This window comes from Scyliorhinus canicula, chromosome 7 (genome assembly GCF_902713615.1).
Source record: "Scyliorhinus canicula chromosome 7, sScyCan1.1, whole genome shotgun sequence".
In the NCBI taxonomy this organism is placed as follows: domain Eukaryota; kingdom Metazoa; phylum Chordata; class Chondrichthyes; order Carcharhiniformes; family Scyliorhinidae; genus Scyliorhinus; species Scyliorhinus canicula.
Genome location: NC_052152.1, coordinates 207,079,987 through 207,151,797, shown reverse-complemented (window position 1 = coordinate 207,151,797; position 71,811 = coordinate 207,079,987). Strand labels below are relative to the sequence as shown.

Sequence of the window (71,811 nt, the reverse complement as noted above, 5' to 3'; positions counted from 1 at the left end):
AAGGGATATAAGGGGGTGGAACTGCTAGTATGAAAAAATACCTGTCAAAGCATTTTCTTCCCATTTATTTGTTCACAGATGTGAGCATCGCAGGCTGGGCCAGCATTTATTGCCCATCCCTAATTGCCCTACAGGAGGTGCTGGTGAGTCACTTTCCTGAACCACTGCAGTCCCTGTGCTGCAGGTTCACCCATACTATCAAAGCTAATAGCTTCTCCAAAGAAAAGACTTTCACAATTTCACAACTTGTAGCCGATGAAGTGCTTCTGACGTGTAGTCACTTTGGTAAACACTAACGTTGAATCGGCAACAACCATTACGAAGACGCTGCAAGCTCCCACAAACAGCAATGTGATAATAATTAATAATCTTTATTATTGTCACAAGTAGACTTAGACATAGAACATACAGTGCAGAAGGAGGCCATTCAGCCCATCGAGTCTGCACCGACCCACTTAAGCCCTTACTTCCACCCTATCCCCGTAACCCAATAACTCCACCTAACCTTTTTTTTGGTCACTAGGGGCAATTTAGCATGGCCAATCCACCTAACCTGCACGTCTTTTGGACTGTGGGAGGAAACCGGAGCACCCGGAGGAAACCCACGCAGACACGGGGAGAACGTACAGACTCCGCACAGACAGTGACCCAAGCCGGGAATCGAGCCCGGGACCCTGGAGCTGTGAAGCAACAGTGCTACCCACTGTGCTACCTTGCCGCCAATGACAAGTCTTATTGCCGTTGGTTGAGGGATACATATTGATTGAGGAAGAGGGAGCATTTCCTGGCTATTCGTTTAAATAGTGCCAGGGGATGTTTTACATTAATCCGAGAATACTGATGGGTCTCTCGGTTTGACTTCTTACAAAGGAAGATAAACTTTCTGTCGGTGTAACATCCCTCAGTACGGCACTGGGTCTGCCAGCTGGATAATGTCTTTCAGTGTCTGGCGTGGGGGGTCAAACCCTCGACCTTCAGACAGAGAGGAGAGAGTGGCACCCACTGAACCACAGGCTTGTTGCCTGTTTAATGCTGTAATGCTGGGCTGTGTTGCCTGAAGAAGCTGATGGATCAATAACTATCAAACTACAGCAGGACTTTAAGCAGCTTACGCTATCTGCCTGCTTAAGCAACAATTATACGGATTTTGCAAATCTCCAGCATCTGGCGATCGATTTCAACCTGCGCAATGTAGCAGGCCGTGCCCCAGTTATGGCCCACACTTGCATCGCTGCCTGTTTTTGCCACACTCTCAGCAGTTCCTCTCATCTTTATCCCCTCTGTGGCCAAACGTCACTGTCCGCACATTTCCACCCTCATTTTCTGCTCTTCCGGGATGTGGTAACATCCCGCTACCGCCACCAATGGGATTTGGAAGGCCAGGGAGGATCCGAAGAGGTGGGATATACTGCAATCGACTTGGCAGCGAGGGTCCAAGTGGTAAAGATGAATATTCTGCCGTGGATCCTGTTTATTTTCCAGACACTCCCTGGGCTGGATTCTCTGCAGCCCGACGCCAAAATCGTGTTCGGCGATTGGGCGGAGAATGGATTCCCACGCCACAATCAGGGCTTGAGCGGTTTGACGCTAGTCCACCATGCCCCGCCCCCGACGGGCCCGGTTCCCGACTGCACGGGGAATGTGTGATCCCAACCGTACGGGAACCCGGTGTGTCGGCTGCGGACTGTGTCCAGTGCTGCCACACTCGACCGGAATCCGTGTCGCTGGAGGGGGGTGTTTCTGTTTGGGCTGGGGGGACTGGTGGGGGGTGGCCAGGGGGTGTGCTGTGGGTCGCGGTTGGCGCGTTGGGATCGCGCACGGCCGGCACCATGTTGTACGGCGGGACCAGTGCAGGTCGTCAGCCATGCGCATGCGCAGCCTGGGACCCGGCTATGCTCCGGCCGTTTGCTGTGCGATCCGCGGGAGTTTCAGTTGGTGCCGGTGCTAGCCCCTCACCGGTACCGGAATGAGTGAGTGTTTTACACCGATTTGCTGGTCATGAAACACCACGGGTCCCACGCCGGCTTTGACACTTAGCCGCAGAAATGGAGAATCCTGTCCCCCGATCTTTATACCGAAGGCCGTTTTTCGGAAACTGGACATTACTAGTTCGGACTTTATTTGGGTGGGGAAGGTGCCAAGGGTTAGGAGGACCCTGCTACAGAGGCAGAGGCAGCACGGTGGGTTAGCTTTGCCGGATCTGCTTCATTATTATTGGGCGGCGAATGTGGAAAAGATGCGGCAATGGTGGGAAGGAGAGGGGGTAGAATGGGTTCGGATGGAGGCGGAATCATGTAGAGGGTCCAGCTTGAGGGCTATGGTGATGGTAGCGTTGGCAATGGCGGTGAGTAAGTATTCAGGGAGCCCGGTGGTGCAGTCCGCGGTGAAAACTTGGAACCAGTTGAGGAGGCATTTTAGGATGGAGGGGATGTTGGTGTTAATGCCGTTGTGTGAGAATCACGGGTTTGAGCCAAGGCGGATGGGCAGTATGTATAGGAGGTGGAGGGAAGTGGGGCTGGTCAAGGTGAGGGATTTGTACTTTGAAGAAGGCTTTGCCAGTCTGGGGGTGCTGTGAGAGAGGGTAGATTTGCCATGGGGAGTGAATTCATGTACCTGTAGGTTAGGGACATTGCACGGAACGTTTGGAAGGAGTTCCCTAGGTTATCGAGGTGCACCCTGCTGGAGTGACTGCTGCTTCCGGACGTGGAAGGTGAGGACAGGATTGGAGACATATACAGGTGGCTGGGAGAATAGGGAGGTGAGCAGGTGGTGAATATTAAGGAAAAATGGGAAGGGGATTTGGGAGAGGAGACCAATTGGGGAGTATGGCGTGAGGCGCTGCGCTGTGAGGACTTCCGCTTGTCCAAGAATGAGCCTGATACAGTTTAAGGTGGTGCACAGGGTGATGTGCTATAAATTATGCAAAGAGGAGAGTGGGATGTAATCGAGGCTTTATTACACTGAGATGCCTACAGCAGCTGACGAAGTGGCTGCTGTACGGGGAGCACACCTATTTATACTCCGCCTACTGGGCGGAGCCAGCAGACAGGGATCTACCCCTGTACCAGTAGTACAGGGGCCTTACCGTAAAGCACCTACATATACAATATATACATCAGTGGTGACTATCACAGTCACCCCCTGTTAAAAAAATGAGTCCAGCGGGGGTGGTGGAGAACTATGTACAGAAAGTTGTGTTTAAAATTATAGATAATATTACAAATTCAGGCGGTCCGGAGCCTTGATCTGTCGTCGAGAGCGTCGCAGTGCTCCAGGCGGCTGCTTGGTCTACGGTGACTCCGGGAACGTGTCGAAATCCTCTTCATCCCCGGGTGGGAGCAAGGGGAGGACAGATTGTCCTGGAGTGGGGGCTGCAGTGGGGTGCGCCGGGGGAAGGGGGCTGGCGCCGGGGCGGGGGGGTGTGTGCGGAACCAGCTGGTGCCAGGTCCCTGAGGGAGACTGTGTCTTGGCGGCCACAGGGTACGCTACGTAGGCGTACTGCAGGTTGGCGTGAAGTAGCTGTACCCTCTCAACCAACGGGTCCACCTTGTGGAGTTGAACGTGTCAACAGAGGAGAAGGGGTCCTGGAGCTGCCAGCCATGTCGGGAGCGAAACCCCGGATGTGGACTTCCTGAGGAAGGCAAAGAGACGTTCATGGGGGGTTTCATTAGTCGCGGTGCACAGGAGCGACCGAATGGAGTGGAGTGCATCGGGGAGGACCTCCTGCCAGTGGGAGGCTGGGAGATTTCTGGAATGCAGGGCCAGCTGGACGGCCCTCCAGACCGTCCCATCCTCCCATTCCACCTGCCCGTTTCCCCGGGGGTTGTAGCTGGTCATCCGAACAGAGTGAAGATAGTGTTGAGGGCTTTGATGATGGTGGCAGACGTCATGTCGGGGCATGGGACAGCAAAGGGGAATCGGGAATATTCTTCGACCACATTGAGAAAGTACGTGTTCTGGTCGGTGGAGGGGAGGGGCCCTTTGAAGTCCAAGCTGAGGCGTTCAAAGGGGCGGAGGCCTTCACCAGGCGTGCACGGTCTGGCCGGTAGAAGTGCGGTTTACTCTCCGCGCAGACCTGGCAGTCTCTGGTGATCGCCCTGACTTCCTCGATGGAGTAGGGCAGATTGCGGGCCTTGATGAAATGGTAAAAACGGGTGACCCCTGGGTGACAGGTTGTCGTGCAGGATCCAGAGTCGGTCCATTTGTGCGCTGGCACATGTACCTCGGGATAGGGCACTGGGGGGGGGGCTCGTTGAGCTTCCCGGGGCGATACTAAATCTCGTAGTTGTAGGTGTAGAGTTCGATCCTCCACCTCAAGATTTTATCATCTTTGATCCTGACCCTCTGTGTGTTATTAAACATGAAGGCACCCGACCATTGGTCAGTGAGGAAAGTGAATCTCCTGCCGGCCAGGTAATGCCTCCAATGCCGCACAGCTTCAACGATGGCTTGAGCCTCCTTTTCGACGGAGGAGTGCCGAATTTCGGAGGCATGGAGGGTGCGGGAAAAGAATGCCACGGGTCTGCCTGCCTGGTTGAGGGTGGCGGTTAGAGCGACGTCTGATGCATTGCTTTCGACTTGGAAAGGCAGCGTCTCATCGACCGCGTGCATCGCAGCCTTGGTGATGTCGGCCTTGATACGGTTGAAGGGCTGGTGAGCCTCGGCCGTCAGTGGGAAAACGGTGGAGTGGATGAGTGGGCGGGCCTTGTCCGCGTAGTTTGGGACCCACTGGGCGTAATACGAAAAGAACCCCAGGCATCGTTTGAGGGCCTTGGGGCAGCGGGGGAGGGGGAGTTCCATGTGGGGGTGCATACGATCGGGGTCAGGCCCCAGAACTCCGTTCTGGACAACATAGCCGAGGATGGCTAAGCGGTTCGTGCTGCACTTCTCCTTGTTATACGTGAGGTTGAGGAGAGTGGTGGTGTGGAGAAATTTGGAAAGGTTGGCGTCATGGTCCTGCTGATCGTGGCCGCAGATGGTGACATTGTCGAGGTACGGGAAAATGGACTGCAGTCCGTACTGGTCAACCATTCAGTCCATCTCCCGTTGGAAGACCGAGACCCCATTGGTGACGCCGAAGGGAACCCTAAGAAAGTGATAAAGGCGGCTGTCTGCTTCAAACGCAGTGTCTGGGCGGTCCGCCTTACAGATGGGGAGCTTGGTGGTAGGCAGATTTCAGGTCCACTGTCGAGAAGACCTGGTACTGTGCAATCTGATTGACCATATCAGATATGCGAGGGAGGGGATACACGTCGAGCTGTGTGTACCGATTGATGGTCTGACTGATGGCCAACCATCCTGTTTTTCTCCCCAGTTTTGACCACTACCACTTGGGCTCTCCAGGGGCTGTTGCTGGCTTTGATGATGCCTTTCTGAAGCAGCCACTGGACTTCACACCTGATGAAGGTCCTGTCCTGGGTGCTGTACCGTCTGCTCCTGGTGGCAACGGGTTTGCAATCCGGGGTTAGGTTTGCAAAACGGGAAGGCGGGTTGACCTTAAGGGTCGCGAGGCCGCACACGGTAAGGGGTGGTAGGGGCCCGCCGAATTTCAGGGTTAGGCTCTGGAGGTTGCACTGGAAGTCCAGGCCGAGTAGCAAGGCAGCACAGAGGTTAGGGAGGACCTAGAGACGGAAGCCGCTGAACTCCACGCCCTGGACAGGGAGGGTGGCGATGCAGTACCCCCGGATCGCCACGGAGTGGGATCCGGAGGCTAGGGAGATTCTCTGGTTAGCGGGGTGTACCGCGAGGGAGCAGCTCCTTACCCTATCAGGGTGAATGAAGCTCTCATTGCTCCCTGAGTCCAGCAGGGAGGGTTAGCGGGATGTACTGCGAGGGAGCAGCGCCTTACCTTATCGGGGTGAATGAAGCTCTCATTGCTCCCTGAGTCCAGCAGGGAGGGTTAGCGGGATGTACTGCGAGGGAGCAGCGCCTTACCGTATCGGGGTGGATGAAGCTCTCAGTGCTCCCGGAGTCCAGCAGGCAGGAGATCTCGTGCCCGTTGACCTTCACTTTAGTTGAAGCGGTTGCGAGGTTGTGTGGTCGAGACTGGCCAACCGTAACCGAGGCGAGACGCGTCTGGTCGTCAGTGGTTGCAGGTGATGATCGGCCTGATGATGTGCCCGACGGGCAGGGGTCCTGAGTCGGGTAAGATGGCAGCGCCCACGGGCCGCACGTGTCGTGAGGAAGGCAAGATGGCGGTGCCCATTGGTCCTGGGAGGGACAAGATGGCGACGCCCATGGGCCGCACGTGTTGTGAGCCGAGCAAGATGGCAGCGTCCACTGGCCGCACGGGTTGGAGGAGGGGAAGATGGTGGCGCCTACTGGCCGCACATGGGGGGTGCCGGGACAGTAGCGGCGATTGAGCGGGCCTGGCACACTGCAGCGAAATGTCCCTTCCTGCCACAGGCCTTGCAGAGGGTGCTCCGTGCCGGGCAGCGCTGTCGGGGGTGTTTTGTAGCATTTGGGTCCCCCGGCTGCTGCGCGGCACAGGCCTGGGGTTGGCTGAGGGCGGTTGCTGATGGGGTCCATGATGGGGGGGCCGTCTGCGGGGCCCATGATGCATGGAGGGGGGTGGAACGCGCGGTTGGGGGCATAGGCCTGAATATTTTATGATGCGACCGTAAGTGAGAGCGCTAGTTTTTTGGTCGCCGCGAGGTCGAGCGTGGCCCCTTCTAAGAGGCGCTGGCGGATGTAGTCAGACCCAATGCCCGAAACAAATGCGTCTCTTGTTAGCAAATTCGAGTATTCCGTGGCCGAAACGGCCTGGCAGTCACAGTCTCTAACCAGGGCGAGCAGGGCACGCCAGAAATCTTCCACCGACTCACCGGGAAGTTGGCGCCGCATGGAGAGGAGATGCCTGGCGTAGATTTTGTTAGTCCGCTGAGTGTAGTTTTCCTTCAGTAGCTCCATGGCCTCTGCGTAGGTTGGCACGTCCTGGATGAGGGGAAAGACGTTGGAGCTCAGCCGCGTGTAAAGGATCTGGAGCTTCTGTGCTTCTGGAATTGTGTCTGGCGCAGACCCGATGTACACTTCAAAACAGGCTAGTCAATGTTCAAAGTCCTTTATGGCATTGTCTGCTTGAGGATGCAGCTGCAGGCGATCCGGCTTGATGCGGAGGTCCATCTCTGAAAACTCAGTGTAATAAATTGATGCACTATCAATTACGAGAAGACGAGAGTAGAAGGTAATCGAGGCTTTATTACACAGAGATGTGTGGCCTCCGAGAGCAGCTGACTAAATTGCTGCTGTATGGGGAGCACACATATTTATACTCTGCCTACTGGGCAGAGCCAGCAGGCAGGTATCTACCCCCCATACCTGTAGTACAGGGGCCTTACCGTAAAGCACCTATATATACAATATATATATCAGCGGTGACTATCACACAGGGTGCATCTAACTCAGGTGAGAATGAGTTGGTTCTTCCAGGTGGTGGCATGTGAATGTGAGAGTTATGGGCCGGGGCCAACGAATCACACGCATATGTTCTGGGGGCTGCGAAAAGATGGAGAGATTCTGGGTGGGACTGTTCACGGTCTTAGCCAGGATAGTGGAGGATTGCCTGCCGTTGAATCTTACTAGAGTGGCGGTCGGCATCACCACCGGGGGTAGCAGCATGGTTTGGTGACCTGTACGACTTCCTGCGGCTGGAAAAATTAAAGTACGAGCTACGCGGTTCAGTAGATGGGCTTGAGGCAACGTGGGGGGTGTTCGTGGCCGTGCTTGGGGAGTTGTTCGTCGCCGGGGGGTGAAAAAGGGAAAAGTTTGTACAATCTGTACAGTCGATTGTCGGGAAGCATGTTTCCCGGGTCGTTTATGTGTTGTAACATTTTTATACATCTTTGTAATAAAATACATTTTTTAAAAATCAGTAGGATTTGGAAACGAGGGTGACAATTTGAAAATTGAGGTGCTACTAGATTTGGAAATGAATGTAAATGAGCAAGCGTGGGGGTGATGGTTGAGCTTCGCTCGGTGTAGGATACAGGTAGCTGAGTTTTCGGGTGCTTAAGCTTATATTGGATGGGAGGTGGGAAGCTCTCTCGGGGACCACTGGAATTCGCCCTTTCCCCACACCTCTTCTCTGACCATGATTGATCCAGAACTAACCCTGACCTGCACCCCTGGAAAATTAAAAGGATTTCAGTTATCCCGGGAATTCTGACACTTTTGTTCAAGGCTCTGGATCTGTCTTTAAAAAAGCCAGTCTTGTTATTGTTCACCAGACTCCTAGTTATCGAGGCAGCACAGACAGGCAGACCATTTGACCCGATTAACTTATGCTGGCATCTTCGTTCCACATGAATCTCCTCCCATTCCATCCTCTCAGTGAATCTTTCTATTCCCTTTTCTCTCCTGTACTCATCTAGTTTCCCTCTGGAAGCATCTACTCTACTTATCTCAACCACTTCCTGTGGTAGTGAATTCCACGTTCTACCCATTCACGAGGCAAATATGTTCCCCTTTTTTCCCTAGGGATTTATGAAAAACTACCTTGTATTTAAGCTCCCTAGATTTGGATTCTGTGATGAATGTGGGAATTTCAGCTATACTGTATTATGTGTATTTAGTGCAGTAAAGGTTCAAAACCTGGGATAATGTGTGTATGACTGCTGCAGCAGTGTTTGTAATGAATCCTGGGTTGACAGACAGCTAGGCTTTTTGGAGACAGAGGTGTAATTAAAGCATCGTAAACACTTCGCCAAATAGACTTTTCTTTATGTTAAGAGAGCTCCCTGTGGAGTGGTGAATGAGAGATTAACTGTTCAGTTTAGCAAGATGATACATCCCTGTAGGCATCACAGCGCCAGGGTCCCAGGTTCGATTCCCCCGCTGGGTCACTGTCTGTGAGGAGTCTGCATGTTCTCCCCGTGTATGCGTGGGTTTCCTCCGGGTGCTCCGGTTTCCTCCCACAGTCCAAAGACGCGCAGGTTAGGTGGATTGGCCATGATAAATTTCCCTTAGTGACCAAAAAAAGGTTAGAAGGGGTTATTGGGTTACGGGGATAGGGTGGAAGTGAGGGCTTAAATGGGTCGGTGCAGAAACGATGGGCCGAATGGCCTCCTTCTACACTGTATATTCTATGTCCATCTGATGCCAGTGCTTATGTAGTTACATTGTGTACCTTGTGTTGCCCTGTTACGTATTTTCTTTTATTTCCTTTTCTTTTCATGTACTTAATGATTTGTTGAGCTGCTCGCAGAAAAATACTTTTCACTGTACCTCGGTACACGTGACAATAAACAAATCCAATCCAATGGGAGGAGCCAGGGGTTGAAGCAGTCAGGCGTTGGGATTTTCAGAGTTTTAGTTTTTGACTGGAAGCTGAGCTTTGACAAAGAGTCATCGGACTTGAAACGTTAGCTCTTTTCTCTCCCTACAGACGCTGCCAGACTTGCTGAGATTTTCCAGCATTTTCCCTTTCGTTTCAGATTCCAGCATCCGCAGTAATTTGCTTTCATTACCATGGATCTATCCTTGGTCCCATCCTATTTATCATTCACATGCTGCCCCTTCTGAAAATACAACACCAGAGTCGTCAACTTGAAACATTAACTCTGTTTCTCTCTCCACAGACGCTGCCAGACTTATCGAGTGTTTCCAGAATTTTCTGTATTTATTTCAGTTTCTTCGTAGCTGCTTTTGTATCAGTTTTCACTGGAAACTGATGACGCCCAGTTCTACCTGATCATCACCTCGCTCAACAACCTCTATCCTGAAACAACTTACTTGGCAACCAATTCTGCAGGAGAAGAAATTGACCTTGGGATGAACCTCCCACCATATATCCAGTGCTAACAGCGCTGTGGGTGCGCCTACACCACAGGGACTGCAACGGTTCAAGGCAGCGGCTCACCACCACCTCTCAAGGACCATTAGAGATGGGAAATAAAATAGATGGTGAGGCCCACACCCGTGAACGAATACATTTTAAAAATCGCACCATAATTTTAACGGCTGTTTCCACCTTTGTAGCATTGACTATTGCATCAGCATCAGCTGATTTGCTGTTGGAGCCAACATTAATGCCTTTTTTAACCTCTAGACTTGGCAGTTCTGATGCACCATCTGGCCTCCCAATTTCTACCCTCTGTAAACACGATGTCATCCGAAACTCTGCTGCCCATGACCTAACTTGTGCCACGCTGCACTCATAAGGGGATCAGGGGTTATGGGGAGAAGGCAGGAGAACGGGGATGAGAAAATATCAGCCATGATTGAATGGCGGAGCAGACTCGATGGGCCGAGTGGCCTAATTCTGCTCCTATGTCTTATGGTCTTAATCTTCACTAACGCACACGGTGAGTGGGGAGGCACAGTAGCACACTGGTTAGCACACTTGCTTCACAGCTCCAGGTTCCCAAGTTCGATTCCTGGGTTGGGTCACTGTCTGTGTGGAGTTTGCGCTTCCTCCCCGTGCCTGCGTGGGTTTCCTCCGGCTGCTCCGGTTTCCCCAAAGATGTGCAGGTTAGGTGGATTGGCCAGGCTAAATTGTCCCTTAGTGTCCAAAAAGGTTAGGTTGGGTTACTGGGCTACGGGGATAGGGTGGAGGTGTGGGCTTTGGGGGGGGGGGGGGGGGGTGTGCTCTTTTCAAGGGCCGGTGAAGACTCGATGGGTCAAATGGCCTCCTTCTGCATTGTAAATTCTATGACAATCTACATTGGGTCCCGATTCAGCAACACCGCTCTTTCACATGTTATCTTCCATATCTGCGACTCCTTCTGTGATCTTGCCTTTCCCCTACCTCTGTAGCCTCCTGACACCATACATGCACTAGACGGACTAGATGCTTCAGAAGATGGCTCCACAATCTTTGCAAGGGCAATTAGGGATCGGCAACAAAGGCTGGCCTTGCCAGTGATGCTCACACCCCACAAAATAATTTTTTAAAGATCTCTGTGCGCCTGAAAAACTGGACTCTTGAGCGTCCCTGATTTCAATTGTTTAACCACTGGCTTCTGTGCCTTCAGCTGCGGAGGCATTAAGATCTGGAATTCACTTACTGAACCTCTCTTTTCTTAAGACATTCCTTAAAACTGACCTCTTTAGCAAGCTCTTGACCATCTGACCTTCCATCTCCTTACGTGGCCCCTGTCATATTTACAACAATAAAGCACCTTGGGACATTTTCTTACATTAAAGGTGCTATAGAAATAGAAGTTGTTGTTGTTTTGTTGTTGTGTTGTACAGTTCTGGGACAACCTCTCTGCTCTCCGCTGACAAAGGAAAGTTTTATGAGTCATACTGAGTTGTATCAAAGAAATGTAGGTTTATTTACAAGGCTATTATACACAGCTCCCAGTAGATTCCAACCTGGTCTAATATTGGTATCAAACTGGCCGGCCTTATAAAGAAAGTGGATAGAAACATACATAGAAAATAGAAGCAGGAGGAGGCCATTCAGCCCTTTAAGCCTGCTCCACTATTCATTATGATCATGGCTGATCATCGAGTTCAATACCCTGATCCTGCCTTCCCCCCATATCCCTCGATCCCTTTAACCCCAAGAGTTATATCTAATTCCATCTTGAAATCACACATTTTAACCTCAACTATTTGTTGTGGTAGTGAATTCTACAGATTCACCACTCTCTCTAGGTGAAGAAATCTCTCCTCACCTCAGTCCTAAAAGGTTTGCCCCTTATCCTCAAACTAAGGCCCTTAGTTCTGGACTCCCTCAACCATCGGTTCTGAACCTATCCTGTCTAATCCTGTTAGAATTTTATAAGTTTGTATGAGATCCCCCCTCACTCTTCTGAAATCCAATGAATATAATCTTAACCGACTTAGTCTCTCGTCACATGACAGTCCCGCCATCCCAGGAATCAGCCTGGTAAACCTTCGCTGCCCTCCCTCCATAGCAAGAACATCCTTCCTCAGATAAGGACATCAATACAGCACACAATACTCCAGGTGTGGCCCCAATAATGCCCTATACAAGTGTAGTAAAACCTCCCGATTCCTAGAGGGTTTAGCCCTCCCCCTTAATGCGGGAGCTCGTACTCCGCGAGGGACAAGGGGAAGAGCATCATCCCCATCCCGTAAGTTATGTGCTGAGGCTTATGACAGAAAGCATCCCGTAAAACTTCTTGACTGCTTTATCTTCCTGACTTCTTAACTTCAGGGGTCTGTGGACCCGTGTAATAAGGTCCCTTTGTTCCTCTGTATCTTCTCAGTGTTCCCTTGCTTTGATTACTTCCCCAAATGCATTGCCTCACACTTCTCTGGACTGAATTCCATTGATTCCTGTAGTGTATAGTTTTCTATCTCACCATCAACCATACGGCCAACTTTGTGTCATCTGTAAATTTGATAATCACAGGCCTAGATTCCAGTCCGAACCATTGATATTTCCACAAAAGGTAAAGGTCCTGGTACTGATCCCTGTGAAGCCCACTGGAAACAGATTTCCTGACACAAAACACACCTGCTACCCTTCCTTTCCTGCCTCTGAACTGACTCTGCCCAATTGACTGCTTCCCCTTGGATCCTATAGGCTTTATTTCTCTGCCAGCCTGCCATTTGGGAAGTTGTCCCAAACATTGCTAAAATTCATGTCGACTACATGAAATACAGCACCCTCATTAGTGTTCCTTGTTCCCCCTCCCCTTTAACAAAGCCATCCTGCCTACTCCTGGTTACCCATGGCTTTCTAAATTGCAATCTATACTGTCCCTCAGAATTGTTTCCAATAATTTGCTCAGCACTAAGGGTTAGACTGACTGTCGGGTAATTACTCAGTCTCTCATGTTCTCCCTTCTTAACAATTGTACAACATTATAAGTCATCCGATAGCACCATGCCTGTAGCCAGAGGGGATTGAGAACAGAGCCTCTGCTATTTCTCTCCTGCCTCGCTTAGCAGTCTTGGACACATTTAACCTGGTCTAGCCACTTATCTACTTTCAAAAATGTCAAACCTGCTATTTCCCTCTAAACTGCTGTGAATTGTGACACATTAGTTGACCTGACATATAAGAAAGCCAAAAAGTTTTTTGTGCCATAACGCATGTTCAGGTCTATACTGGGTGTAAAAGATGGCACAATAAATCCCACCCCATCTCCCTGATTTCTTAGCTAATGGATCAGGACTACACTCACATAAGGATCCAGCCTTGCTTTTCTAGCCCAGTGATACATGTTGAAGGTTTTATTCACCTTATTGGATCAAACAGGAAAGATCACAGAATCACAGAATTGTTACAGCGCGAAAGGTACATGGGCCATGTTGCCAAGGAGATGGGCAGGAGTCGAACAGATGCCCACACAGAGCGGACCATGCAAGCAGACTGAAAAAATAACTGGATTCGGTTATGACCACAGCAGATGTTATTTACTGAACAAACCAAATTGCAGAGTGAAACTTGGCTCACCTTTCTTTTACCATTACCTTTTGTTTTGTATTCTGAAAACAAGAAAAAAACATACTACTCTCAGCAGAAAGAAATCCAGCAACACTTTAAATTAAGATTAAAAGGTTCATTAACAAGAAGAAAATAAAACTTAAGTACCCAGGATTACACTTCCACAGTTAAAATTAGTTTTGCAAAACATTCCCCTCAAAATATTCCCTACTTGGTCAGACACACAAGTAAACAACTTCCAGGAAAGGCTCCCTTATAGATGTTCAACGATAAAAATCCAGTATTACCAAAGGCAAAGCTGCTGTCATTTTAATAAAGTATGCAACACAACCTCTCAAACTCACTTGCACTCTGCTGTGGAAATCCAAGAAACCTTCAGAAACAAAGGTGTTTTTGCAGCCCGAGGCTTTTCTGGCAAGACTGAATCGAACTGTTCCTTTTCCCAGTCCGGAGCTGTCTCTAAGGGATCTTCCTCACACAGCCAACAGACAAGCTTTCCGCGGTAATTCTAAAATATACTTTTGCACTCCCTGCACTTCATCTCAGTTTCCATTGTTCTGACACCTCTTTGAAACTCACATCCTTCCAAATATTAAATCTTTCATGTTTCTATTTTCTCTCTGCTTTTGGATCAGTAGAATGTAATGTACCTTCTTTTGTTCAGCCACGGAACTCCTGTGAGACGGAAAATGTTTCTCATCACCTTTGGTTTCCCTTTGATGAACTGTCAACTTATACAAAATGCAAATGCTCGGTCCAACCGACTGACTTGTATCTGAAACCCAGCATAATGTCTCATTACAAATGCACAAATCTAACAACTATACGCTTTCATGTCTTAAACCCCCTGGACAACCTGTCTCTAGTAACCTTTCTCTAGCTTAATACAATCATTTGAGCATCGACACACAGTCCTCTGTAAGGATACTACAGCTTTGCCCATATATATTAAAATGGATAACATCCATTCTCACATTCTTCCTGTAAAAAGAATGAAAATTCTGGTTTCAAGATAAATGTTATAATATTTGTTGACTCGTCAAATAGCTGTGCTGCAGCGAGGAAATTTTGTGTGATTGAAATATTGGTGCAACAATGAGAGAAGAAGGAATCCACCCTGAAGGAGATGCCCAACACCAAATTCACCATTTGAACAGGCACCAGCTACTGGCCTGGGCCGGGATTCGCCCCTACCCGGCGGGGCAAGGGGTCTCTGCGTGTCGGAGTGGCGTTAACCACTCCGGCGTCGGGCTGCCCCAAAGGTGAACGGCCTTTGGCGCCCCGCCAGCCAGGGCCGAAAAGACTTTGCCGGCCGGCGTAAGTCCGCGCATGCGCCGGAGCGTCAGTGACTGCTGACGTCATACCGGCGCATACGCAGGGGAGGGGGTCTCTTCCGCCCCCGCCATGGTGAAGGCCATGGTGGAGGAGGAAGAAAAAGAGTGCCCCCACGGCACAGGCCCGCCCGCCGATCGGTGGGCCCCGATCGCAGGCCAGGCAACCGGGGCGGCACCCCTCGGGGTCAGATAGCCCTGTGCCCCCCCCCCCCCCCCCCCCCCCCGGACCCCGGAGTCCACCCGCGCCGCCAATCCCGCCAGTACCATAAGTGGTTTAAACCTCATCGGCGGGAAAGGCCTGTCAGCAGCGGGACTTCGGCCCATCGCAGGCCGGAGAATCGCCGCAGGGGGCCCGCCGACCGGTGCGCCGCAATTCCTGCCCCGGGGGCGGGATTGACGCCAGCCCCGGGCGATTCTCCAATCCCCCGGGGGGGAGGGCGGAGAATTCGGGACATGGCGGGGGCGGGATTGATGCCGGCCCTGGGCGATTCCGCCCCTGATCTTGAGAAGGAAAATACCAGGATAGGTCGTTGAAAATCACTTGAATGGTTGTATTGTCACCTGAAATGCAATGCATATTAAAGGGCTTAAATGAGTCAAATTCAGAGATGACTAAAATACTTTGATGCCAAATCTACCAGTTTCCAGTGATTCATTATCAGAAGCAGCAAACACGCACGAGTACACGCTGTCACATCAATAACATGGATGGAATGCTATAAATTCCCAAACGCCCAACAGCCAAACTGAGGAGAGTAAACATTTGCAAACAGTTGCGGTGAAATCCAGAGAAGACAAGATTCATGACTGTACTAACCTGTATGGCCAATGGAATGAAATTAAAGCCAGTGGTAATTTTCAAAAGTAAACCAAGTTCCCTGCAGAAAGTTTTGTTCATGGTCCTGACAACAGGATGAGGATGGAGTAAAGTTGTGGATCAATAAAGTATGGAGTAGGCCTCCTACATACAAAGATTGCACCTCTTAGTATGGGGCATGGTCATGACTTGAAGAGGGAGGGATTGATAGCATGGTCCCTTGAAGGGGCGATTGTTTGTGGTCATGTGACCCACCCGGGACCTATTGCTTGGAAATACGCTAACTTCGATCAATGGCAAGGAAGTGGATGGGTCTGGGGAGCAAGCCAATCCTCAGTGGGAGCCCGGGAGTCAAGGAGTAAAGATCTGTATTGTAGTTGCCATGCCTGTATATAGTTTTATGAAATTGATGGTTTTAAACAATATGCTTGTGTTCAAACTATCCTAGCAGAATTATTTCCATTAATTTGACACATTGATTGGATTTGAATCACCAATTGTTGTATCTCAGAGCTATGCAAAGGTGACACACCAGCTTGCACGCATCGGTCACAGTTCCAGCAGCTACCAGTTTTGTTTACTTCTCTCTTCTTCGCTGCGCTGGTTGGGGGCTGTTAAAAGCACCCCCCCTCGGCGGTTCTCCAGACCCCGATGGGCCGAGTGGCTGCCGCTTTTGACCGAGTCCCATGGGCATGGGTTACTCAGGTCCCACATGGCGGGACCTGGAAGGTGTGTCTGCGGGGGCCGTCCTAGAGGGGGGTCCGGGGGGGATCTGATCCCGGGGTGGGGGGGGGGGGGGGGAGCCTTCACAGTGGCCTGGCCAGCGATCGGGGGCTACCGATCGGCGGGCGGGCTGGTTCCGTGGGGGCCTATGTTCCTACGCGCCGGGCCCCTGAAGGGCTCCACCATATTGCCTGGGGGCCGGCATGGAGACGGGAACCCACGCAAATGCGCGGAATGACACTGGCCATTCCACGCATGCGCGGAATCACACCGGCCGTTCCACGCATGCGCAGAATCACACCGGCCGCTCCACGCATGCGCGAACTCACGCCAGTCGTTCCATGCTGGCTGGAGCTGTGGGGACCACTCCGACGTTGACCTAGCCCCCTCGGAAGGGGAGCATTCCTCAATATCGGGGACCATTGATGGCGGAGTGGTTGGCGCAGCTTTTCACGCCTGTGGCAGAACATGGCCGCGGGATTGGAGAATCCCAAGGTATTCTTTGAGAATCAGCCCACAATTTCCATCTCCATAAATGGTCCTTAGCTCATTTCACATTATAAATGTAACCTTTTGCCCTCAATCTTTCCTTCATTATATTCTTCTCTTTATGTATGTTTAAAACATCTTTGAGTTTTCATAAATTGTTTACAGCACAGAAAGAGGCCATTCAGTCCATCTTGTCTGTGCCAGCGCTCTCCAGGAGTAATTTACCTGGTGCCACTCCCTGCCTGATCCTCTTAACCCTGAAACTGTTTTCCCCTTCTGATAATCATCCAGTTTGCTTTCGGAAGGCACAATTGTATCAGCCTCCACCGCATACCCAGGCAGTGTTCATTCCCGATCGTAGTCACTGCATACAAAGGTTTTTCCTCAAGTCATCATTGCGTCTTTTGACAATCGCTTTAAATCATCATCCTGTGGCCCCCGACCCTTCCACCAATGGGAGAAACTTTGCCCTCTCTACTCGGTCCAGGATATTTTATGATTTTGAACACCTCTCAATCTCTTCTTAACCTTCTCAACGCCATGAAGCACAGCCCCAGCCTTTCCAATCTGTCTACATTAGGGCAGCACGGTAGCATAGTGGTTAGCACAATTGCTTCACAGCTCCAGGATCCCAGGTGCAATTCCCGGCTTGGGTCACTGTCTGTGCGGAGTCTGCCCGTGTGTGCGTGGGTTTCCTCCGGGTGCTCCGGTTTCCTCCCACAGTCCAAAGATGTGCAGGTTAGGTGGATTGGCCATGATAAATTGCCCTTTGTGTCCAAAATTGCCCTTAGTGTTGGGTGGGGTTACTGGGTTATGGGGATAGGGTGGAGGTGTTGACCTTGGGTGGGGTGCTCTTTCCAAGAGCCGGTGCAGACTCGATGGGCTGAATGGCCTCCTTCTGCACTGTAAATTCTATGAAATAACTGAAGTTCCTCACCACTGGATTCATTCTCGTGAATTCTTTCTGCACTCTCTCCAAGTCCTTCACACACTTCCTAAAGTATGGTGCGCAGAACTGAACACAATACTGCAGTTAACTTCAAACCAATATGATTATCATAATTTCCTTGCTTTTGTATTCTATATCCCTTTTTATAAATTCTGTGTATTTTCACCGCTCTCTCAATCTGTTCTTCCACCTTCAGAAATGCATGCAAAAACCCCCAGCTCCCTCTGCTCCTGTACCCCTTTTAGAATTGGACTCTTTATTTTTGATTGTCTCTCCTTGCTTTATAATACGTCCCATCAATCTCTTTCCATATGCTCTCATTGCTTTCCTATTTTCTTTTCCGATGTTATCCTTGCACTTTCTATACTTCTCTAGCTCTGCACTATTGATCTCTCTGACATAAGGGGCGGTATTCTCTCAGCCCAAGCCGGGTCAGAGAATCGCCGGACCGGGCACCAATCGTGCGAGGCCGCCCCGACGCCAGTCCGCCAATTCTCTGGTGAGCGGAGAATCGGCGCCATTGCCATTCTGTGGACGGTGCGGCGCCGGTCAGGGGACGCTCTACACAGCCTCCCCGGCGATTGTCCGCCCGGGATGGGCCGAGTGGCCACAAAAAAAGATGCGAGTCCCGCCGGGGCCGTCCACGTATGGTCTTACCCGGCGGGACCTCAACGTGCGTCCTTTTGGGGTAGCCTGGTGGGGAAGGAGGGGGGGGGCACCTGGGGGAGGTGGGGGCCTCCGCTGTGGCCTGGCCCGCAATCGGGGCCTACCAATCGGCGGGCCAACCTCTCGGGCTGGGGGACTCTATCGCTCCGCGCCGGCCCCTGTAGCCCTCCGCCATGTTGCGTCGGGACTGGCACAGAGAAGGAAGCCACCGCGCGTGTGCACAGTCGTGCCAGTTGCAGCGCGCATGCGCAGATCCGTGGCGCCCATTTGACGCCGGTATCGGCAGCTGGAGCGGCGTGGGTCATTCCAGTGCCCTGCTGGCCTCCTGTAGGGCTCGGAATCGCTGTACCTGGGGGCCTGATCACGCCGTCGTAAAACGCAGCAACGTTTACGACGGCGTCAACACCGCCCCGCCCATGCTTCCCTGATTTGTCTTTTCCTTATCTGTATGATCTTAGTTCTTGCTCCAGCTTTTCCTCACAGCATTAAGGAGTCGCTGGAGCATGTGGAAGATTGTGCTCCATAAAACATTTTAAAAAATCACGAGGACCATTGAGCAGCTTTTAGCGATGTAAATATCTCATAACTTGTAGTATTTGAGGGAAGTCAGGCGTAATTAAAACTAAGTCCAAATTGTGAAAGGGCTGCCGATCCATCAGTGATCATACACATTACCCCATCATTCTGACGCATCTCAACGCATTTCACAAACAATTACTTTTAAGTGCCAGGACATGTCAGTCATCCTATACACACAAGATCCCACATCCAGTCATGGACTGCTTTGGAATGTACTATCTTTACACCAAACTTTTGGTTATTTAATATTACTTTATGTGCTCAGGATGGTGTCAAATATTGTCTGAAAACCTCCTATAAAGAGCCTTGGGTCTTTTTACTATATTAAAGGTGCTACCTAAATCAAGTTGTTGCTGTAATTTTTTTTAATATATAAATTTAGTGCACCCAATTCATTTTAGCCAATTAAGGGGCAATTTTAGTGTGGCCAATCCACCTAACCTGTACATCTTTGGATGAAACCCACGCAGACATGGGGAGAATGTGCAAATACACACGGAGAGTGACCAGGGGCCGGGATTCGAACCCGGGTCTTCAGCGACGCAGTCCCAGTGCTAACCACTGCGCCACATGCTGCCCTGTTGTTGCTGTAATAAGAACACATTTTCTTCTGTCAATCATCCTTCTTCAACTGCATGCCTGTCAGCTTGCATCCAGTTATATTGAAACACTGACTGAAACAGCTTCATATCTAACTTTTGCATGGGAATTGGATATGTACTTGCAAATGGAGGATTGTAAGAAGTCTTACATCAGGTTAAAGTCCAACAGGTTTGTTTCAAACACGAGGGGCGCGATTCTCTGCTCCCCACGCCGGGTGGGAGAATCGCGGGAGGGCCCCTGACAAATTTCACGCCCTCCTGGTATTTCCCCCCCCCCCCCACCCCCCGCTCGGAAGAATCGCCACTCGCCGTTTTTCATGGCGAATGGCGATTCTCCGACCCGGATGGGCCGAGCGGCCTGCCGTTCGCGGCCGTTTCACGATGGCGGCAAACACACCTGGTCGCTGCCGTCGTGAAACGGGAGTGAGAAGCCCGTTTGGGGCTTGTAGGTGGCCTAGAAAGGAAAGAGCACCACGACTGTGCTCGGGAGGGGACAGGCCCGTGATCGGTGCCCACCGATCGTCAGGCCGGCGTCCAAATCGGACGCACTATTTCCCCTCCGCCGCCCCGCAGGATCAAGCCGCCACGTCTTGCGGGGTGGCTGAGGGGAAAGACGACCACCGCGCATGCGCATGTTCATGCCGGCAGTGTCATGACGTCAGCCGCGCATGCGCGGGTTGGAGCCGGCCAACCTGCGCATGCGCGGCTGACGTCATTAGGTGCGCCGGCCACGTCATTCTTGGCGCGACGCCCCCGCGGCCGAGTGTTACGGAGCGCCGCTCCTAGCCCCGCCGGGAGGGGAGAATAGGGGGCGAGGAGCGGCCTCCGAGGCTGTCGTGACACTTGGCCGAGTTCACGACGGCCCTCCCGATTTTTCCCGGGAGCGGAGAATTCCGCCCGAGCTTTCAGAGCACTGCTCCTTCCTCAGGTGAATGGAGAGGTATGTTCCAGAAACATTAATACAGACAAAGTCAGAGATGCTGGACAATGCTTGGAATGCGAGCATTTGCAGGTAATCAAATCATTACAGATCCAGAGATAGGGGGTAATCCCAGGTTAAAGAGGTGTGAATTGTCTCAAGCCAGGACAGTTGGTAGGATTTTGCAAGCCCAGGCCAGATGGTGGGGGGTGGATGTAATGCGACATGAATCCAAGATCCCGGTTGAGGCCGCACTCATGTGTGCGGAACTTAGCTATAAGTTTTTGCTCGGCAATTCTGCGTTGTCGCGTGTCCTGAAGAACGCTTACCCGGAGATCAGAGGCTGAATGCCTTTGACTGCTGAAGTGTTCCCGCACGATGCCCGTTCATTTGTTGTCGCAGTGTCTGCATGGTCTCGCCAATGTACCACACTTCGGGACATCCTTTCCTGCAGCGTATGAGGTAGACAACGTTGGCCGAGTGGCACGAGTATGTGCCGCGTACCTGGTGGGTGGTGTTACCACGTGTAATGGTGGTAAAGGATGTCCCGGTGGCATGTGCTGATATATTTGTGCCTCCGTGTATCAATACCCTTGTGGGGGTCAGTTAGCTCAGTTGTCTGGATGGCTGGTTTGTGAAGCAACCCTATCAGCGCGGGTTCAATTCCTGCACCAGCTGAAGTTATTCATGAAAGTCCCACCTTCTCAAACATGCCCCTCGCAAGGTGTGGTGATCCCCAGGTTAAATCACCACCAGTAAGCTCTATCCCAAAGGGGAGAACAACCTATGGGGCGGTATTCCCCGCTCCCGATAAAAATCGGGACGGCCGTCGTGAAATCGGCCGAGGTTCACGACAGCCTCGGAGCCCACTCCCCGCACCTAATTCACCCCCACCCAAGGGGCTAGGAGCGGGCCTCCGTCATTCCTGGCCGCGACCTCGTCGTGCCAGAAATGACGCGGAACGGCACTTTTCTGATGTCATCCGTGCATGCGTGGGTTGCCGGTTCCAACCCGCGCATGCGCGGATGACATCAGCGCGCAGACAGCACAAGCCCGCGCATGCGGGGTGCCGTCTTTTTCCTCCGCCGCCCGGCAAGACGTGGTGGCTTGATCTTGCCGGGTGGCGGAGGGGAAAGAGTGCGTCCGTTTTGGACGCTGGCCCGATGATCGGTGGGCACCGATCACGGGCCTGTCCCCTCCGGAGCACAGTCGCGGTGCTCCCATCCAAATTGGGCCCCTAGATGCCCCAAACGGGCACCTGGCACCCGTTTCACGAATGCAGCGACCAGGTGTGGTTGCTGCTGTGGTAAAACGGACGTGAAGGGCCGGCCGCTCGGCCCATCGGGCTCGGAGAATTTCTGTTCGCCGTGAAAAACGGCGAGCGGCAATTTTTCCGAGCGAGGGGGTAGGGGGAGAATCGCTGGGGGCGCCAGAGGGGCGTAAAAAATGTCGGGAGGCCCTCCCACGATTCTCCCATGCCATGTGGGGAGCGGAGAATTCCGCCCACGGTCCTTGGGAATTCTGGTGACTTTCATTTCCTTTCCTTGTAAAGTTCTTAATTTAAAAATATTTCCACATAAGCATCAGCATTGATGCCTTTCATCAAAAATCTTTGTCCATTGTCTTCCGCTCTCCACGCTGATCCACCTTACAGCTGATTATATTTTGATCCAAGTATAAAGATAATTTATATTAAAAAGGAGCGAGGTACATCTTACAGCAACATCGAAATACACAGAATATACACAGATTCCCCAAGCTTAACCCGAACTCAGCTGATGAAGGAGCTATGCTCCAAAGGCTAGTGATTCGAAACAAACCTGTTGGACTTTAACCTGGTGTTATAAGACTTCTTTTGGAACATTTATGAACAGTCAAGGCAGAGCCCAGGGAGAGTAGAGGCAGCTGTTAAATTTGTTATTGGCCCTGGGGTCTTCTGGGTGGTATTGAAGAGCCACCGCCTTCGTCATGATGACCATAGGAGAGGGGATAGGATACCCCTTCCGAGACTGGTGGTGATGACCACAACCTCTTCACTCGGACCATTGGAAAGGGGCAACAAAGGGCAACTCACCTGGAATATGTATCTGAGGCCCAAGGGCCAACACGATGAAGAAAAATAAGCCACGATGAAAATCAACCCCTGCATTTCAGCCAGTGCTGCCTTCCCTTAGTCCTGCACACAGAATGTGTCTGAGGTAGAAACTGGACACAATGGGGAGAAGACTGATGAGTTAAAGGGGTTCTGTAATCCATAAAGAGGCGATGATGAATGGAGTGATCAGCAGAGAAAGAGATTGGTAAAACGAGTGTAAACACAAGAAGAAGACAAATGGATATCAACTCTCCAAGGTGTCAGCTTTGATTATTGCTGAGGAACTGTGGAAACAATTTAAAGCCTGAAGCTGGATGTCTGGAATAAGGGACCAAATATCATTAATAAGCAATACCTCAAGCAACAGCGAGCGGATACATGCTTCAGGAAGATTGAATCTGAACAATTTAACAAGAATGGCTTGGCCAAGATGTAAGTCTTTCAGTCAGCGTTCAAATAGAAGCTGACAGAAAAATAGCTGAAGAAGGCGAATTGGCAGAGGAGAAGGTGCTCTTATTTTTTAAAAATTAACTCTGGCTTATTGAGGTTGGCAGCTCTGAAAGGCATCACTGTGACTGAAACAATTATTAAGAAAGATCTTGTGGTCGGTGTTTAATACAGTTTATAAATGTTAATAATTTCATAGACTTGTATTCAAATATACTGAACCATACCTAGCAAAAGCAGGAAGGCAGATTATTATCTGAATGGATAGAAATTAGGAGAGGGGAATGTGCAATGAGACCTGGGTGTCCTTGTACACCAGTCGCTGAAGGTAAGCATGCGGGTACAGCAGGCGGTAAAGAAGGCTAATGGTATGTTGGCCTTCCTTGCGAGAGGATTCTAGTACAGGAGAAGGGATGTCTTGAAGCAATTATACAGGGCCTTGGTGAGGCCTGGAGTATTGTGTACAGTGTTGGTCTCCTTATTTGAGGAAGGATGTTCTTGTTATAGAGCGAGTGCAGCGAAGGTTTACTAGGTTGAATGCTGGGATGACGGACTGACGCATGAGGAGAGATTGAGTCGGTTGGGATTATATTTACTGGAGTTCAGAAGAATGAGGCAGCATCTCTTAGAAACCTATAAAATTCTAGCAGGACTAGAGCGGGTAGATGCAGGAAGGATATTCCCGATGGTGGGGGTGTCCAGAACCAGAGGTCAAAGTCTGAGGTAGACCTTTTGGAACTGAGATGAGGAGAAATTTCTTCACTGAGAGAGTGGCGATCCTGTGGAACTCGCTACTACAACCTACAGTTGAGGCCAAAACATTGTATGTTTTCAAGAATCAGTTAGATATAGCACTTGGGGCTAAAGGGAATTGTGGACAGGCGCTCTGGATTGGGATTGGGCTCTTGATTGATGAGAGTCATGTCTCTGTCACCTTTAGCAGAGCCAGTTATGATAAAAAGATGTAAGAAAGACAGAAAGGACATTCATTGGTGCTCAATGTATTTATTATCGAGCTGATATTTCTCACCCCTGAAGATCCAGGATTTGGGATGAAGGCTGTGAGTCAGGAAAACTGAAAACTTATGTTCCATTCTGGTGTAAACAGTATCACAGAAATCTATCACCTTTGAAGCAACGTCACAAAGATCAGCCAGCATTAAATGTTCTCTAATGTTGCACATCACCCAGAACTTCCCAATGCTATGTCTCACAGAAGCATTACCAAACTAGAATTGTTATTGAATGTTAGATTGTTAGACTCTCTCTTGTTGGAGATGGCCATTGCTTGGCACTTATGTGGCTCGAACGTTATTCGCTACTTGCCTGGATATTGTCCAGGTCTTGCTGCATGTGGGCATGTACTGCTTCATTATCTGAGGAGTTATGAATGGTGTTGCACATTGTGCAGTCATGGAGTCATAGATATTTATAGTACGGAAACAGGCCTTTCGGCCCAGCTTGTCCATGCCACCCAGTTTCTATCACTTAGCTAGTCCCACGTGCCTGCATTTAGCCCATATCCCTCTATGATAGAGTCATAGCGTGTCCCCAATTCCGACTTCCCCCACTTCTGACTTTATGATGGAATGGAGGTCATTAATGAAGCAGCTGAAGGCGGGTGGACCGGTAACATGGCCTTAAAGATAGGAAAGTTAATTAGATTTCAGCTTTTTAAGATGATGTAATTACTGGGTGAAGCTACGGCATCAGGCATTTTGGAGGAAAAGCAGGTCAGTGCAGTTTTGGATGAAGCTGTGACCACAAGTCAGGCAGTTTTGCTCTCTGAAATTCAGCTAAAAAGAAATTAACATGCCTTACAGCAGTGCAGACTTGTCTGAGCACAAGGGGGAGCTAAAACAAGCTGAGAAACAGCTATTGAAGACACACAACCGGTGTTTCTGCATGGATCTGACAGGAGTCAGGTCTTGTCTTCAAAAAACAGTGTCAAAAGATCTCTCTTTCTCAAAGAATATCTCTGTAAAGCAAGTATTCCTCTGTGTCATTGGTAGATAAAGTGGATTCAGAGCTGGGATGGTTTACTTTCTTGTTGTTTAAGTGGGAATAAAGATAGCAGTTAAGGGTTATTGTGTCACAGTATTGATCAGCGTTGTTTAAGGGGTAATTGTAAGTTATTTTCTTGTGTGATGTTAAAGATTTTAATACTGTGTTAGTAATAAAGTTTGTTTCAATAAGCCATTTCCCTATTTCTTTGTGAAATTCCCCGGGAGTGAGGTATCCTTTCCTCACAGTCTGACAAAATGAAAATAAAATATTGCGGTTTCTGTCCCGTATCCGAGTCACTGTTGGAGTCTGGTCTCGGATCATAATACACCTTCCATACCTCGGCCGGGATTCTCCCCTACCAGGCGGGGTGGGGGGTCCCGGTGTACCGGAGTGGCAAGAACCACTCCGGCGTCGGGCCTCCCCAAAGGTGCGGAATTCTCCGCACCTTTAGCGGCTAGTCCCGTGCCAGAGTGGTTGGCGCCCCGCCGACTGATGCGAACGGCCTTTGGCGCCCCGCCTTCGCCGGCCAGCCTGAGTCCGCGCATGCACCGGAGCGTCAGCGGCCGCTGGCGTCACCCCGGCGCATGCGCGGTGGAGGGGGTCTCTTCCGCCTCCGCCATGGTGGAGGCCGTGGCGGCGGCGAAAGAAAAAGAGTGCCCCCACGGCACTGGCCCACCCGCCGATCGGTGGGCCCCGATCGCGGGCCAGGACACCGTGGGGGCACTCCCCGGTGTCAGATCGCCCCGCGCCCGCCCCAGGACCCCGGAGCCCGCTCGCGCCGCCTGCTCCCGCCGGCACCAGAGGTGGTTTAAACCACGCCGGCGGGAGAGGCCTGACAGCGGCGGGACTTCGGCCCATCGCAGGCCAGAGAATCGCCACGGGGGGCCCGCTGACCGGCGTGGCGTGATTCCCACCCCTGCCAATTCCCGGGTGGCGGAGAATTCCGGCCATGTCGGGGGATTTACGCTGGCCCCTGGCGATTGTCCGACCCTGCGGGGGGGTCGGAGAATTCCTCCCCTCATCCTTTTAAACCTAACAACCCATTCAGAACTATTCTTGTCTGTACCCATTCTTACTAAATTGTTTTAGCTAAACATTTGTTTGCAGTTTTGCTTGGCTCATTACCATATTAAATGCACAATTTAGATTCACACAGTCACTCGGTCCCTTGCCTTCATTCCCCTCCCAACAGGTTAAAATATGAACAGAACATAACCGACAGAAAATATTCTCATTTTTTGGATATCCCTGATATGTTTTCATGACAGGATACAATGTGTTGAGTAGTTTCCTCAAATGTTTTCTATTTTGAAACGCTACGCTACCAGAAGTCTTCCTAATTACCTGTTGTGCCTGCATGTTATATTTCAGTGATGTATGAACTAGAACACCCAAATCCCTCCCATTACCAACACTTATTAGTGTCTCAGCTTTTAAAAAGTTTGCTGCTTTTCATTCTTCCTGCTGAAGTGGATGATTTCACTGTTCCCCACATTATAATCAATTTGCCACCTTGACCAGTCCCTTGACCAGTTTACATCCCTTTGTAACCACTTTATGTCCTCACAGTTTATTTACTCGCCGCACTTCTTATCATCAGCAAACTTAAATCTAATCCACTTGGTCCCTTCATCTATGTCATTGATAGAGATTGTAAATAGCTGAGTTCTGTGCACTGGCCCTTGCAGCTCTTCATGAGTTACATCTTAAAATTAGCCTGTTTATCTCTATACACCGATGTTACGGATGCCTGCTCAGCTCTCACCAGTAGCTAAGAGACTGGACCAGAACCATCATGCAGAAAGATTGGTTCATTCCAGGAATTATAGCATAAGAAATAGAGCTTTGTTATTTCATAAACGGGATTTAGTAAAACAAAAGAAAACCAATATTTAAACTTTTAAATTTCAACCCTAACAATAACAGATTACATGTAGTTTCTTAACGATAATACACAAGTTCCCAATAAACAGCATTTCAAAGCAACATACAGCCATCATTCCACTTACACAGCCAGGCAAAGATGATTCTTGTATTTACAAAGCAATTTTGATTCTGTCAGTGAGGTTCTTTCCGAAAGCCTGTCTCTGAACCAGCTTTCCATGACCTCTCTCTGTGGCTTTTCAAATCCTTCTTCTCTACGTGTTCAAACAGGATTATTTACCTCTCTCTCTCACTGAGTTACGGCCAACCCGTAAAACAAAAGTTGTCTCCTGGGGTGTCCAGACTTGAACTCATCATTATTATCTGGGCTGTTTGTTTCCCCACTCCCGTTTATACAAAAGAACAGAGCTGTTCTATTGATATGCAACTAACCTCCCATTCGTGGACAAAAGAGGCCATCAGACTCTATGAAAGGCTATGGCTGGACAAACAAGAGTGTCCAAAAGGACAATGGATCTTGAGTGGATAACCCTGGCTGAACAGGGGCATCCTGAGTATTCCCACTAATGAGTTGAAGTCTGAATGGGACAATGTAACTCAGGCCATGTGTGGACACTGTGCTAACATATTTTCCCCTCAGTTTGTTCACCCTAAATTGCCTACTACATCTTTGATCCCATTTCTGGACCCAATTTCCTAATATCTCGCTCTTGTAATACCAAAATGTACTTTGGATATTCTACAGTGGAGACAGACACAAAATATTTGTTTAATGTCTCTGCTATTTCCATATTGTCCATTAAAATCTCTTGTCTCAGTCTCTCGGGGAGCCATATTTACGTTCGCTACTCTCCCTTTCTACACATTAGTAGAAGATGTGCCCGCTGTTATTTTGTATTTTTTTTGCTTGTTCGTTCTCAGTGGGGATTGAGGAAGTTCTGCTGTGCTGTGAAAGGTGTCTTCTGAGGGCTGAACCATTCACATTTTTGTTTGGGTAGAGGCGAACAAGACAGACCATAATACTCTGATATGCCCTGACCGACACTTTCCCCTCAGTCTGATTGAGGACAGGTGATTGGCTGATCTGGTTCAGTACTATCACAGATACAACATCAGTCATGACACTTCCGTACCCTTTGCCTGCTATCCACGGGGCAACATCAAGTTGCCTCCGAGTCCTATGAACAGCGATTCAACTTTGAAGGCAACCCTGCCGGCTGTCTGTTTCAGGGCGCAGGCCCCTATTGACATGGAAATGACTATCGTGTAAAATTCACAGATTTCTCATCACCATTTGAGGCTGGAGAGGTTGGCACCCACAGACAATGAGGAAGAAGAGCTCAAGGTCAGTGCTAAATTATTTTGATGGGCACTTGAGTTAACAATCAAATAAATTTGGGCTTCTGGAATGATGGGAGCCCCAGTATCTACAATTGGGACCCTGGCCCACCCACCCATGGGACCCCATACCCTTTGACAACTTTGCTTAATTTTGCACACACATGTGGCACTGATAACTCCTCTGGTAAATGTCAAAATCATGGGGCTGGGAGCACTCAAATGTCAAAATTCAACCCAATGTGTGACAGCTTTTGAGGAATTATTCCAGAAATATAATAAGCTGTGACATCTAAGCAAGTGGATTATAATTGCATCATTATAATAATAAAGCAAACGGCATAACTTTGAGAGGAAAGGCACTAAAACATAATTGTAGAATTAAATGTATATTTTGTACGAGGCAAATTGGCAGAGATTTCATTCTGTCAGGTTTCACCCCTGAGGTGACAATAAACTGCAGCAAACTCCCCATCACATTCTGATTTATTTAAAGCCTTTATCGATTGAGCTGGAGGTGACTGAACCACTGTAAGGGCCACATCCACAACCGCCTGTCAGAAACTCCGCAGCCACGGGTAGAATTACTCATCTTTTACTATTTTAAGAAACTTTGGGGCTGCATTTTAAATGAAGCAAGTAGGTGGGGTGAGGGTGAGGATGCTTGTTAAGGGAGAACATTTGTGTGACCAGGTGCGCAGCAGATTGCCAACACCTGAGAGAGAAGAAAGAATAGAGAGAAATAAGGAGAAAAGAAGGGAGGGATAGAGGACCAGAGAGAGAGAGAGAGGGGGAGAGAGGGGCAGGGAAAATGGTGCGAGACCTGAAATTAGCAGTATGCTGATCATATCAACTGTACAATCCAGGTTGAAATGGAAAAGGGAGGAGTCAAATAGGCTGAGGTGGAGAGTATGAACGTGGTCAACTGTCCCTCATTCGAGGTGACATCTATTCACGGTCATGAGGTCTGCCATGTGCCTTAATATGACTAATTCTGAATTCTCTCTCAGTGTACCCGAACAGGCGCCGGAATGTGGCGACTAGGGGATTTTCACAGTAACTTCATTGCAGTGTTAATGTAAGCCTACTTGTGACAATAAAAAGATTATTATTATTAAACCGGCCAATTCTCAATGCACAGGGCTTGAGGAAGAATGCCCCATGAGGTAGCGGGATCTGAAGTGCAGGATCTGCTTCCTTTTCCTTCTCTGTGCCTCCACTCTGCCTCTTCATTAACTTGTTGTGACTCAAAGTGTGGCGCAACTTGATGGACAAGTTGTTGTCATTTTGAATGATTGGTAGCAAGTTCCTTTCAGTCATTAATATCAATGTTGCTACAGTTCAAGAGACCTTCAGTGTGTTTTGATGTCTTCTTTGTCCTCCATCGAACACCAATCATTTGAGAGCTGAGAGCACAGGATGTGGTGGGAGAGACAGTTTTTGACTATGTGGACAGTGTCCAGTCAAGCAAAACTGAGTGACAGCCCCCATACCCTTTTCCAATATACCTGACAGTGACTATTCATGTTAAAGATTAACTGGCTTTGTCAGTGTTAAATACTGCGAAGATGGAAAACTCTTTAACCTCAGTTGCCTCCATGTCAAAACTAAACTTACCTCCATAAATCTATATGGTCTATAGTTTGTGGATGATTGCAGTGTCATTGCCCGCCCTACACAGGATTTGCAAGCCATTCACAACCTCTCCAATTCTGCACACAAGAAACTTGGCCTGTCCTTGACTCTTGCCAAAACAAAACCCATGTTTCAATTTGCACAACAGATCAGTTAAATATTCCACCTCCCACAGAGAGTATAGGAGAATGAACAGCCAGGATAGGACGAGTTCATTCTGAGCTCCACTCTCTAAATGAAGAGTTCATGGCGCTGAGCAGTTCTCGCTTACTTATAAATGATCAGTTCTCAAACATTTTTACTCATTGCCCAGTTAGGTCCAACAAAAGACACCATGGACCATCCACTGCATCCAGCTCACCCACATTCACATGCCACTGAAACAAACCTGATCAGAATTCATGGGAAGAATGGCATGTCCTGTCATGAGACAGGGCTGAGGTGATGGTCTGGTTGCAAGTTGGAGAGTTTCAGTCTCATGTCCAACTCCATGTTCAGCCTGTTCCTCTCGGTCTCCAGCCCCACAGGTGCTGATACTCTGACCATGCAGCTGTGTGTTTCTGGTCACTGGCGGCCTCACAGCTCCAGGGACCCAGGTTCAATTCCGGCCATGGGTTACTATCTATGTGGAGTTTGCACTTTCTCCCCGTGTCTGCATGGATTTCCTTTGGAGGCTCCGATTTCCCCCCACAGTCCAAAGATGTGCAGGTTAGGTGGATTGGCCATGCTAAATTGCCCCTTAGTGTCCAAAAGATTAGGCAGGGTTATTGGTTTACGGGGATAGGGTGGAAGCATGAGCTTAAGTAGGAGACTCTTTCCAAGGGCCAGTGCAGAATAGGTGGGCTGAATGTTCTCCTTCCACACTGTAGGGATTCTCTGAATCATGGTGCCAGAGGAACCTCACTGGATGTATGACACTATCACATCAGATCAGTCACAGTCTCTTTGAATGGCAGAACAGACTCAATGGGCTGAATGGTCAATTTATGTTCCTCTATCCTACGTGTTATGGACTTATTCCAGTGGTGTGGATATGGATTTTTGTCTATTTCCCCTTCTGGCCATGACTGGGACACTGCGGCTCAGTCAATGCATTCTGGAGCAGCCTGTGATCCAATTGGAAGATCCTGATGGACTATCAGTGACTGGGGAACCACACCTGGAGAACCACTAATCTGTATGACCACACCTGGGGAACTGTTGCTCTGAATAACCACACCTGGAGAACTGCCGATCTGTATAACCACACCTGGAGAACCACTAATCTGTATGACCACACCTGGGGAACTGTTGCTCTGAATAACCACACCTGGAGAACTGTCGCTCTGAATAACCACACCTGGAGAACTACAGATCTGAATAACCACACCTGGTGAACCACCGATTTGTATAACCATACCTGGGGAACCACCGATCTGTATAACCATACCTGGGGAACCACCGATCTGTATAACCATACCTGGGGAACTGCCGATTTGAATAACCACACCTGGAGAACTGCCGATCTGTATAACCACACCTGGACAACCACCGATCTGTATAACCACACCTGGGGAACTACGGATCTGAATAAATACACCTGGAGAACCACCGATCCATATAACCACACGTGGAGAACCACCGATCTGAATAACCACACCTGGAAAAGCATCAATCTGTATAACTATACCTGGAGAACCACCGATCTGTATAACCACACCTGAGGAACCACGGATCTGAATAAACACACCTGGAGAACCACTGATCGTATAACCACACCTGGAGAACCATTAATCTGTATAACACACCTGGAGAATCACAGATCTGTATAACCACACCTGGAGACCCGCTGATCTGTATAACCACACCTGGAGAACCACCGATCTGTATAACCACACCTGACCGATCCGTATAACCATACCTGGAGACCACCGATCCATATAACCACACCTGGGGAACCACTGATCTGTATAACACACCTGGAGAATGGCCGATCCATATAACCACACCTGGGGAACCATTAATCTGTATAATGCCCTGGCTGTGACGCCAGATCCCAGTCGGAAGAGTTCATTTTTACACTGAGCTCCAATGTGTGAAATGATATTTGATATGGACACAGCAGAGTGGGGAGACCATTCAGACACTTGTCCTTTGCCTGATCCCCAGTGTTTAGACATTCCGGTGACTCAGGTTTCTGACGGTATTCAGTTCTATGAGGCTGTTGGGAGACAGGCTCCAGTGAAGCATTCAAAAAGGAATGGGACTTATCTGAAAAGGAAGAATGTGCCGGTGCAGGGGGAGAAGGCGGGGTTTGCTGATGCAGACGGGTCGAATGGCCTCTTTGTGGGCTCCAGCTGTACCTTTGGAACCAGGAGGTGATGGAATATTGCAGGTTCCGCTGTTCGGCCCGGTGGGGAATCACTCCAGTTATTGCAATTTCAGAGCTGCAAACTGCAAATTGTGTTCCTAAATCCATCTCCCTCCCCCAGATCCCACACGGAGAAGTGATTTCACTGTGAGCCTATTTCTGCCTGGAGCTCCCCCTCAAAACCCATTCATCCCCCAGGCCCGGCTCCAAGTACAACTGGAGATTATTTCGGGACGGTGTTTAATTGCCAAGTCTGATTCCATTTAATCCAATACTGACTTCACTCTACACACCTCTGTGAAGATTGGTCCCTGAGCTGTCTGCTGAGAGGCTGGGGTCCTCCCTCCCTCCCGCCCGCTCCCTCCCTCCCTCCCTCCCTCCCGCCCTCTCTGGATAGGGACGGGCTGCTCCCGGAAGGTTACTCAATCAGAACGAGTCCTGCCACAGCCCAGGAGGTGCAGGGAGTGTTTGGTAAAGGTTACCATCAGCAACTGGGAGAAGCCAACTACTGGGAGAAAGGAGAACGAGTGAAGAGGACAGAGAAACAGACAAAATAAACCCTCTGGCTTTATTTTTAAAGAGAGAGAGAGAGAGAGAAGCTGGAACACTCTCCCACTCTTCTCATTGAGGCAAAGTATAAAGCCCAGAGAGATTAAAGATATATTCCTTCAAGATACCGTTAATGGAAGAGAGCGGACAGAAGGCAAAGTGAGAAAGGGAGAGATAGAGTTAAAGAACCAGGAAAGAGAGACTGAGAGAGCTGGAAAGGGGCAGGCGAGGGAGCTGGCGTGTCTGCCCAGGATGATGCCCTCGCTGTGGACTAACTTTGTTCTCCTGCTGCTGATACTCATGGAGATTTTCTCAGGTAAGATTTCTGATCGTCTCCTATTGCTGTCACTGTTCCCCCCACAGGTACAGCTCGGGAAGAGTTATTTATCACCCAGGACAGGGCTGGTAGGTGGTAGGGGGAGGAATCCCAACACTGAAACTGACCCCGAGTAACTTCGGTCTAATTACACCCCAGGCAAGACCTGCCGCCCCTCACACTTACACTGATAATATGTTGCACAATCACTAATATTCACACCCACTCACTAATATTCACTCACACACACTAATACTTTTACACACTCACTAATATTCACTCACACACTAATACGGTTACACACTCACTAATATTCACTCACACACTAATATGTTCCACACACTCACTAATATTCACACCCACTCACTAATATTCACTCACACACACTAATACTGTTACACACTCACTAATATTCACTCACACACTAATACTGTTACACACACTAATATTTACTCACATTAATATGTTCCACACTCTCACTAATATTCACTCACACACTAATATGTTGCACACACACTAATACTGTTACACACTCACTAATATTCACTCACACACTAATACTGTTACACACTCACTAATATTCACTCACATTAATATGTTCCACACACTCACTAATATTAATTCACACACACTAATATGTTGCACACACTCACTATATAATATTCACTCACACACACTAATACTGTTACACACACTCACTAATATTCACACTCACTGATATTGTTGCACATACGATAATAGTGTCACGCACACTAATATTGTCACACCCACCCACCAATATTCACTCACACACTAATACTGTTACACGCACACTAATATTCACTCACATACACTAATATTGTTACACACACAATAGTGTCACACAAGCACTAATATTGACACACACATTCACTCGTGGATATTGTTACGCACCCTTGGTTACACATTCTGACACATATTGTCTCATATTCTCACATTCAGCCTCTCACACATCACTCTCCTGCAAAGACAACCCCCCCCCCCCCCCCCCCCCCAGTCTCCCACATTGATACTTCTTCAGTTTCCAGATTGAAACACAATCAAATTACTTCTTGTCCATTTCAGCCTTTCTGACATAACAGCCGGCGCAGAGAGGGGGGGGGGGGGGGCCGCAGAGAGGGGGGGGGGGGGGTCTCCCCCTCGCCTCAGGCTGGTGGGTCTGTGCTCTCAGCTCCACCCTCCTGGACCCCTCCCACCGGCCGATCCTGTTCAGATAATCCCATCACTCTGAGAATATCAACGCTGCACTTTCTGTGATCGCGGGAAACAATCCATTCTATCCGCTCCTCAAAACTGAAGGAACTTTCTAAATGTAGGGATTGATATTGGAACCATTGTCATATGTCGCATGTATTTGCATCCCTTTGTTTAATTGGGATGGTAGTGAATTGTACAGATGCTGATAAATGTTTCTCAGTAACAAGTTCTAATTTCAACTGGGCGGCTCGATAGCACAGTGGATAGCACTGTTGCTTCACAGCACCAGGGTCTCACGTTCTCCCCGCGTCTGCGTGGGTTTCCTCCGGGTGCTCCGGTTTCCTCCCACAAGTCCCAAAATACCTGCTGTTAGGTGAATTGGACATTCTGAATTCTCCCTCAGTGTTTTCAAGCAGGCACCAGAATGTGGCGACTAGGGGCTTTTCACAGTAACTTCATTGCAGTGTTAATGTAAGCCTACTTGTGCCAATAATAAAGATTATTATTACTTGAGTCTTGTTAAGAGATGGATTGATGTTTAAATATCTCCACATGGTTCTGTAGATATAACCAGTGGCACATAAAAGGTGCGGGTTGGGGGTGTTTGTATTAAAGGCATCGATTGGATGCGATGTTGGCGTTATTTTCTGAGCAAGCCCACCTTCAGACAGTGGACAGCTGAGAGGCAGACTGAGAGATCACAGGTCACTGAAAGTTTCCAACTGCAACACTACATAATATTAATCTAATCTTATTTCCAGTTCTCCCCAGTTTTGACAGAGTCACCCAGACTCGAAACATTCGCTCCCTTCTCTCTCCACAGATGCTGTCAGGCCTGCTGAGATTGTCCAGAACTTACTGTGTTTATTACAGAATATTAAGTACATCTACCATGACTAATTCTACAGTGTGACATACGGGGATTTATTCTCTGCCCCTCTGGCTTTTAAAAATAAAGACATCTCAATGACATAGAACATAGAACAGTAGAACAGTACAGCACAGAACAGGCCCTTCGGCCCTCGATGTTGTGCCGAGCAATGATCACCCTACTCAAACCCACGTATCCACCCTATACCCGTAACCCAACAACCCCCCCCCCCAAACCTTACTTTTTTTTTAGGACACTACGGGCAATTTTAGCATGGCCAATCCACCTAACCCGCACATCTTTGGACTGTGGGAGGAAACCGGAGCACCCGGAGGAAACCCACGCACACACGGGGAGGACGTGCAGACTCCGCACAGACAGTGACCCAGCCGGGAACCGAACCTGGGACCCTGGAGCTGTGAAGCATTTATGCTAACCACCATGCTACCGTGCTGCCCTGACGTGTTGCATGACGTTCATACAATATAAATATTTTACTTGTTTCTTTGCCGCAATCAATCTATTAATAATCCCCATGTTCGGCTCCTATTTCACTCTGAAAGAAATGTTTTTGGAGGTTAAAGACTGGAGATTGTACAGGAGACAGCCCATAAATGGTCACAGTGTGGTTCAGAATCAGTGGCCATTCAAAATACAAAGATTAGTGGTTGAAAAAAGAGAAGCTTGAAAGGGTTGATTTGGAACCCGAGTTATTTAGAACATGTTTCATCTGCAGGTGTTATGTTGCTAAATAACATTAACTATTTAAACCTGTTATTTAAGGTTTGGGTTGAGTATTCAGTGGCTAAGAAAGAAGGCAAAAGGTTGCAGGTTCAGTTCCCACTCGGAATACTTGAGCACATCAGTCAAGTTGACAACCCTAGTGTAGTGCTTGAGAGAGGGCAGTACTACCTTTCAGCGACCCTCTGCCTGTCCACTCGGGTAAGAGAGATCAGAGCAATGTTTTGAAGAAGGGTACTCGCCCCAACGTCTAGGTATTGGACAGAGCTTCTCTCTCAACTATCCTGACTAAAACAGAGGTCCTGAGTTTATGATTGGTGCATGTATAAATGACAGCCTTTCTTTTGAATGATGGATTTTTTAAAAGGTTAAGATCATTCTCCAGAATTCCCCCAATGGTTGAATTGGTAACTCTGCCATGTGTCATGAGAATGTTGCTTTAAGAAATGTTTGGCTGCTCATGTTACTGCAGTGATGTCAGAATGTGGGTGGAGCTGAACTCTGGGCTCTGCTTTTTAGTTTCACTATGAGAAAAGCTTGGGTGTGTCTGTGTTTTTTTGGTTTGGTTTTCAGTGTTGGAGCTGAAGTCAGACAAAGCAAGTGTACTAGATAGAACATACAGTGCAGAAGGAGGCCATTCAGCCCATCGAGTCTGCACCGACACACCCAAGCCCCCACTTTCCCCCTATCCCTGTAACCAATAACCCCTCCAAACCTTTTTGGTCACGAAGGGCAATTTATCATGGCCAATCCACCTAACCTGCATGTCTTTGGACTGTGAGAGGAAGCCGGAGCACCCGGAGGAAACCCACGCAGACACGGGGAGAACGTGCAGACTCCGCACTGACAGTGACCCAGCAGGGATTCGAACCTGGGACCCTGGCGCTGTGAAGGCACAGTGCTAGCCACTTGTGCTACCCTGCTGCAGAGAGAACTGTTGTTCTCTCTGCCATGAAAAGACTATCACTTGATCATTTGGTAAATTGGGAATTATAAATGTTTTCAGTAGTGAATGCAAACCGAATGTACTTCTGTTAAAAGGTGCTTATTTTGTCTTCTGGATGTTGTTTGGGAAGTTATTGAGGATTACTTAGTGTTGTATTCTTTGGGGGTTGTATTTGAATTAATGGTTGCTAAGATGTTCACTATGTTTTAAAAAGGTTAACTTGAATTCATAGAATAAACATTATTTTGCTTTAAAAAATACTTCTCTATTTCTGCTGTACCACACCTGTAGAGTGGGCCGTGTGCTCCCCATACCACAATCTATTAAAAGTTGTGGGCCAGGTGAACTCCATGATCCACTTTGGGGTTCTCTAAACCCTGGCCCATAAGAATGCGGTGTGGAACTGAGTCTCACAGGTGAACACCGCACCCCCACCCCAGACCATGCTGAGTTTGTTACTTTTACATTTATGATGGTTCAATGACCTGCTGACATTCAGTGTGACAGTACAAAGTCTTACAACACCAGGTTAAAGTCCAACAGGTTTGTTTCAAACACTAGCTTTCGGAGCACTGCTCAGTCCTCAGGTGAATAGAGAGATATGTTCCAGAAACATATTTATAGACAAATTCAAAGATGCCAGACAATGCTTAGAATGTGAGCATTTGCAGGTAATTTACAGATCCAGAGATAGGGGTAACCCCAGGTTAAAGAGATGTGAATTGTCTCAGGCCAGGGGTGGTTTAGCACACTGAGCTAAATCGCTGGCTTTTAAAGCAGACCAAGGCAGGCCAGCAGCACAGTTCAATTCCTGTACCAGCCTCCCCGAACAGGCGCCAGAATGTGGCGACTAGGGGCTTTTCACAGTAACTTCATTTGAAGCCTACTTGTGACAATAAGCGATTTTCATTTCATTTCAGTTGGTAGGATTTTGCAAGCCCAGGCCAGATGGTGGGGGGTGAATGTAATGCGACATGAATCCCAGGTCCCGGTTGAGGCCGCACTCATGTGTGCGGAACTTGGCTATAAGTTTCTGCTCGGCAATTCTGCGTTGTCGCGCATCCTTAAACCCGCCTTGGAGACCGCTTACCCGGAGATCAGAGGCTGAATGCCCTTGACTGCTGAAGTGTTCCCTGACTGGAAGGGAACATTCCTGCCTTGTGATTGTCGTGTGATGTCCGTTCACTTGTTGTTGCAGCATCTGCATGGTCTCGCCAATGTACCACGCTTCGGGACATCCTTTCCTGCAGCATGTGAGGTAGACAACGTTGGCTGAGTTGCACGAGTATGTACCGCGTGGGTGGTGTTCTCACGTGTAATGGTGATATCCATCTCCACATCGCCGCACTCAGTGTGACAGAAGCAATGTCCATAGAACCATCTGGTCACCCTCCGATTGATTCTGTCTACACCTCCCGCTGCCTCGGGAAGGCAGACAGCATTGTCAGAGACCCCTCCCACCCAGGCTTTGCCCTCTGCCAGACCCTTCCATCAGGCAGAAGATACAGAAGACCCGCACATCCAGACATAGGAAGTTTCTTCCCCACAGCTACGAGACTCCTCAATGCCTCTGCCTTGGACTGATCTGTCCCCTGTAAGAACACTATTCATGATGCCCTATGCTGCTCTTGCTCATGTATTTATTTGCTTTGTTTGGCCCCTTACTCCGCACAGTAACCAATCACTATGTGATGTACTATTTGTCAATGTTCTCTGTTGATTGTTCTTTTGTCTACTATGTATGTACTGTGTACGTTCCCTTGGCTGCAGAAAAATACTTTTCACTGTACATGTGACAATAAATCGAATCAATCAATCAATCAGAACCACAAAATCTGCATTGAAAAATGTAGGAACACAAACCAAGTCCACATAGAAAGATATGATGAGAAAAATGGATTCGAGCCTGAAGAAAGGAAGAAATAACCAATAACCTGGTCAAAGAGTTTTAAGTATTAATTGGGTGTCCTTGTAGATTAAACATGAAATCAGCATTCAGGTACAGCAAGTAATTAAGGAGGCAAATGGAATGCTGGTGTTTGTTACAAGGAGGATGGAGTGAAAAATTAGGAAAGTTTTGTTACAGTTAAACAAAGCTTTAATTCAAAAATATATATATTTTTATTCAAAAAAGATTTTCAGTTTGCAAACAGACAAAATATTCAACCAGATACAGACGGTACATAAAAATTTCCCCACCAACCAACCCATCCCCCATTCAAGTCTAAACAAATATTTTGCCAACAACTTTTCAGAGTAACGCCATTACAACCATCTAACAACAACAAAAGTTAACAACAATTCAACCTTTTCACCCACCCACCCCCCCCAACAAACCCCAAAGAAACAGCAACCAATCCCCTCTGCTCTCCAAGAGTCATAAGGCTCTGGAGTTTGCTTCCTCAGAGAGTGATGGCAGCCGGCAGGGGGGGGGGGAGGGGGGGGGTGCATTCAAGGCTGAGCTGGACAAATTTCTGATCAGCAACACAGTCCAGCTTCCAGGGTTTGGTAGGAAAGTGGAGCTGAGGCCACATCCAGGTCAGCCATGATCTTAGTGAATGGTAGAGGAGACCTTCTGCTCCTATCTCTTACGATGCTGTGCTCTTAAAGGAAGAGAGGTGGAGGCTTTCCGAAAGAGAATTCCAAAGCTTGGGATAATGCACAAGAGGGTGCGGAGCATTCCGTAGGGGTACAGGGTTGGAAGAGGTTACAGGAATAAGAAGGACCAAGGCCATTAAAGCATGCTGATTCATTGTGTCCTGCCCCTAATACAGCCCCTGTCTCGCACATGGGATTTCTGAGCGACTTACTAAAGAGTAGCTGAGGTGGTTTCCCACAGCCTTCACCAAAGGAAAACAAGAACAGGAGGAGGCCATTTAGCACCTTTTTCACCATTCAGTTAAATCATAGCTAAACTGTGACCTAACTCCATTGATTGAATTTGCCCCACATCCCTTAATCTTCGAAGATACTGTCACTGGTCATGGATTCGGTGGATCCTTACATGGCTGATGTGCTCAATGCTCGAGCCGCATCTTCATTCGCACAATTGGCAGATGATGGGATTGGTCCTTAGATTCGAAGTCGCTGGTATTCCTTTCTTCGGCTCCTTTTCTGGACCTCCTCTTGCCATTGGGTGTTCTTGAACAACTGTGTCCTTTCAATCAGGAGATTACCCCAGGTAGATTTCCTCAGAGCAAAGGTTTCCTACACATTGACGTACATGTTATATTTCTTCAGATAAGCCTTCAGGGTGTCTTTGAAGCACTTCCTTGGTTCTCCTCATGTTTGAGTGCCTTCCTTGAGCTGGGCGAAGAAAATTTGCTTTAACAATTGGGACTCTGACATTCTAAGCACATCGTCAGCCCAGCAGTGTTGGTTTCGGATGACCATGGCCTCAATGCTGGTCCTCTTGGCTCCTCCAAGGGTGCTGATATTAGTACACGAGTCCTCCCAGCTCAGACAGTGTTTATGGCACGTCTCCAGGGCCTTGTGGTGGTGTTTGTACATAATCCAAGGTTCTAAGACATATAGAAGAGTTGGGAGAACGACTGCTTTGTAAACGAGGGCTTTAGTATCAGCACAGATTTCACTATCATCAAAAAACCTTCATCGAAGGCAGCACTCATGGATTGGATACAATGTTGGATCTCCACACCAATATCAGCTTTAGATGAGAGGTGTCTCCCCAGGTAGGGGACATGGTCCACGTTTGGAGGTCTTTCTCCATTGATCTTGATGGACGGAGAGACTGCATCCTGCTCTGGGGTGAGTTGGTAAAGGACTTGAACCTTCTTGAGGTTGAGGCTGAGACCAATTCTTCAGCATTCTTCCGCAAAGGAGCATGGTTTGGAGATTGTTATTCTTCTAAGAGATATCATCCGCATACTGAAGTTCCACGAGCGATGTCTGTGTCACATTCTTCTTAGATGTCAACCAGTTGAGGTGGAAAGGTATTCCGTCCATCCTGTAGACAATGTCCATTCCATTGGCAAACTTGTTCTTGACGAGGTGAAGGATGGTGGTGATGGAGATGGAGAAAAGCTGGGACGGGGCGAAAAAGCATCCCGGCTTGACTCCAGTCTTGACATCGAAGGTTTCTGTCATCTTTCAGTCGGTGAGGACTGTCGCCGATGTCTTGTTGAGAAATCGGATAATATTGATGAATTTCTCTAGACAGCTGGTCTTTGACAGGGTTTTCCTTCGCACTTCCCTATTGACTGAGCCAAAAGCCTTGATCAGATAGGTGAAGGCCATGTAGAGCGGTTGATGTTGCCCCTGGCATTTCCCTTATTCTTATCGAGCAGTGAAAATCATCCCTACTATTCCATGGTTTGGCTGGAATCCACACTGGCTTTCCAGAAGGATTTCTTCAAATGCTGGGAGAAGGCAGCTAGCGAGATTCCGGCTGATGAGCTTCCCAGCAGAGGGAAAATAGGGAGATTCCTTAGTAATTCCCACAAAAAAGGGGCTGCTTTAGCTCACTGGGCTAAATTGCTGGCTTTTAAAGCAGACCAAGCAGGCCAGCAGCACGGTTCGATTCCCGTACCAGCCTCCCCGAACAGGCGCCGGAATGTGGCGACTAGGGGCTTTTCACAGTAACTTCATTGAAGCCTACTCGTGACAATAAGCAATTTTCATTTCATTTCATTTTCAGTCCGCTTTGTCTCCTTTCTTGGGGCTGGAGGGGAGGGGAGGGAGGGGGGGGGGGGGGGGGGAGTTGTTGCAAGAGGCAGGGAAGGCTGTGAAAAAGGAAGTTTTATTGTCCCTTCAAAATAAGAATAGATTCTTAGCAAACACTTAGGGCGGGATTCTCCGATTGCTGACGCTGAAATTGCATTCAGCGATTGACCGGAGAATCTCTGTTGACACCGAAATCGGGGGTGGTGCCTGTTTTGGGATGCTATACCCCTTCCAAAGCAGCATAATAGGTGAGTATGCCGCACACCATTGACAAGGCCTCAGGACGTCATCTGAAGGCCCTCCCCCGATGCTCTGCCCCCGATGGGCCGACTTCCCGACGGCGTGAATCACTTGTGGTCTGCGGTTTCGTCAACCTCGCGTGGGGGCTGCGGACTGTATCCAGTGCTGCCACAGTCGGAGGGGGGGGGGGGGGGGGGGGGGGGGAGTGGTGGGGTGTGGCCCGGGAGTGGCGAGGCGGGTTAGAGGGGGGCACAATCTGGCAGGCCGGGTCTGCGCACGTCCGGCGCCATGTTGTACGGCGTGACCACTGCAGGTCGTGTACACACACGGCCACGAACCCGGCAACTCTCCGGCCCTATCTGCAGGGAACGCCGGTGATTTAACGTGGTGCGGCTGTTAGCCCCGCCCCGGGCGGAGAATCGGTGCAGGACGCTGCCAACATTTTGGTCGTAATACTAGACAAATGCCCCGCTCATCGCCTCAAAATTGGAGAATCCAGCCCTTAGTCTATTTTGAGCGTACAAACACATGAAATAGAAGCAGAAGTAGGCCACTCGGCGTCTCAAATCTGCTCTGCCATTCAATAAGATCATGGCTGATCTGTTTGTATTTCGAGTTTCACATTCCCATCTATCCCCTGATAACCTTTGACCCCTTACTTAACAAGAATCTATCTATCTCCTCCTTAAAAATATTCAGTGACCCCGCCTCCCCCACCTTCCGAGGCAGAGTTCCAGTCGCACAGCCCTCGGAGAGAAAAAATATTCTCCACATCTCGGAACTAAAAGGATGATGCCTTAATTTTAAAACAATGCCCTGTAGTTCTGGACTTACGCACAAGAGGAAATATCCTTTCCACATCCACCTTACCCATACTGTTTAGGATCGATCTTACTTCAATCAAGTCACCCCTCACTCTTCTAAACTCCAGTGGAAACAAGCCCAATCTATCCAACCTTTCCTCATAAAACAACCTGCTTATTCCAGTAAATCCCCTCTGAACCACCGCCAATCCATGTAGATCCTTCCATAAATAAGGACACCAAAACAGCACACATAGTTGCGATGTGGTTTCACTAATACCCTGCATAACTGAAGCGTAACAGCCTTGCTTTTGTGTCCAATTCTTCTGAGAATAAAATATAGCATTCCATGAGCCTCTCGATTGCATGCTGCACCTGCATACCAACTTTTTGTGATTCATGCACTGGTACACCCAGATCCCTCTGCATCTCGGAATTCTCCAGTCCTTAAAGTAATACTCTGCTTCTTTGAGGCTGTTTAGCACAGGGCTAATGAGCTGGCTTTGAAAGCAAACCAAGGCAGGCCAGCAGCACGGTTCAATTCCCGGAACAGCCTCCCCGAACAGGCGCCGGAATGTGGCGACAAGGGGCTTTTCACAGTAACTTCATTTGAAGCCTACTTGTGACAATAAGCGATTTTCATTCATTCATTATTCTTCCTGCCAAAGTGAACGACTTCATATTTTCCCACATTCTACTCCATCTGCCAGACGTTTGCCCAATCACTCAACCTATCTATGTCCATCTACAAGATCCTTATATCTTCTTTGCAACATACTTTCCTACCTTCCTATGCTCCAAGCAGAGTTGAGTTAATGTTGAGTGAATTCCTCTACAATGATTGACCTGTAATAATTGTGTGTTTTCAGTTTGCTGCAACGTGGAATTTCGCGCCCAAGCTGAGGAGCGCCTCCTGAAAACTCTCTTCACTGGCTACAACAAATTGTCCCGGCCTGTCATTAACTCTTCTGATGCGGTCCTTGTCCACTTTGGGCTGTCGATTGCACAACTCGTAGATGTGGTATGTGGGACAAACTAGAGGCTGTGGCAAAGATTGTCTCACATTTTGAATGATGTTAACTAAACTTTAATGCTTCATCCAAGGGCCTGCACAACCCAGAGTGATTTTGTGTCAAAACGGAGGGAGTCACCATTTAAGAGTTCCATAAGATGGGAGCATTCCTACTTATTGAAAAGTGATATATAACATAAAGTCAATGACAAGTAGAGGCCATTCAAACCACTGTGTTGTGAGTCAATGTGAACAATAAGCTGACAAGTACACATCAATATAATATTTCCCAGAATCTTCCATTTACGTTCGATCTCACAGAATCTTTCTTTGGATATTTAAAAGAACAGATCCCTCACCTGTGATTGGCTGACTTAGTTAAGATCCTGAGGGGTTTGGCAGGATGGGTGCTGAGAGGCTGTTTCCCTTTCTGGGAGAAACTGGAACTAGGAGACACTGTTTACAAATAGGGGGCTGGATTCTCCAAATCTGGGGCTGTGTCCCCACGCTGGCAGGGGAACGGTGGCGTTTTACGTCAGAAGAGATGGCGCAAAACCGCCACTGATTCCCTGTTTGTTGGGGGCTGGCAGGACAGCAACGTAGAGCACCCAGCTCTAGCTGTCAATAAGCCCTGGAGAATTGCTGGCTCCGTGGCTGCGCATTCGACAGCGGCGGCCTGCAGCGGTCACGCCGTGCTACATGGCGCCGACCGCTCGCGGACCCGGCTCGCCAAATAGTTCCCCCCCTTCGACCGGCTCGCGCGCCCTGGACTACCCTCCCATAGTGCCTCCAGCCCCCAATAATGCCCCCACTGCCTACGGATCGGCCCTCCCCTGGCTGCGGTGGCGCTGGACTGAATCTGCAGTCACCACGCCGGGTTCACGATGGGTGAGACCACACGTGTCCCCTGCCGTCGGGAACTCGGCCAGTTGGGAGCTGAGCATACGGGAGGGCACCTCAGGCAACATCCTGAGGCCGTCGATACGTGGCGCATCATACTCCGAGAGTACGCCGCTTTGGAGGGGGCGGAACAACGCAAAAGCGGCCCCGCCCACGTTTTGGTCGGGAACTCGGAATCTCCGGCTGGTTGCCGAACGCGATTTCGGATTCGGAGACAGGAGAATCCAGCCCAAGGGGTCTCCCTATTAAGACAGAGATGAGGAGAGAGTTTGTTCTCTCAGAGTGTTGTTGGTTGGTGGAATTCTCTTCTCCACAGAGTAGTGGGCGCTTTAATATTTTTAAGGATGAGGTAGCCAGGTTCCTGATTGACATTAGCATCAGGGAAAGTGGAGCTGAGACCCACAATCTGATCAATCAGATCTTACCAACTGGAAGAGCATGCTCGAGGGGCCGAATGGCCTACTCTTGCTCCTTATTCATATGTTCTTGAATGTATGTTATCCGAGAGTACCCAGGATTATCTTCTGTGTCTGCGTTCTACTGGATTGAACTTTTAATTCAATCAGTTTCTCTGAATGCAAATATTGGAGCTTCCAATCTCATTAAATCTCACATCACATTTTATTGTTAATCTGCCTCAATATTCATTTTGTTGCTGCTGGATAACGCAGTATCACTGCGTAATACTGCGTATTGGATCCGATATCCAATAGTTTGGATGAGCAAATGATTTCCTCCAGATAAATATTGGGAGGACTGAAGCCATTGGGCTGGATTCTCCAGTCACCGACGGCTAAAATCGCATTCGGCAAACGGCCGGAGATTCCCATTTCCTGACCGAATTGGGAGTGGCGCCCCTTTCGCGATGCTCCATCCCCTCCAAAGCAGGGTATTCGAGGAGTACGCCATGCGGGGTATAAACGGCCTCAGGACATTGCCTGAGGCCCAGCCCCGATGCTCCGCCCCCGACCGGCCGAGTTCCCGACGGTGCGGCACACGTGTGGTCACCTCCGTCGGGAACTCAGCGGGGCGGCTGCGGAGTCAGTCCAGCGCCGCCACAGTCTGGGGAGGGCCGATCCGCGGCTAGGGGGGGGATATTATTCGGGGCTGGGGGCACTGCGGTGGGGCGGTCCGGGGCACGCGAGCCAGCCGAAGGGGGGGGAATTATCTTGTGGGCCGGGTCCGTGAGTGGCCTCCGCCATGTGCATGCGTGGCCACGGTCCCGGCAATTCTCCAGGGCGTATCGGCAGCTGGAGCCGGGTGCTCTACGCTGCTGTCCTGCTAACCCCCAGCCAAACGGGGAATCGGGGGCCGTTTTGTGCCAGTTTGGCACCGTTCCCATGCCGGCGTGGGAACATCGCGTCAGAATTTGAGAATCCAGCCCATTGTTTTTGGTCCCCGCTCTGAACTCCTTCGCTACTGACTCCATCCCTCTCCCTGGCAACAATCTGAGATTAAGTCATCTTTGTGTCACATTTGAACCCAAGATGAGCCTCTGACCACATTCTATCCTTTGTAAACTTGAGTTCATCCAAAACTCTGCTGCTTATGTCCGTACCTGCAGCATTCCTGGTTGCCCTATCGTCACTGTGCTCACTCACTGACATTAGCTCATGGCTAAGCAATGCCTTGATTGTAAAATTCTTGTCTTCAAATTCAAATGAAATGAAATGAAAATGGCTTATTGTCACGAGTAGGCTTCAAATGAAGTTACTGTGAAAAGCCCCTAGTCGCCACATTCCGGCGCCTGTTCGGGGAGGCTGTTACGGGAATCGAACCGTGCGGCTGGCCTGCCTTGGTCTGCTTTAAAAGCCAGCGATTTAGCCCTGTGCTAAATATCCCCATTATTCCTCCAAGACCTCTCCCCTCACTACCCTCTCTAATCTCCTCCAACTCCACAACCCTTTGAGAAGTCTGCGCTCCAGTAATACAGGCCTCACGCACATTGCCAATTTTAATCGCCCCTCGATTGGCGGCTGTGTCTTCAGCTGTCGAGTCCCCCAAATCTGGAGTTCCCTCCCTACACCTCTCCGCCTCTATTCCTCACTTTCCTCCTTTAAGACACTCCTTAAAACCTACCTCTTTGACCAAATATTCAGTCACCTGACGTTACATCTCTTTATTATGACTCGGTGTTATACTTTGTTCCTTGAGACTTTTCATAACATTAAGAGCGTTGTAAAGATGTAAATTGCCGATGTTGCCCTCAGTTCAGATTTAATATTCGCGGTTATTTTTAATATGTAACTTATCTTACTTTCCACACAGGATGAAAAGAACCAAATGATGACCACTAATGTCTGGATCAAGCAGGTCTGTTCGTGCTTTAGTGACATGTGATCTTCAATTATTTTTCCTTTCACTAGTTTCGACGGAATGCCTCTTTTGTCTTTCCTCTTGATTTTCAGGAATGGCAGGATTTTAAACTCCGCTGGAACCCATCGGAATACATGAACGTGACATCTCTCCGAGTCCCATCCGAGCTCCTCTGGAGGCCCGATATTGTCCTATACAACAAGTGGGTCACAGCAACTGAATTCATTGGCCTTGTTTGCTGTCAATTATCGGCTACCTAAATCCCTAAAAGTGGTGTCACAGGTTAATAAATTCGTAACACAAATATTGAAAGGGGCAGAATTGAAAGACGGGGGTGGAGGGTAAACAAAGAACAATACAGCACGGGAACAGGCCCTTCGGCCCTCCAAGCCTGTACCAGTCATGATACCACCCTTGACCAAATTCCTCGGCACTTCTGAGTGCCGTATCCCTCTATACCAGCCTCTTGTAAAAAACCTGCCTCGTACATCTCCTCTAAACTTTGCCCCACAGACCTTAAACCTATTCCCCCTAGTGACTGACCCCCTCCACCCTGGGAAAGAGTGCCTGCCCATCCACACTATCCATGCCCCTCATAATCTTGTAGACCTCTATCAGGTCGCCCCTCAACCTCCGTCTTTCTAATGAAAACAGTGCGAGTCTATTCAGCCTCTCCACATAACTAACACCCTCCAAAGCAGGCAACATTGTGATAAACCTCCTCTGCACCCTCTCCAAATCGTTCACATCCTTCTGGTAGTGTGGCGACCAGAATTGTGCCCAATATTCCAAGTGTGGCATTATCAAGGTTCTGTACAGCTGTAGCGTAACTGGCCAATTTTTATACTCAATGCCCTGTCCAATGAAGGCAAGCATTCCATATGCTTTCTTGACTACCTTGCCCGCTTGTGTCGCCACTTTCAAAGATCTATGGACCTGTACACCCAGATCACTCTGACTTCTATATTCCTCAGAGTTTTGCAAACATGCTGGTCCCGCCCACTATGGCAATTGTTGCAGGTGGGATGGAAAATCTGACGGACCATTGAAAGGTCCGTTGACCTCGGGCAAGAATGTCCCGTCTCAGGGTGGGTGGGACTTGAAAATACCACCCAGCGAGTCATAGAATTTACAGTGCAGAAGGAGGCCATTCAGCCCATTGAGTCTGCACCGGCTCTTGGAAAGAGCACCCTACCCAAGCTCAACAACTCCACCCTATCCCCATAACCCAGTAACCCCACCCAACACTAAGGGCAATTTTGGACACTAAGGGCAATTTATCATGGCCAATCTACCTAACCTGCACATCTTTGGAATGTGGGAGGAAACCGGAGCACCCGGAGGAAACCCACGCACACATGGGGAGGATGTGCAGACTCCGCACAGACAGTGACCCAAGCCGGAATCGAACCTGGGACCCTGGAGCTGTAAAGTGATTGTGCTATCCACAATGCTACCGTGCTGCCCCTTGGAAGAGTCATTCAGCTTCTATCAAACTAGGCCACACTTGGTGTCCTCTGCACATTCTCAGCCTCCACATTATTAGAAAAGGTGCACAGACACTGGGTAAGGTGCAAAGAACATTTCCAAAGATGATACTAGAACTGGGAGAAATTATTGGCCAGTCTGGGGATCTTTCCTCTGGAAAAGAGAAGATTAAGGGTGTAAGGGTGACCTGATCAACATCTTTAAGAATATATGAAAGGGCCTGAAAGGGTAGACGTGGAGGAGATGTTCCATGGTGTGAGGGAGATCACAACTGAGGTCAAAAATATAAGGTAGTCACTAAATCTTCCTGAAAGGGTAAAGGAACCACTTCAATAGGGAAATGGATAAATAGTTGAAAAGGGAAAAAGAATAACAGAGCCATATGGAAGAAGGGAGGGGAATGGGACAGTGTGTCTCACTCTCCCAGGAATCCAGCACACTTGCAATGGGTTCAACAGTCTCCTTCTGCGACATGTAATTCTATAATTCTAATTCCTTAAAACTACAATTTTACATAAGGACTAAATACAATCCTATAACTCCCTAGAATGAAATCAGTATTTCGAGGGTCAAATCAAAAAGACAGGTTGCATAAACTTGGCTTGTGTTCCTTTGTGTAATTGAATAGCAGGGCAGGCTCAAGGGGCTGAATGGCCTCCCCCTGGCCCTAATTTCATTATGTTCCTAAAATGTGGAATATGGGAACAGAGCAGGCACATGGAACTGGGTTAAAAAACAGAAGATACTGGACAATCTCAGCAGGTCTTACAGCGTCTGTGGAGAGAGAAGGGAGCTAACATTGCGAGTCTGGGTGATTCTTTGTCAAAGCTTTGTCAAAGGGATTGGGATACTGCTTGAATGGAGGATAGACACCAACTGGGCCTGGCTGAGTCAATCGGCTAACATTTTATGTGATCTGTGTCGTTGTTTGACTGGCCTATTTTTCTCTTGTCCTGATGTTCTGTTGCTTATTCTTGTGGTGCACCTGGGGGTTCGCTCGAGCCAAGGTGCTGTATAAATTCAGAATGCTACAATCCCCTGAGTTATTCAGGCTCCTTTTTTCTCCTTGCAGTGCCGATGGAGACTTTGCCATTACCCACCTGACCAAGGCTCACCTGTTCTACAGCGGCAGGATCAAATGGACTCCTCCGGCCATCTACAAGAGTTCCTGTAGTATTGATGTGACCTTCTTTCCCTTTGACCAGCAGAACTGTACCATGAAGTTTGGATCCTGGACCTTTGACAAAGCCAAGATAGATCTGGTGAGCATGGGAAAACATGTTGACCAACAGGATTACTGGGAAAGCGGAGAATGGGTCATTATCAATGCCGTTGGGAATTACAACATCAAAAAATATGAATGTTGTACAGAAGTTTACTCAGACATTACCTACTCCTTCCTGATTAGACGGCTCCCTCTGTTCTACACTATCAACCTCATAATTCCCTGTTTGCTTATATCCTGTTTAACGGTGTTGGTCTTTTACCTCCCCTCAGATTGTGGTGAAAAGATCACACTTTGCATCTCTGTGTTGCTTTCACTGACTGTCTTCCTCCTCCTTATAACAGAGATAATTCCTTCCACATCTCTTGTCATTCCCCTGATTGGGGAATATCTTCTCTTCACTATGATATTTGTCACTCTGTCCATTGTTATCACTGTCTTTGTGTTGAATGTCCACCACCGCTCTCCTCACACACACACCATGCCTGCCTGGGTACGCAAGCTCTTCCTGGATTTCATTCCCCGCATCCTCTTCATGCAGCGACCCGCAGCTGTGATCAAGGATGGTAATAAACTGATTGTGCCAACGAACGAAGCATTGAGCTCTTCAACGTACCCGACAAATGCTGAGGTTGAGCAAAACCATCTTTCCCAAGGATCAGACAAGCAACCAAATGCTAACACATCATTGGTGACTCAACGTTATCTTCAGGAAGACCAGGAGAAACCCAAAGCACTTTGCAGATCACTTTCTAGCCAATACAGCATTTTACAGGAGGATCTGGCACACGCAGACTGTCCGTGCTCTCCACCCACCAACCTTTCTTATCGTCATACCAAGGAACAGCCCAGCTCACATTCCAAAGCAAGATCGTTGAGTCTTCAATATCCCTACGGGCAGGCGGACCCACCGCAGACCAATACCCAATGTCAGCCTGGCAGTAATCAGTACAGCCATCTGCATGAGGACCCATCCCATTCCGATGGACATTCCAGGTCCACAATCATTCAACAATGTCATGAGAACAGTGATCTCACCCAGCCAGCTTTGTCTCCCTGTACAGGAAAACGTGGGAACAAAGGGAAGAGGGCAGCATCAGGCCCAAAGCGAGATTCGAACCGCAGACAGCAGCAGAAAGTAACACTGACCCCGGCCATGAAGCTGGCAATGGAAGGTGTCCAGTACATAGCTAACCACTTACGTGCAGAGGATGCTGATTTCTTAGTAAGTAGTAACGTTTTTGAACTTAGATGCTGACATAGTTTCAAACACGTTTCTCCTCATCTAGTTTCCAATCTAACTTTATCGCAAAGAAGGAAGCACAGCCAGGCAGAAATATTGCAGAATGGTATGTGAATGGCAAATTTCAGTATTTGTGCAAGGTAACTTATTTGAATCATAGAATCACAGAATTCGTACTTTGCAGAAGAGGGCCATTCAGCCCATCGAGTCTGCACCGCCCTTTCGAAAGACCATCCGACCAATACCCCACCGTACACCTACACCTCCCCCAAAGGGACAATTTTTAACATGGCCAGTCCACCTAACCTGCACATCTTTTGAATATGGCAAAAAGCCCAGACAGGCACGGGGAGAACGTGCAAACTCCACACAGTCACCCAAGATTAGAGTCGAACCAAAGTCCCTGTCGCTGTGAGACAAAAGTGTTAACCCGGGATCCCTGGCACTGTGAGGCAGCAGTGTTAACCCGGGTCCCTGGCACTGTGAGACAGCAGTGTTAACCCGGGTCCCTGGCACTGTGAGACAGCAGTGTTAACCCCGATCCCTGGCACTGTGAGGCAGCAGTGTTAACCCGGGTCCCTGGCACTGTGAGACAGCAGTGTTAACCCGGGTCCCTGGCACTGTGAGACAGCAGTGTTAACCCCGATCCCTGGCACTGTGAGACAGCAGTGTTAACCCGGGACCCTGGCACTGTGAGACAGCAGTGTTAACCCGGGACCCTGGCACTGTGAGACAGCAGTGTTAACACGGGTCCCTGGCACTGAGAGACAGCAGTGTTAACCCCGGTCCCTGGCACTGTGAGACAGCAGTGTTAACCCGGGACCCTGGCACTGTGAGACAGCAGTGTTAACACGGGTCCCTGGCACTGAGCGACAGCAGTGTTAACACGGGTCCCTGGCACTGAGCGACAGCAGTGTTAACCTGGGTCCCTGGCACTGTGAGGCAGCAGTGTTAACCCGGGTCCCTGGCACTGTGAGACAGCAGTGTTAACCCGGGTCCCTGGCACTGTGAGACAGCAGTGTTAACCCGGGTCCCTGGCACTGTGAGGCAGCAGTGTTAACCCGGGTCCCTGGCACTGTGAGGCTGCAGTGTTAACCCGGGACCCTGGCACTGTGAGACAGCAGTGTTAACCCGGGACCCTGGCGATGTGAGACAGCAGTGTTAACCCGGGTCCCTGGCACTGTGAGACAGCAGTGCTAACCCGGGTCCCTGGCACTGTGAGACAGCAGTGTTAACCCGGGTCCCTGGCACTGTGAGACAGCAGTGTTAACCCGGGTCCCTGGCACTGTGAGACAGCAGTGTTAACCCGGGTCCCTGGCACTGTGAGACAGCAGTGTTAACCCGAGTCCCTGGCACTGTGAGACAGCAGTGCTAACCCAGGTCCCTGGCACTGTGAGGCAGCAGTGCTAACCTGGGTCCCTGGCACTGAGAGACAGCAGTGCTAACCCGGGTCCCTGGCACTGTGAGACAGCAGTGTTAACCCGGGTCCCTGGCGCTGTGAGACAGCAGTGTTAACCCAGGTCCCTGTCACTGTGAGACAGCAGTGTTAACCCGGGTCCCTGGCACAGTGAGGCAGCAGTGTTAACCCGGGTCCCTGGCACTGTGAGGCAGCAGTGTTAACCCGGGTGCCTGGCACTGTGAGACAGCAGTGTTAACCCGGGTCCCTGGCACTGTGAGACAGCAGTGTTAACCCCGATCCCTGGCACTGTGAGACAGCAGTGTTAACCCGGGTCCCTGGCACTGTGAGACAGCAGTGTTAACCCGAGTCCCTGGCACTGAGAGACAGCAGTGTTAACCCGGGTCCCTGGCACTGTGAGACAGCAGTGTTAACCCAGGACCCTGGCACTGTGAGACAGCAGTGTTAACACGGGTCCCTGGCACTGTGAGGCTGCAGTGTTAACCCGGGTCCCTGGCACTGTGAGACAGCAGTGTTGACCCGGGTCCCTGGCACTGTGAGACAGCAGTGTTAACCCGGGTCTTTGGCACTGTGAGACAGCAGTGTTAACCCGGCTCCCTGGCACTGTGAGGCAGCAGTGTTAACCCGGGACCCTGGCACTGTGAGACAGCAGTGTTAACCCGGGTCCCTGGCACTGTGAGACAGCAGTGTTAACCCAGGTCCCTGGCACTGTGAGACAGCAGTGCTAACCCGGGTCCCTGGCTCTGTGAGGCAGCAGTGCTAACCCGGGTCCCTGGCACTGTGAGGCAGCAGTGTTAACCCGGGTCCCTGGCGCTGTGAGACAGCAGTGTTAATCCGGGTCCCTGGCACTGTGAGGCAGCAGTGTTAACCCGGGTCCCTGGCACTGTGAGACAGCAGTGTTAACCCGGGTCCCTGGCACTGTGAGGCAGCAGTGCTAACCCGGGTCCCTGGCACAGTGAGGTAGGAGTGCTAACCCGGGTCCCTGGCTCTGTGAGGCAGCAGTGTTAACCCGGGACCCTGGCGCTGTGAGACAGCAGTGTTAACCCGGGTCCCTGGCACTGTGAGACAGCAGTGCTAACCCGGGTCCCTGGCACTGTGAGACAGCAGTGTTAACCCGGGACCCTGGCACTGTGAGACAGCAGTGTCAACCCGGGTCCCTGGCACTGTGAGACAGCAGTGTTAACCCGGGTCCCTGGCACTGTGAGACAGCAGTGTTAACCCGGGTCCCTGGCACTGTGAGACAGCAGTGTTAACCCGGTTCCCTGGCACTGTGAGGCAGCAGTGCTAACCCGGGTCCCTGGCACTGTGAGACAGAAGTGTTAACCCGGTTCCCTGGCACTGTGAGGCAGCAGTGCTAACCCGGGTCCCTGGCACTGTGAGGCAGCAGTGCTAACCCGGGTACCTGGCACTGTGAGGCAGCAGTGTTAACCCGGGTCCCTGGCTCTGTGAGACAGCAGTGTTAACCCGGGTCCCTGGCACTGTGAGACAGCAGTGTTAACCCGGGTCCCTGGCCCTGTGAGACAGCAGTGCTAACCCAGGTTCCTGGCACTGTGAGACAGCAGTGTTAACCCGGGTCCCTGGCACTGTGAGACAGCAGTGTTAACCCGGGTCCCTGGCACTGTGAGACAGCAGTGTTAACCCGAGTCCCTGGCACTGTGAGACAGCAGTGCTAACCCAGGTCCCTGGCACTGTGAGACAGCAGTGCTAACCTGGGTCCCTGGCACTGAGAGACAGCAGTGCTAACCCGGGTCCCTGGCACTGTGAGACAGCAGTGTTAACCCGGGTCCCTGGCGCTGTGAGACAGCAGTGCTAACCCGTGACCCTGGCACTGTGAGCCAGCAGTGTTAACCCGGATCCCTGCCACTGTGAGACAGCAGTGTTAACCCAGGTCCCTGGCGCTGTGAGACAGCAGTGTTAACCCGGTTCCCTGGCACTGTGAGACAGCAGTGTTAACCCGGTTCCCTGTCGCAGTGAGACAGCAGTGTTAACCCGGGTCCCTGGCACTGTGAGACAGCAGTGCTAACCCGGGTCCCTGGCACTGTGAGACAGCAGTGCTAACCCGGATCCCTGGCACTGTGAGACAGCAGTGTTAACCCAGGTCCCTGTCGCAGTGAGACAGCAGTGTTAACCCGGGTCCCTGGCACTGTGAGACAGCAGTGTTAACCCAGGACCCTGGCACTGTGAGACAGCAGTGTTAACACGGGTCCCTGGCACTGTGAGGCTGCAGTGTTAACCCGGGTCCCTGGCACTGTGAGACAGCAGTGTTGACCCGGGTCCCTGGCACTGTGAGACAGCAGTGTTAACCCGGGTCTTTGGCACTGTGAGACAGCAGTGTTAACCCGGCTCCCTGGCACTGTGAGGCAGCAGTGTTAACCCGGGACCCTGGCACTGTGAGACAGCAGTGTTAACCCGGCTCCCTGGCACTGTGAGACAGCAGTGTTAACCCAGGTCCCTGGCACTGAGAGACAGCAGTGCTAACCCGGGTCCCTGGCTCTGTGAGGCAGCATTGCTAACCCGGGTCCCTGGCACTGTGAGGCAGCAGTGTTAACCCGGGTCCCTGGCGCTGTGAGACAGCAGTGTTAATCCGGGTCCCTGGCACTGTGAGGCAGCAGTGTTAACCCGGGTCCCTGGCACTGTGAGACAGCAGTGTTAACCCGGGTCCCTGGCACTGTGAGGCAGCAGTGCTAACCCGGGTCCCTGGCACAGTGAGGTAGGAGTGCTAACCCGGGTCCCTGGCTCTGTGAGGCAGCAGTGTTAACCCGGGACCCTGGCGCTGTGAGACAGCAGTGTTAACCCGGGTCCCTGGCACTGTGAGACAGCAGTGCTAACCCGGGTCCCTGGCACTGTGAGACAGCAGTGTTAACCCGGGACCCTGGCACTGTGAGACAGCAGTGTCAACCCGGGTCCCTGGCACTGTGAGACAGCAGTGTTAACCCGGGTCCCTGGCACTGTGAGACAGCAGTGTTAACCCGGGTCCCTGGCACTGTGAGACAGCAGTGTTAACCCGGTTCCCTGGCACTGTGAGGCAGCAGTGCTAACCCGGGTCCCTGGCACTGTGAGACAGAAGTGTTAACCCGGTTCCCTGGCACTGTGAGGCAGCAGTGCTAACCCGGGTCCCTGGCACTGTGAGGCAGCAGTGCTAACCCGGGTCCCTGGCACTGTGAGGCAGCAGTGTTAACCCGGGTCCCTGGCCCTGTGAGACAGCAGTGTTAACCCGAGTCCCTGGCACTGTGAGGCAGCAGTGTTAACCCGGGTCCCTGGCACTGTGAGACAGCAGTGCTAACCCAGGTTCCTGGCACTGTGAGACAGCAGTGTTAACCCGAGTCCCTGGCACTGTGAGACAGCAGTGTTAACCCGGGTCCCTGGCACTGTGAGACAGCAGTGTTAACCCGAGTCCCTGGCACTGTGAGACAGCAGTGCTAACCCAGGTCCCTGGCACTGTGAGACAGCAGTGCTAACCTGGGTCCCTGGCACTGAGAGACAGCAGTGCTAACCGGGGTCCCTGGCACTGTGAGACAGCAGTGTTAACCCGGGTCCCTGGCGCTGTGAGACAGCAGTGCTAACCCGTGACCCTGGCACTGTGAGCCAGCAGTGTTAACCCGGATCCCTGCCACTGTGAGACAGCAGTGTTAACCCAGGTCCCTGGCGCTGTGAGACAGCAGTGTTAACCCGGTTCCCTGGCACTGTGAGACAGCAGTGTTAACCCGGTTCCCTGTCGCAGTGAGACAGCAGTGTTAACCCGGGTCCCTGGCACTGTGAGACAGCAGTGCTAACCCGGGTCCCTGGCACTGTGAGACAGCAGTGCTAACCCGGATCCCTGGCACTGTGAGACAGCAGTGTTAACCCAGGTCCCTGTCGCAGTGAGACAGCAGTGTTAACCCGGGTCCCTGGCACTGTGAGGCAGCAGTGTTAACCCGGGTTCCTGGCACTGTGAGACAGCAGTGTTAACCCAGGTCCCTGGCACTGTGAGACAGCAGTGTTAACCCGGGTCCCTGGCACTGTGAGACAGCAGTGTTAACCCGGGTCCCCGGCACTGTGAGACAGCAGTGTTAACCCGGGTCCCTGGCACCGTGAGACAGCAGTGTTAACCCAGGTCCCTGGCACTGTGAGGCAGCAGTGTTAACCCGGGTCCCTGGCACAGTGAGACAGCAGTGTTAATCCGGGTCCCTGGCACTGAGAGACAGCAGTGTTAATCCGGGTCCCTGATACTGTGAGACAGCAGTGTTAATCCGGGTCCCTGGCACTGAGAGACAGCAGTGTTAATCCGGGTCCCTGATACTGTGAGACAGCAGTGTTAATCTGGGTCCCTGGCTCTGTGAGGCAGCAGTGTTAACCCGGGTCCCTGGCACTGTGAGACAGCAGTGTTAACCCGGTTCCCTGGCACTGTGAGGCAGCAGTGCTAACCCGGGTCCCTGGCACTGTGAGGCAGCAGTGCTAACCCGGGTACCTGGCACTGTGAGGCAGCAGTGTTAACCCGGGTCCCTGGCTCTGTGAGACAGCAGTGTTAACCCGAGTCCCTGGCACTGTGAGGCAGCAGTGTTAACCCGGGTCCCTGGCACTGTGAGACAGCAGTGTTAACCCGAGTCCCTGGCACTGTGAGACAGCAGTGCTAACCCGGGTCCCTAGCACTGTGAGACAGCAGTGCTAACCCGGATCCCTGGCACTGTGAGACAGCAGTGTTAACCCAGGTCCCTGTCGCAGTGAGACAGCAGTGTTAACCCGGGTCCCTGGCACTGTGAGGCAGCAGTGTTAACCCGGGTCCCTGGGACTGTGAGGCAGCAGTGTTAACCCGGGTCCCTGGCACTGTGAGACAGCAGTGCTAACCCGGGTCCCTGGCACTGTGAGACAGCAGTGTTAACCTGGGTTCCTGGCGCTGTGAGACAGCAGTGTTAACCCGGGTTCCTGGCACTGTGAGACAGCAGTGTTAACCCAGGTCCCTGGCACTGTGAGACAGCAGTGTTAACCCGGGTCCCTGGCACTGTGAGACAGCAGTGTTAACCCGGGTCCCCGGCACTGTGAGACAGCAGTGTTAACCCGGGTCCCTGGCACCGTGAGACAGCAGTGTTAACCCTGGTCCCTGTCGCATTGAGACAGCAGTGTTAACCCGGGTCCCTGGCACTGTGAGACAGCAGTGTTAACCCGTGACCCTGGCACTGTGACACAGCAGTGTTAATCCGGGTCCCTGGCACTGTGAGACAGCAGTGCTAACCCAAGTCCCTGGCTCTGTGAGACAGCAGTGTTAACCCGGGTCCCTCGCACTGTGAGACAGCAGTGTTAACCCGGGTCCCTGGCTCTGTGAGGCAGCAGTGTTAACCCGGGTCCCTGGCACTGTGAGACAGCAGTGTTAACCCGGGTCCCTGGCACTGTGAGGCAGCAGTGCTAACCTGGGTCCCTGGCACTGTGAGACAGCAGTGTTAACCCGGGTCCCTGGCTCTGTGAGGCAGCAGTGTTAACCCTGGTCCCTCGCACTGTGAGACAGCAGTGTTAACCCGGACACTGGCTCTGTGAGACAGCAGTGTTAACCCGGCTCCTGGCTCTGTGAGACAGCAGTGTTAACCCGGGTCCCTGGCTCTGTGAGGCAGCAGTGTTAACCCGGGACCCTGGCACTGTGAGGCAGCCGTGTTAACCCGGGTCCCTTGCTCTGTGAGGCAGCAGTGTTAACCCGGCTCCTCGGCTCTGTGAGGCAGCAGTGCTAACCCGGCTCCCTGGCACTGTTAGACAGCAGTGTTAACCCGGGTCCCTGGCACTGTGAGACAGCAGTGTTAACCCGGGTCCCTGGCTCTGTGAGGCAGCAGTGTTAACCCGGGTCCCTGGCTCTGTGAGGCAGCAGTGTTAACCCGGGTCCCTGGCACTGTGAGGCAGCAGTGTTAACCCAGGTCCCTGGCACTGTGAGGCAGCAGTGTTAACCCAGGTCCCTGGCACTGTGAGGCAGCAGTGTTAACCCGGGTCCCTGGCTCTGTGAGGCAGCAGTGTTAACCCGGGTCCCTGGCACTGTGAGGCAGCAGTGTTAACCCAGGTCCCTGGCTCTGTGAGGCAGCAGTGTTAATCTGGGTCCCTGGCTCTGTGAGACAGCAGTGCTAACCCGAGTCCCTGGCACTGTGAGGCAGCAGTGTTAATCTGGGTCCCTGGCACTGTGAGACAGCAGTGTTAACCCGGGTTCCTGGCACTGTGAGGAAGCAGTGCTAACCAGGGTCCCTGGCACTGTGAGACAGCAGTGTTAACCCGGGTTCCTGGCACTGTGAGACAGCAGTGCTAACCAGGGTCCCTGGCACTGTGAGACAGCAGTGTTAACCCGGGTTCCTGGCACTGTGAGACAGCAGTGTTAACCTGGGTCCCTGGCACTGTGAGACAGCAGTGTTAACCCGTGACCCTGGCTCTGTGAGGCAGCAGTGTTAACCCGGGTCCCTGGCACTGTGAGACAGCAGTGTTAACCCGGGTCCCTGGCACTGTGAGGCAGCAGTGTTAACCCGGGTCCCTGGCACTGTGAGACAGCAGTGTTAACCCGGGTCCCTGGCTCTGTGAGGCAGCAGTGTTAACCCGGGTCCCTGGCACTGTGAGACAGCAGTGTTAACCCGGGTCCCTGGCACTGTGAGACAGCAGTGTTAACCCGAGTCCCTGGCACTGTGAGACAGCAGTGTTAACCCGGGTCCCTGGCACTGTGAGACAGCAGTGTTAACCCGGGTCCCTGGCACTGTGAGACAGCAGTGTTAACCCGGGTCCCTGGCACTGTGAGACAGCAGTGTTAACCCGGGTCCCTGGCACTGTGAGACAGCAGTGTTAACCCGGGTCCCTGGCACTGTGGGACAGCAGTGTTAACCCGGGTCCCTGGCACTGTGAGACAGCAGTGTTAACCCGGGTCCCTGGCACTGTGAGACAGCAGTGTTAACCCGGGTCCCTGGCACTGTGATGCAGCAGTGTTAACCCGGGTCCCTGGCACTGTGGGACAGCAGTGTTAACCCGGGTCCCTGGCACTGTTAGACAGCAGTGTTAACCCGGGTTCCTGGCACTGTGAGGCAGCAGTGCTAACCCGGATCACTGGCACTGTGAGACAGCAGTGTTAATCTGGGTCCCTGGCACTGTGAGACAGCAGTGTTAACCCGGATCACTGGCACTGTGAGGCAGCAGTGTTAACCCGGTTTCCTGGCACTGTGAGGCAGCAGTGTTAACCCGGTTTCCTGGCACTGTGAGTCAGCAGTGTTAACCCGGGTCCCTGGCACTGTGAGACAGCAGTGTTAACCCGGGTCCCTGGCACTGTGAGGCAGTGCCGGGGTAAAAATCCCGGCTCCCGTGGCACAAATGGGTGGAGAATGGCCGGGTCCATGGCCACGCATGTGCATAGCGATGACCTGCAGCGGTCGCACTGTCCAACATGGCTCCGGCCATGCGCGGACCCGGCCTGCCAAATACTGCCCCACAGGACAACTCCTGCCTACCCCCACCATTCCCCCCAGCCCTCGCGGAAGCCCCCCCTCCCCCCCCAGCTAGCAGCACAGCTCCCGGCCGACTGTGGCGGCGCTGGACATAGTCCGCGGTCGCCACGCTGGGTTCCCGACCGCTCAGACCACACATCAACCTCGCGGTCGGGAACTTGGCCCACCGGGGGAGGTCCTTCAGGTGATGCGCCAACGGTGTGCGCCGCGCGGTGGGATGACACCATTTTGGAGAGGGCGGTTATTCGAAAACCGCCGTCAAACCGGCGCCGGCCCTGATTTGGACGTTGGAAGTGATTCTCCGCCCGATCACTGATTACGATATCGGCCTCGGGCGATGGAGAATCCCACCCAATATATTTCAGCAGAAACCTCTTTACACAGAGAGCAGTTAGAATGTGGAACCCGCTCCCACAGGGAGTGGTTGAGGTAAATAACATGGATGCGTTCAGGGAAGATTAGATATTGGAACATGAGCAGATGTTGGTGGGGTTATGTGAGAGTGAGAGGAGAGGAGGGTGAGTGGGGGCTGTACTCATTTATGTCATCACTCCAGAGAACCGAGCACATAGTCCCGGCTGACACTCCAGTGCAGCACCGAGGGAGTGTTGCACTGTCAGAGGAGCTGCTTACCGATGGGGCATTAAAGTCAGGCCCTGTCTGTCCACTCAAGTTGATGTAAAATACCCGCACGGCCACTACTTGGAGCAGAGCAGGTCTCCTTATTACCCTTGCCTACATTTATCACCCATCCAGCATCATTAATAAACAGACCTATCGGCAGACGTCTGTTTCGGGAGGCGAAGGACTGCAGCCAGGGTGTATGTCTCCTGTGTTGAACATTGTGGTTGTTGAGGTCAATTCATGAGTGGCACTCGCTTCTGCAGCTGGCACAGGCAAATAGCGTCGCTTGAGACCGATTGTTTTTTTTCCGTTCTCGCGACCATATTGTAATTTTTTTTTTGTTCTCTGCTTTTTCCCGAATACTGTCTCCAGGTACTCCGACTTCCCAGTGCATCAACTCCAATTCCAGTCAGCCTGCAGACTCACTTGTAGACATCCCTGTGTTCCAGACATGGACTATCTATCGGTCTTCAGCTGACAGCCAGGTTGCCAGGGAACATGGGCTGGATTCTCCGCCCCGCCGCGTCACTATTCTGCCTCGACCAGCCGGGGGGATTCCCCGTTACGCCGGCCAGTCGTTGGGGTTTCCCATTGTGGGGCAGCCCCACGCCATCGGGAAACCCCTGGGCGCCGGCAAAATGGAGAGTCCCGCCGGCAGAGAATCCCGCCCCCTGTCTTTGGAGATTCAGCTGTCACACATTTGGCTCACATGACCCAGTCAATAGTCACTGCAAATAGAGAGAGCAAACAGGCTGGGGGTCCCTGCATGCAGGGGGACTTCAGGATTTCGCAATCTGCCTTGTCAGGAAATGCCCAACAGTCATGATTAATAAACAGATAATAATAATCTTTATTAGTGTCACAAGTAGGCTTACATTAACACTGCAATGAAGTTACTGTGAAAAGCCCCTAGTCGCCACACTCAGGCGCCTGTTTGGGTACACAGAGGGAGAATTCACAATGTCCAATTCACCTAACAGCACGTCTTTCAGGACTTGTGGGAGGAAACCGGAGCACCCGGAGGAAACCCACGCCGACATGGGGAGAACGTGCAGACTCCGCACAGACAGTGACCCAAACCGGGAATCGAACCTGGGACCCTGGAGCTGTGAGGCAGCAGTGGTAACCACTGTGCTACCGTGCCGCCCTAACCTGGGTATGATCACATTTCTGTTTGTGGGACCTTGCTGTGGAGAAATTGGTTCCTACATTACCGACATGACAACTGTGATTACTGCATTGGCTGCAAAACACTTTAGTGTACCCTGAATTTGTGAAAGGTGCTTGATAAATGCAAATTCTTCCTTTCTCTATCAATGAGATGGCTGTGTCGGGAGAAGATTCATTCTTACTGTGACCCATTTTTGTCCCAGTAATTAGGCTCAGTTTTATGTGAACATATGAGTTAGGAGAGGGAGTGCGCCATTCGGCCCTCGAGTTTGCTCCACTATTTAATAGAGTTCCTTGGACTTTCCTCCTGATTTGCACTTTAACACATGTGAATGCGGTTTCTGCTGCATCCTTGCTAGTTATGGTAGCAGAACAGGAGGTTGTGTGAGGAAAAACATCCTTGTTTTATTCTAATGCATTGCCCGATTGAGTAGAAGAACAGTGTTTCTTTGATTTAACTCAGATTAGCAGGTGATTTCATGTCCTATAAGTGAAAATACTCTCAAAGCAATGCAGCTGTCAACTTGTCACCTCCCCTTTATCAGTCCAAGCATGTCAGGAAGAATTGACTTGGTCACAAAATGCTCCGTTGCACACATGCTCTTGAAGGTTGGCATTTTAGTTCTGAAGGACATCATTTGCGCTAAGCCTATTGAAGTGGAACTGGAGCAAGTATGATGTCTGATAAATTGACTGTTAATCTGTTCCTGAGGGATCTGCAAAGCAATTATAGAAAATGTCATCTTAAAAGGGACAGTGTTTAAGTCAGTTCCTCAGATGTTAATCCTGTTAGGAATGTTTAATTCTTCAGCCCGTGTTCCGTTCCCCTCGTTAGTGCTGAACATACATGCGGGAGTTTGGAAAATGAAAGAACGGCTGATTTGATTAAACTTGATCATAATCTGGCTTGAATGTCTTACTCTGGGGATATCTTGCCCAATCAAAGATTACCATCTCCTTTGAGAAATACAAAGCTGAGCAGATATACTTGGAACTGGATCAGACTCGCAAACTTGCCGCTTTCCATTGCTCTGCTAAATTTTAGCAGTTTCACTGATTGATCTCAAGTTTCCAGATTGATCACCTGAGGTCACTTTAGACCAATCAGACCTGAAAATCCAAAGTGAGGTTATGAACTGCACAGCCTATAGATAACCCGTTTGCTCCAATAGTTGAATGACATAGAAGAAGGAAAGATTTGCAATTGCACCTTTCACAGCCTCAAGGATTCCCCAAAGTGCTTCATAGCCAATGGAGTTCTTTTGAAGTGCAGTCATTGTACAAACATAGCAGCCAATTAATGCCTATCAAACTCCCACAGACAGTAATGTGATGAACCGACAGATAGCAAAGTGATAAAAATACAGATGTAAGGTGAAGCATTAACCCTATTCCTCTATCCACAGACGCCGCCAGACTTGCTGGATGCTTTCAACATTTTCTACTTTTATTTCAGATTTCCAGCAACTGCACTATCTTGCTTTTTGGGATACTTTAGTGATGTTGCTTGAGGAATAAGTCTTGGCCAGAAGATGAGGGAAACTCCCCTGCTCTTCTTCAAACTCGTGTCATTGGAACTTTGACCGTTGATCTGAGAAGCCATGGCCTATCTGCTTTACTATCCCATTGACCATTTCTGATTCCCTCAGGTCCTGATTGAGACGGGCAGCCTGAATTTATCTGCTTAAGTCCCCAGAGCTTGCAACCACAACTCTGTGGCCCTAAGGGGTGGGATTGCCACCAACTGAGCCATTTGGGTTCATGAGGCACCACCTTCGGGTTGTCAACGCCCGTCCATTGTTGAAGGAAGGGGCACTTGAGGGAGGTGGGGAGATCCACCATTTTAAAGTCCTGGGGAAAGAATGGGTTTGAGTGGGAGTCAGTGTAACCTGGGGGTAGGATGCTGCAGTTCCCCAGGAGGTGGGATTCCGTCTTCCCACCACTTCCCATTGAAGCCACCCCCATCCCGCCGGGAAACCCACGGGTGGTAGTGCACTGCCGGCTGGGAAAGTGAATCTGGATGGAGAATTCCGCCCCTGATCTCAGCATGGCCGGAGAAAACTCCAATTCACATTTTCAAGGGAGGTTCTATTGTCTCTTTGCCACAAATAACATCAGCAACAAATGGTTGGGGGCAGTGTTGGAAGGAAGTGACGCAGGCAGGGTATGGTTAGGGGGATGATGTACGAAAATAGGTTGAAAGATATATGAAATTTCTTACAGCCGTTGGAAAACATATTTAAGATACGTTGAGCAAGTTTTAAGATACGTTGAGCAAGTAATAATGTATCAGCGAGAGGCAATTGCCGCTACAAGGGACCATCAACTGACCTCACTGTGCCCTCGTTTGGAACCATTCCCAAAGCCAAATATAATGAGCTATCAGAAAGCCTGGTTCAGCAGAGACATATGCATTACCCAATCTCCAGAAATAGTAAGCTGACCCACTTTGTACAGATATTTTATATCAGATCATATTTGTCACATAGCCTCGGCTTGAGCAGGACCTTAAACAATGACCTTTTGATGACTTTTTTTGGGTGTTCAGTTCAGTTCTGGCTGCCTTTGGTGATGAAGGTCAGATACCACGTTGTTCTGTTCATAACTGTCATGTGAGCATGCTGTGATTTGATGATGGCAACGCCCTGCCACTAGCCAGTTCTCCCTATGTTAGCTTCCTGTGTTTCGACTGAGACATGCGCAATGGGTGTAGGCGTCAAAGTTAAAAGCAGAGTTTGTGAATCATACGTATTACAAAGTTTTGCAGAGTATTTCAAGCACAGAAACAGGCCATTCAGCCCAACTGGTCCATGCTATCGTTTATACTCCACATGAATCTCCTCCCCTCCTTCTTCATCGCCACCAATCCGCATATCCTTCCATACCTTTCCCTCTTTCATGTTTATTTAGCTGCTCTTTAAACATGTCGATACTATTCGCCTCAACCATTTTTTGTGCTAATGAGCTCCACACTCTCACCGTTCACTGGGCGAAGAGAATTCTCCTAAATTGCCAATTGCATTTATTTTGGGGAAGTACATTCAACGTAATATCAAGGGGGTTTCATTGGGAAAGGATATTTCAAGATATTTAATGAGCTAACATTACAATTTAACAATTGGAATTCACAACTGAGGAGTTGATGCAATAATCACATTGGTGCCCAGAGGACAATGTGATGGAATGGAGGACGGAGCATTGAGGAAAAGGAACAATGCTGTAGGTTCCACTGAAGCTGTAAGGGCTTCAGCATAATTGTTGTATTGTCACAGTACCCGTTCTTTAGTTTGCTAATTATCTTAAATCGGTGACGTCTGGTTTGCGACACTTTCCCAACGGAAATTATTTTTCTCTGTCTACTCTGTCCCGGTCTCTAATGATTTTGAACACCTCAATCAAATCTCCTCTCAACCTTCTCTTCTCGAAGGAAAGCAGTTCCAACTTCTCCAATCTAGCTACGTAACCTAAGTTGCTCACCCCTGGAAACATTCTCATTCATCTTTCCTGCACTCTCTCTAATGCCCTCATTCATCCTGAGGTCCGGAGCCAGCAACTAGACCCAACACCTCAGTGGAGGAGAACCAGTGTTTTATACATAGGTAACAGGACTTCCTTGCTTTTGTATACTGTTCCCCTATTAATAAAGCGTTGGATATTGTATCTGCTTTATTAACTGCACTCTCAGCCAATCCTGCCATCTTCAGTGTTTTATAAACATGTATGTTACAGGGTGCTAGTTACAGTTCGGTAGGTCTGAAGAAGTCTTCATAGACATATGTCAGTTAGCTGTAAGTCTTTGTTGACTCTTAACACTATTTACAAATATACAGTAGGGTATTAGATAGGAGCTGTATCTGTGCTTGATGGGACACATGACTCTGTCCACTACTACATGAAACCTGAGTGCAGGTCACAAGCTTTCTTACCATAGGGAGGCATGGTAGCACAGTGGTTAGCAATGTTGTTTCACAGCACCAGGGTTCCAGGTTCGATTCCCGGCTTGGGTCACTGTCTGTGCGGAGCCTGCACGTTCTCCCCGTGTCTGCGTGGGTTTCCTCCGGGTGCTCTGGTTTCCTCCCACAGGTGCTTGTTCGGTGAATTGGACATTCTGAATTCTCCCTCGGTGTATCTGAACAGGCACCGGAATGTGGCAACTAGGGGCTTTTGACAGTAACTTAATTGCAGTGTTAATCTAAGCCTACTTATGACAATAATAAAGATTATTATTATTACATTGCTGTGTGGGTGGTACTGTACTCAGTCCACATGTGCCAGACCCTTATATTACAATGTGCCCCCAGGTCGCTCTGCTCCAACACCCCCTTTAGAATCAGACTCTTTCTTCTCTCTTCTAGTGCTCTTTCTATCTAAACAAATAATTTGGCACTTCTCTGCATCTAATGTCATCTGTCATTTGTCCACCCACTTCACCAGCCTGTCGATGACCTTTCGAAGTTGTACTTTATATTCCTCACAGTTCACAATACTTCCAAGTTTTAGTTTTTCCGTAAATTTTGAAACTGTGTCCTGTACACCAAGGTCGAGGTCATCAATATATATCAGTAAGAGCAGGACGTCTACCACTGATCCCTGGGGAATGCAGCTGCAAGCCTTTCTCCAATTCGAAAGACATCTATTAACCTCTATCCTCCACTCCCTCTCACTTCCCTTTCTCTCAGCTCTAATATTGCTCACAAGTCTGTTGTGTTGCACTTTCTAAAATGTCTCTATGTTACCTCTCCAAAAAACTCATGTTATTTGAACTAAACTTTAGTTTTTTAAACTAAATTTAGAGTACCAATTCATTTTTTTTCCAATTAAGGGGCAATTTAGCTTGGCCAATCCACCTACCCTGCACATCTTTGGGTTGTGGGGATGAAACCCACGCAGACACTGGGAGAATGTGTAAACTCCACACAGACAGTGACCCGGGGCCGGGATCGAACCTGGGACCTCGGCGCCGTGAGGCAGCAGTGCTAACCACTGTGCGGTCCCTATGAAAGCTAGTTAAACACGATTTGCTCTTAACAAATATATGCTGGACCTCCTTAATAACCCACATTTGCCCAAGTAGCGGGGAGCACGGTGGCACAGGAGTTAGCATTGCTGCCTACGGCGCTGAGGTCCCGGGTTCGATCCCAGCTCTGGGTCACTGTCCGTGTGGAGTTTGCACATTCTCCCCGTGTTTGCGTGGGTTTCGCCCCAACAACCCAAAGGTGTGCAGGCTAGGTGGATTGGTCATGCTAAAATTGCCCCTTAATTGGAAAAAATAATTGGGTACTCTAACATTTAAAAAAAAAATGCCCAAGTAGCTATTAATTTTGTCTGAAATGATCATTTATAGAATCTTCCTCATCCCTGAGGTTAAACTGACTAGCCTGTAATGGCGCGGGTTATTGTTAACATTTGCAATTCTCCAGACCTCTGACATCACCCCTGAGACTGAGAAAGACTGAAAAATTACGGCCAGTGCAACATCTGCGGACGCATCTCATCTGGTCCCAGTGCCTGAACAACTTTAATCACAGACAGCATCCAATACCTTCGCCTTACCAATTTTAGACCCTTCCAGTATTTGAACTATCTTCTCTTTCCTCATGACCTGGGAAGCTTCATCTTCCTTGCTAAAGTCCGGTGCCCCTTCTCCAACTCTAAATCCTCTCTTTGGGTCCCTAATCAATCCCACCGCCCCAGCCCCCCATTTTTCCCTCTATTTTATGATTTATATGCCAATAGAACATTTTTGGATTCCTTTTATGTTAGCTGTTAGTCTATTCACCTCTCTTATTAGCTTTTTCACTTCCGCTCTGAACCTTTTATAATTTAATCCCCCATTATAATTAGTCTATAATCTTTGCAACTTTCTGTCATTGCTTTGAAAATCTGTTCCTCAACATCCTGTCCACTATGGACTACACCAAGGAAGATCATGTTTTATTTCTTAGACCTAAGCAAATAAATTCTGTACTGAACCCCTCTGGGACATCTTCTTTCTCCCGCACTGCAATGCTCTCCTCAATTGATATCACCATCCCTCTCCCTTCCCTTCATTGCCTCCCTTTCCACAACAGCTTTTATCCGGGAATATTTAACTCTTCTTCGACCCAGGGGCGGAGAATCCATTTCTGTGCCTGGAATTGGGACCGGTGCTGGTTCCCCGATTCTCCGGTCCCCGGCACTACGGCCATTACCAGAAGCCTGCCCCGCTGTTCTCCACCCCCAACCGCACAAAGTCCTGATGGCATATTTCTTTTTTTAAATAAATTTAGATTTTATTATTTTTTTCCAATTAAGGGGCAATTTAACGTGGCCAATCCACCTACCCGGCACATCTTTGGGTTGTGGGGGTGAAACCCACGCAGACACGGGGAGAATGTGCAAACTCCACACGGACAGTGACCCAGGGCCAGAATTCGAACCCGGGTCCTGGGCGTCACAGTCCCAGTGCTATCCAGTCCTGTGCTAACCTGGGCAGCACGGTAGCGTTGTGGATAGCACAATTGCTTCACAGCTCCAGGGTCCCAGGTTCGATTCCCGGCTTGGGTCAATGTCTGTGCGAAGTCTGCACATCCTCCCTGTGTGTGCGTGGGTTTCCTCCGGGTGCTCCGGTTTCCTCCTACAGTCCAAAGATGTGCAGGTTAGGTGGATTGGCCATTATAAATTGCCCTTAGTGTCCAAAATTGCCCTTAGTGTTGGGTGGGGTTACTGGGTTATCGCGATAAGGTGGAGGTGTTGACCTTGTGTAGGGTGCTCTTTCCAAGAGCCGGTGCAGACTCGATGAGCCAAATGGCCTCCTTCTGCGCTGTAAATTCTATGATAATCCACTGCACCACATGCCGCCCCCAATGTCATATTTCTAATGTGGTCCTGCCATTTGGGATACTCGCGTGGCACCTGCGGACTCAGTTCGCGGCCGGCATGGTCTGGGGCGGGCCGAATGGAGAGTAGGGGGGGCCTTATACCGCACTGGGCTATTTTTGGGCAGGTGGTCCGGGTAGGGCGCACGGCCGATCAGGGGCACTATTTAGGAGGTTCAGCTCCGCGGTCTGAGTCCGCCATGGAGCACAGCACGGCCGCTGGAGGCCGCTGCCGTGCGCATGCGCGGCCTCTGACCCGGAAGTGCGGGGGCCATTTCTGCAGCTAAAGCTGCTCGATTCACGATGGGTCCCTACTAGCCCCCTACAGGGCTGTGAATATGGGGCCTTTTGATGCCAGTTTTTCTAGCGGGAAAGGCTAGAGTTTGTACGACGGCGTTGGAATATAGTTCCAAAAATGGAGAATCCAGCCCCAGGTCTCATTCATCGCCACAACATCACATGGCTCCCTGTGCCTGAAGCTCACCAACTCTATTGACCACACTCTGCAAATTCAGATAAATGCACAGTCACCCTCATTGAGATTTTGCTACTTTCCCCTTTAATCTGAACCCACCCAAAACCTTACTATTTCCTATTCTAATGCAACTCGTCTCTCCTGCCATTCTCTGAACCTTGGCATGCCTCTCTGATACCACCTCTTGGTTTCCACACCCCACCAACTTAGTTTAAACCCTCGCCAGTGGCAATTAGATCATCCCCTAGTTCAGTGATTGGTAGAACAGTTGGTTCTTATTCAGTTATTCCCCCTGTCCGTTATCCAATTTTCACATTGTTTTCATCACCAGCGATGTTCAGGCCAATCTTGTGGTCACATTGCCACAGCTGAGACCAGACGATTCGCAATGAAGGAGGTTTGTTCCTGTTTTTATGAGTTTCAGTTTGAGGGAGGAGTCTCCGATTGATAATGTTCTCTAATTTCCAGGTAAAGGAAGACTGGAAGTACGTCGCCATGGTGATTGATCGCATATTCTTGTGGATATTTATTATCATTTGCTTGCTGGGAACACTGGGACTCTTCTTGCCCCCTTGGATGGCGGGAATGCTGTGAGATCCAAGGACATTAACAAACCCAAAGCAAGAAAGGCTGGCTCCGGGAGAGTGATGGGATGCTGTCTTTGATCGATATCCTGACCTCGAGATCACTTCCTAGTTATCTGTGACAAGTTTACCAAGGTTAAGAAAGATAAAGGGGGCGATTTTCCGAGCCCCGCGCTGGGCCGGAGAATTGGACCAAACGCGCCACGACACGCTGACGCCGTGCGCGCGATTCTCCGAGGTGCAGAGAATCGCCGCCATTTGCGCCGGCGCGTTGGCACAGCACCGGCCGTGGGCCGCTGGAATCGGAGGGGGCCGCCAATTCTCCGGCCCGGATGGGCCGAGCGGCCGCTCCGACACGACAGAGTCCCACCGGCGCCGTTCACCCCGGTCGCTGACGGCGGGGAACTCTGCAGGAACGCTCGGGGGGGGGGGGGGGGGGCGGCCTGTGGGGGGGGAGGGGGGCTCCTTCACCGCCGGGGGGGCCTCCGATGGGCTCTGGCCCGTGATCGGGGCCCACCGATCGGTGGGACGGCCTCTCCCCCATCGGGCCTACTTCCTGGCCCCTGAACACTGACGTCATGTTGAGTCGGGGCCAGTGCACGGAAGAAGTCCCCCGCGCATGCACAGGTTGGCACGGCCCAACTGCGCATGCGCGGGTTGGAGCCGAATCCATTCGGGGGGGCCCTGTGGGGGCCAGAATAGGTCGTACCCGGGCTCTGTTCGCGCCATCGTGAAACGCGACGGCGTTCACGACGGCGCGAACACTTGGCCTCCGTATCGGAGAATCGCCCCAAGAATTGTCTGGGCAAGAGGCCCATCAATTTATTCTTTTAATACAATTGGATGCTTGGCTGAGATGTAAGTTGAAAATGCGACATTTAGAACATAGACAGGAATGATAGAAGAACTGAAAGTTTCTAACTCTCAGGAGGATCCTGGGCAGGTTGGGGGTCTTTCCTTTTGAAAAGAGAATGCTGAGGGGTGACTTGATGGAGACCTTGAAGATTATGAAAGGCTTTGATGGGGTAGAGGAGGAGCAGATGCCCCAGCTGTGGGCGAGGCCAGAGCTAGGAGCCATAAATATAGCACAATCATCAATTAATCCAATAGGGTATTTAAAAAATCTCCTTTACTCAAAGAATGGATATAGTGTAGAACTCGCTAACACCGGGAATAGTATCGATCACTTTAAAGTGAAGATTTATAAAGACATGTGGGAGAAAGGAATAGAAGAATAGAATGACCTGAGTTATAAGGAGAGGCTGGAGAGGCTGGGACTTTTTTCCCTGGAGCGTCGGAGGCTTAGGGGTGATCTTATAGAGGTCTATAAAATAATGAGGGGCATAGTTAAGGTAGATAGCCAACATCTTTTCCCAAAGGTAGGGGAGTCTAGAACTATCGGGCATAGGTTTAAGGTGAGAGATACAAGAGAGAACAGAGGGGAATCTCTTCACACAGAGTGTGGTGAGCATCTGGAACGGGCTGCCAGAGGCAGTGGTACAATTCTTTCCTTTAAAAAGCAGTTCCATGGGCAGGGTGGGTATAGAGGGATATGGGCCAAATGCGGGCAAGTGGGACTAGCTCAGTGATAGAAACTGGGCGGCATGGACAGGATGGGCCGAAGGGCCTGTTTCCGTGCTGTAAACATCTATGACTCTAATATGGTGACTGGGTGAGATGAAGAGGGGCTGGAAGGTGGCTCTTATGCACAATAAATGCGGGGGAGGCAGTGGCATTGTGGTATTGTCATTGGATTAGTAATCCAGAGACCCAGGGATTTGCTCTGGGAACCTGGGTTCAAATCCCACCGTGACAGATGGTGAAATTTGAATTCAATGAAAATCTGGAATTAAAAGTCTAATGATGACCATGAAACCATCGTCGATTGTTGTGAAAACCCACCTGGTTCACTAATGTTCTTTAGAGAAGGAAATCTGTCACCCTTGCCTGGTCTGGCCACTCCACATCCGCAGCAATGTGATTGACACTTGAGTGCCCTGAAGGATGGGCAATAAATTCTGGCCAGCAACACCCACATGAACGAATGTAAAAAAAAGCAGTTGGGCTGAACGGCCGTTTTTGAGCTACTCCAAGCACTGACAACAAGTCTTACGACACCCTGAGTTATGCAGTCCCACTTGACCCGAAGTCACAACACAAAGTGAATTAATCAATAATTCTTCGAAAAATACCCGATGTCTTTGGCCATTGGCTGCCCAATAATTACAGTCACCAGGTTGGTAAATATAAATGTAATTACTGCATATGTATAACAAGAACGGTAATGAGATATGCAGATAAGACAACTGGTTACTTATTATCTAATTCTTAATTCCCCACTTTAACTTGCCCTGCCCACCCTCTATACGCACACACACACACACACACAAGGCATACAAACACAGAAAGGAAGAAAGGGGTAAAAGAAAATAAGTAAAAGGTGAAAAGGGTCTTTGTTTGAGATGGTGGCTTTCAGCACTCCTCTTCAAACTCTACTTTCAATCTGAGG

General features: G+C 50.0%; 1 protein-coding gene across 3 annotated transcripts; it reads left to right on the top strand.

The window, feature by feature from the left end:
• Nucleotides 1-32,617: 32,617 nt before the first annotated feature.
• LOC119969752 (neuronal acetylcholine receptor subunit alpha-4-like) lies at nucleotides 32,618-69,638 on the top strand. 3 transcript variants are annotated; one of them, XM_038803798.1, is made up of 7 exons: nucleotides 32,618-33,062; nucleotides 43,431-43,582; nucleotides 46,742-46,786; nucleotides 46,882-46,991; nucleotides 49,350-49,539; nucleotides 50,044-50,727; nucleotides 69,187-69,638. In XM_038803798.1, exons 1-7 carry the CDS (start codon nucleotides 32,999-33,001, stop codon nucleotides 69,310-69,312), a joined length of 1,371 nt encoding a protein of 456 aa, XP_038659726.1. In that variant the 5' UTR covers nucleotides 32,618-32,998; the 3' UTR covers nucleotides 69,313-69,638. The 3 variants fall into 3 exon arrangements, with proteins under 3 accessions (XP_038659726.1, XP_038659725.1, XP_038659724.1); XM_038803796.1 differs by having other exon boundaries at nucleotides 32,619-33,062; nucleotides 49,350-50,727; XM_038803797.1 differs by lacking the exon at nucleotides 43,431-43,582 and having other exon boundaries at nucleotides 49,350-50,727.
• The last annotated feature ends 2,173 nt before the right edge of the window (nucleotides 69,639-71,811 follow it).

What these genes read in the sequence shown, in the direction of transcription:
- LOC119969752 (XM_038803796.1), top strand. Translation starts at nt 32,999, where the DNA reads ATGATGCCCTCGCTGTGGACTAACTTTGTTCTCCTGCTGCTGATACTC. An exon ending in ACTCATGGAGATTTTCTCAG is followed by an intron (nt 33,063 to 43,430) that starts GTAAGATTTCTG and finishes GTGTGTTTTCAG; the next exon opens with TTTGCTGCAACGTGGAATTT. An exon ending in TTGCACAACTCGTAGATGTG is followed by an intron (nt 43,583 to 46,741) that starts GTATGTGGGACA and finishes CTTTCCACACAG; the next exon opens with GATGAAAAGAACCAAATGAT.